Here is a 72,089-nt window from a genome sequence, read left to right as displayed (position 1 = left end):
CAACGTCTAATGAGCCTTCAGACCAGTGGTGTGCTTTGAATAATCTCCAAAAATAAGCACTAGTAGTTATAATATGTATTTGGTTGGGAAAATGTATTTTTTTCACACCAGCTTAATTTTTCCACTCATGTTGTTTGCTTTGTATGTATTTCTATAGGCAAAGGTTTGTTATCTTAGCAAAGGGTGTAAAAGGAACATACTTACATATTTCTCAGTTTAAAGCTAGTTTAAAGCTAGTATTTTCAAAATATCTGTGTGAAAACACACATAAAGGACCTTATCCAAAGGCCATTGAAGCCCCTTTGATTTTGGTCCAGGCTCTCTACCTTTCTTGTTTCACCTGATGGAATTACTTTATTCTAAAATGGCAAATGGGTTTCACATGCTGTTTATTATTTCCATAGTGTCATAAATGTACAGAGCAGGTAAGCGCAAACCGATGTGTGTAAGACATCTGCATGGTTAGGGGAGATTTATTGTTGGTTGCCACTGCTGAAATGACTTTGCTTTATTAAGAGCCTTAATCCTGCATGATTTTGCACACCAAATTGGTGCATAGAGCGTGGAGTGAATACAGAATGCAGGAGTGGGCAGCAGGAGAGCAGTGAATAAACATTTGTATCCCTGCTGAGGTGTGAGGATGGGGAGGGAAATTATATTTTTGCCTATTTCTTAAAGAGTGAAACAATTTACAGTTTTATTCTGCAGCCATGACAAACCCAAATTTTACCTCAAAAAAAGCCATTTCTGAGAAAATGGAGGAGAAATTCAGATATGATCTGATTTTATTTTTTTAACAGGGACTTTAAAAAAAATTGCTGCCTAATGGGAGAGAAACACTTTAGAAAGACTGGAAAAGATGTTTTGATGACCAGTAAACTTTTCTAAGCACTGGTCCTGAAGAGGAGAATATCTGAACAATGAATCTCACTGGTGCTACTTAACTATACCCATCCATCTGTCCCACCTACTTACTAGATCTACACACAAAGGTAGATTGTTTTCTACCTGGGAGTGGGAGGGGGAAGAGAAGGAGGTAGTTGTCACAGCTGCCTACAATAGGGGAAGGCACGCACATTGTAGCCTGTGCTTTTGGGATAGTACCATGGCCTGAACCCAGCCAGCCACCTCCCAGGGCTCATTTGAAACGAAGAAGTGCACATAAGAAGGAAAACCTCACTTTGAAAAAGTTATCCATATTTTTAAAACCTCATAGAAATCTCAGTATCACTTCAAATTTGGAAATTCATTCCCATGTCCCTCTTTGCTATATTATGCTGTGAGCCCTAGAAGAGTGAAACTCGTATCTATTATTCTACAAATACATTAGAAGCAAGAGGAAGACCAAGGACATGGTAGGCCCATTACTCAATGAGGGGGGAAGACAATAACATAAAATGTGGAAATGGCAGATGTGCTAAATGACTTTTTTGTTTCAATTTTCATCAGAAAGGTTAGTAGCGATTAGACGTCTAACATAATGAACATCAGTAAAAATGCATTAGGATCTGAGGCTAAAATAGGGGAAGAATAAGTTAAAAATTACGTAGACAAGTTAAATATCTTCAGATTGGCAGGGCCTGATGAAATGCATCCTAGAATACTCAAGCAGCTGTCTGAGGAGATATCTGAGCAATTAGTGATTATCTTTGAAAACTCATGGAAGACAGGACAGATTCCAAAGGACTGGAAGAGAGCAAATATAGTACCAATCTATCAAAAGAGGAATAAGGACAATCTGGGGAATCACAGATCAGTCATCTTAACTTCAGTACTCGGAAAGAAAATGGAGCAAATAATCAAGCAATCAGTTTGCAAATACCTAGAAGATAATAAGGTGATAAGTAGCAGTCAACATGTCAAGAATAAGTCATGTTAAACCAACCTAATAGTTTTCTTTGACAGGGTAACAAGCCTTGTGGATGGAGGAAGTGGTATATGTGGTATATTTTGACTTTAGCAAGGCTTTTGATACTGTCTTGCATGACTTTCTCGTAAACAAACTAGAGAAATATAGCCTAGATGGAGCTACTATAAGATGGTTGCATAACAGAGTAATTCTCAGTGGTTCACAGTCAAGCTGGAAGGGCATATCATATGGGGTTCTGCAGGGATCGGTCCTGGGTCAAGTTCTGTTCAAGATCTTCATAAATGATTTAGATAATGGCATAGACAGTACACTTATAAAGCTTGTAATACCAAACTGGGAGGACTTGCAAGCATCTGAACAAACTGGAGAAATGGTCTGAAGTAAATAGGATGAAATTCAATATGGACAAATGTGAAGTACTCCACTTAGGAAGGAACAATCAGTTGCACACATACAAAATGGGAAATGACTGCCTAGGAAGGAGTACTGCAGAAAGGGATCTGGGGGGGTCATAGTGGATCACAAGCTAAATATGAGTCAGTGTAATACTGTTGCAAAAAAAGCAAACATCATTCTGGGATGTATCTGCAGGACTGTTATAAGCAAGACATGAGAAATAGTTCTTCCACTTTACTCTGCTCTGATAAGGCCTCAGCTGGAGTATTGTGTCCAGTTCTGGGCACCACATTTCAGGAAGGATGTGGACAAATTGGAGAAATTCTGGAGAAGAGCAACAAACAATATTCAAGGTCTAGAAAACATGACATATGAGGAAAGATTAAACAAACCCAATTTTTTCAGATTGGAGAAGAGAAGACTGAGGGGATATAACAGTTTTCAAATAAATAAAACATTGTTACAAGGAGGAGGGTGAAAAATTGTTCTCCTTAACCTCTGAGGATAGGACAAGAAGCAATGAGCTTAAATTGCAGCAAGGGCAGTTTACGTTGGACATTAGGAAAAACTTCCTGTTAGGGTAGTTAAGCATTGGAACAAATTCCCTAGGGATGTTGTGGAATCTCTGTAATTGGAGGTTTTTAAAAACAGGTTAGAAAAAACACCTGTCAGGAATGGTTTAGTTATTATTTAGTCCTGCCTTGAGTGCAGGTGACTGGTATAGGTGACCTGTTGAAGTCCCTTCCAGTCCTACACGTCTATGACTATTGTATATTAGAGCTGAGGATGGAGGATTTTTCTTCTTTGTGATTTTTGTTTATCATACTAAGGACATTGGCTTTACATTAAAAAGGGGGCTTATTGTGGTCCGGATGTGTTTGGCCTACATGTGCACTGGATTATTTTATTTGTGTATGTGCTTTGCAAGCAAGAGTTATGGAAAGACACTTCCCATTTATTAGCCCTGTCGAGCCTTTTCTGAAGTTGCTCTGTTCATTGTGTGTGGTGCATAGTCAACCACGCTGCTCAATATTAATTTCTGCCATCAATCACATTTTCTTTTCTGCAGTTGAAGGAATATCTTGTCACCTCTTGTACAACATAATGCACCAATTATATTTGATTTATAATGTTGTGTATCACATTCAGTTAAATTTAATATACAAGATATAATTTCATTTTTCAAAAAGTCAAGAATAAAAATGGATATAACTTCATTGATAAATAGGAGGTTAAGCATAACCGTGAATCTCTACAGCAGTAGATGTATAGAAAATAAAAATAATGCTTTCTTCTCACTGTCTTAGAATAACCTAGATAAGGAGGTCAAGTATCAAGGGGTAGCCGTGTTAGTCTGAATCCCCAAAAACAACGAGGAGTCCGGTGGCACCTTAAAGACGAACAGCTTTATTTGGGCATAAGCTTTTGTGGGTAAAAAACCCACTTCTTCATATAAGGAGGCACAAGGTTGCTACTGGTAATTCTAAGAGTAATTTTAAAATACAGTTCAGATTATGCTTAACAGTCATCATGAGAGCTCTGAGGACTGTGCTGGAATAAACTGAGCAGAGTTTTATTTTAAATTAGCAAGCCCAGTTTTTTCTGCTGTATGTTCCAAGCAAACATCCAATCCTCTAAGTCTGTATCAATATGATCCCTAGGTTTTGTGATTTCCTACTAAAGGTATGTTTTGCCTTAGTTAAATATGCAACTGGACACAAACAGTAAGTTCCACTAATATTATTCTCATGTTCACTTTATTTTTGTAAAGTTTGTTAACTTCTCAGGAGGCAAGCCATTCTCCTGGATGTGATGTTGCAAAATTAAGTATGAACACAGATAAAAACTAAGAAAAATGACTCAATGCTGCAAGCTGTCATGTGACAATATAGGGGAAAGGGTTGGTAAATGTGATGAGAACAAATGGCTAAATTAAAACATTCAGAGGAAAACTGACTGGAACAAGAATTGTGGATCTGAGGTGTGACTCCTTAGTATATCTATACTTCTCTTTTGGACAGGGTAGTGCTGTCTGATGCAGCAGAAAAGGAAGAATGTCATTCATTTAAATTTTCACTGTCTAGACAGCAAACAGTTTTACTATGATATAGGGGAGGCAATTGCTAACTATGAGCTTGGCCAAGTCTGTTAGAAACATATTGTGGTAGGCCCATGTGGGAGAGTTCAAGGAGTCTTCTCTAATGCAAGGGACAGCCACAGCTGGTAGCTTTTTGTAAGCCATGCAATGGGCACCAGTTTACCTCAACGCCATGATCCACACTAACCAATGGAACTGTTCAGCCATAGAAAGGCGTGTGCGCTGAACCCTCCTAAGGGGTGAGACAAGGTGGGTGAGATATCATCTTTTACTGGGACAACTGAGACAAGCTTTTGAGCTACACATAAATCCAGTGTCTCTCTTGAGTCCATGATTTTTAATGTCTACCAAAGTTAGGAATTTAAGATTCCAGACTCATCTTTTAAAAGTGTTATGCGGCTTTCCTTTACGGACTGAGAGTCAGGTATGGAGGGATTATTTTGTAAAATAAGTGTCTTTTATCATTTTTCTGTGTGAGTTTATTGGAGAGCATAGTGATTGCCTGGTTCCACTCACCTAGTTGTTGTTGGGACATTTGATGCACTGGGTGAAGTACACCACATGTTGTGATATCCATAGGTCCTACACATACCTCTTGAAAGGTGTGTTACAGGGAGTATTGATCATCATAGTAGTGGAGATACATCTACAGATTTTGCATCCGTTATGGTAAGATCTGGTGCCAATTTGAGTTGGTGTGTCCTGGTCTGTGGGGAGCTTGCTTTGGATGATGACCTTGGCAAGGTTGGGGGGGGTTGTATGAAGGCCAGAAAAGGTGGTACAGGAAAGATTTCTTTCAGGAGGTGGTCCCATCAAGTATGGGTTGTAATTGTTTAATGACACTCCATATGGGTTCTAGTATGGGTAGGTGACAGCAGTATGCCCTTAGTGGTTTTTCCCCCCCAGTATTGAACATGGTTCTCTTGGGGTATTCGGTATTTAGGTGGATCATTCCATGATGCGATCTACTTCTCTGGTGGAGCGTCCTCATTTTATGAAGATGGTTTCGAGTGTATTAAAGGTGTGTATCCTGGACTTCCTCCTGGAGCATTATTCAGCAGTAATGCAAGGAGCATATAGGCCTGTATCATGTAAGACATTGTCTTCGGCAGTTAGCCTAAGGCTTGAGGCCTATGCACTTTAGGCCATTTATCTGTGCCAAAGGTCATCCTTAAGTTTTGGGGAACTGAGAATAGAGTGTTTAAGGGGGAAGTTTGTCCATAACGACACCAGCCAACCATAAGAACATGAATTAACACCAACTTTTTGATATTTTAGGATGGGAACATCTGCAGATACCTGACCACAAGAGTTCCATGGCAGCAAATTAACGTACATGATAATAAGTTGAGATCACTATTGTGCTAACCTATAGAAGAAATACAAATAAGGAAGAGGGGAGAAATCCCGACTGAATATGCATTAGATATAGTGGCGTTAGCGTAACATATTATAAAAGTTGTAACCCAGCCTGTGAACAGTAGGGGAGAGAGATGTAGCCCTTGGGAGGTGCCTGGATGATGGCCACTGGTGATGATGATTTAATAAATTTCCATTGGCATTCTATTGTTCAACAGTGGGATTAAAACTGCAATTAATCACAATTAATTTTTAATTGAGATTAATTTTTTTAATCACGTGAGTTAAGTGCGATTAATTGAGAGCCCTAATTATAATAGTTATAAATAAATTAATGGAGATATCCTATCTCCTAGAACTGGAAAAGACCTTGAAAGGTCATGGAGTCCAGCCCCCTGCCTTCACTAGCAGGACCAAGTACTGATTTTGCCCCAGACCCCTAAGTGGCCCTCTCAAGGATTGAACTCACAACCCTGGGTTTAGCAGGCCAATGCTCAAACCACTGAGCTATCCCTCCCCAAGTGATGTAACTGAATGAGGCTTTTTTCATTTGACTGTTTCTCTTCTGTTCCTGCCTGTACTTTATCAACTTCTATCCTCTCTTTGTTACTAAGATATAGAGTATTGCTTCAACAAATCCTCCCCTATAGTATGTGTCTATACAAACCATGTGCTCCTGCATACCTGCAGCTTTTTCCCAGCGCTTAACTGTAAAACTTGTCTACAATATAGTTAATTTTATATGCCAGCAATCTGGTTCCATTTTGGTTTAGGTGAAGCTCATCCTTCTTACAGAGACTGCTCCTTTCCCAAAAGGTATCCCTGTTTTAACTAAACCCAAATTCCTCCTCATAAAACCATTGTCTCATCCATGCATTGAAACCCTGCAGTTCTGGCTGTCTAACTGGCCCTGTATGTGGAACTGGAAGCATTTCAGAGAATGCTACCATGGAGATCCTGGACCTCAATCTCTTACCTCGCAGCATAAATTTGGCCTCCAGGACCTCTCTCCTACCTTTCCCTAGGTCACTGATATCTACATGTACCATGACCAAGAGCTCCTCCCCAGCACTGCACATAAGTCTGTCTACACGTCTCGACAGATCCGCAACTTTTGCACCCGGCAGCAATTCACCATGTGGTTCTCCCAGTAATCACAAACTCAACTATTTATATTTTAGGTATCGAATACCCCATTATAGTTACCTGTCTCTTTCTAATAACTGTTGTCCCCTCCCGCGAAGGAGTATCCTCAGTGTGAGAGGATATAATGACATCATGTGAGAGGAGGGTCATAATTATGAGACAGGTCTGACTACCAGAAGGAGGCTGCCAGACAACTCTCCAATACCAAATTCTACAGGTCACTTTCCTCAGATCCCACTGAGGAATATACTAAGAAACTGCACCATCTACTCAGAAAACTCCCTACACTAACACAGGAACAATTCAACATAGAATAACCCCGGTCGGGATTCCAAGGGTATCTACTACCCAAGATCCACAAACCTGGAAATCCTGGACGCCCCATCATCTCTGGAATTGGCACTCTCACTGAAGGACTATCCGGATATGTAGACTCTCTGCTCAGACCCTATGCCACCAGCACTCCCAGCTATCTCCGTGACACCACTGATTTCCTGAGAAAACTACAATGCATTGGTGATCTCCCAGAAAACACCATCCTAGCCAACATGGATGTGGAGGCTCTCTACACAAACATCCCACACACAGATGGAATACAAACTGTCAGGAACGGTATCCCTGATGATGACACAACACAACTGGTTGCTGAGCTCTGTGACTTTATCCTCATGCACAACTATTTCAAATTTGGTGACAATATATACCTCCAGACCAGTGGCACCGCCATGGGCACCCGCATGGCCCCACAATATGCCAACATTTTTATGGCTAACCTGGAACAACGCTTCCTCAGCTCTCGTCCACTCACACACCTCCTCTACCTGCACTACATTGACGACATCTTCATCATCTGGACCCAGGGGAAGGAGACTCGGGAAGAATTCCACCACGATTTCAACAGCTTCCACCCCACCATCAACCTCAGCCTGGACCAATCTACACGGGAGGTCCACTTCCTAGACACCACGGTACAAATAAGTGATGGCCACGTTAACACCACCCTATACCGAAAACCCACCGACCCTATGCCTACCTTCATGCCTCCAGCTTCCACCCCGGACACATCACATGATCCATCGTCTACAGCTAAGCACTGAGGTACAACCACATCTGCTCCAACCCCTCAGACAGAGACCAACACCTACAAGATCTTCACCAAGCAGTCTCAAAACTACGATGCCCGCACAAGGAAATAAGGAAACAAATCAACAGAGCCAGATGTGTACCCTGAAGCCTCCTGCTACAAGACAAGCCCAAGAAAGAAACCAACAGAACTCCACTGGCCATCACCTACAGTCCTTAGCTTAAACCTCTCCAACGCATCATCAGTGATCTACAACCCATCCTGGACAATGATCCCTCACTTTCACAGACCTTGGGAGGCAGGCCAGTCCTCGCCCACAGACAACCTGCCAACCTTAAGCATATTCTCACCAGCAACCACACACCACACCATAACAACTCTAACTCAGGAACCAATCCATTCAACAAACCTCGATGCCAACTCTGCCCACATATCTACACCAACAACACCATCACAGGACCTAACCAGATCAGCTACAACATCACCGGTTCATTCACCTGCACGTCCACCAATGTTATATATGCCATCATGTGCCAGCAATGCCCCTCTACTATGTACATTGGCCAAACTGGACAGTCACTACATAAAAGGATCAATGGACACAAGTCAGATATCAGGCATGGCAATATACTAAAACCTGTAGGAGAACACTTCAACTTCCCTGGCCAAACAATAGCAGATGTAAAGGTAGCCATCTTACAACAAAAAAACTTCAGAACCAAACTCCAAAGAGAAACTGCTGAGCTTCAGTTCATTTGCAAATTTGACACCATCAGATCAGGATTAAACAAAGACTGTGAATGGCTAGCCAACTACAGAAGCAGTTTCTCCTCCCTTGGTGTTCACACTTCAACTGCTAGCAGAGGACGTCACCCTCCCTGATTGAACTAACCTCATTATCCCCAGACTGATTCTTGCCAGCATATTTATACCTGCCTCTGGAAATTTCCATTACATGCATCCGACGAAGTGGGCATTCACCCATGAAAGCTTATGCTCCAATACATCTGTTAGTCTTAAAGGTGCCATAGGACTCTCTGTTGCTTTTTACAGATCCAGACTAACACGGCTACCCCTCTGATACTTGAATTATGAGATTGTTTCTCTCTGCTCCATGTTGATATTCTCCTTCCCCAAGACTTTCATCCTCCTCAACAGCACAGAGGCTGTCAGAATGGAGGGTGGGGTGAAACCACTCTACTGTGTCCCTGAAAGTCTCCTCTCTGTACTTCTGTCTCCCTTAGCATCTCCAGTTCAATCACTCTGGTCACAAGAGCCTGCACTTGATCTCTAAAGGCCAGGAGTTGTTTGCACCAGATGCACACATACTCCACTGCCCACAAGGCAGATGATCATACATGCTACATTCAGTGCAATAAACTGGATAGTCTCCACTCTGCTGCTGGACTTTGGCCTGCAATACCTTTACTCTTGAAGGGCTTTTTTTTTTTTTTTTTTTTTTTTTGGAGCGGGGGAATAGGTTATTTGCCTAAGTTTAGGGTACCTGTCTCTCACACTCCCTCTTTAAACTCCCTCACAAAACTCTGTTAGGTGCTCCTGTTTGCTACCAGTATTGTGGTACTCAGAGTGCCACAGTTAAATATAAGGTAGAATAGATTGTTAAGCTTAAAGGAGTTTACATATTGCAAAAGATCATTTAAGATGAAGTGGGCTATTAACTCCCCTGCAATCACAGAACAAAGGAAGGTTAGTGGGTTACAGATTGTTGTAATGAGATGATTTTTTGTGGCTAGCAAAGTTATGAATTTAAGATCTCAGGCTCATCTTTTTAAGGTGTTGTGCAGGTTTCCTTTGAGGATGAGAACTGAGTCAGCTATGGAGTGATCAGGGCTCTACTCAGCACTGAAGTCAGGTTGCAGAAAGCCAGGCTAGAACAAGGTAGGGTTGAATTGTGCCTGTTTTATGGAGCAGCCTGCTTTTTCGCTCTCTGTTTTTGGGTTCTTGTGTTAGGGTTCTGTATTCTAAGAGATAAAAGTAGAGGTGCATTGCGATCTTCCACCAAGAGTACGGGATGTTTTTATCTAACTTCTGTATGTCTGCCACATACATAACATCGTTGGATTAAAAATATTACATAAATGTAAGAATTTACTGGTTTTCTAGCAGTATAGAATGTACATGTATGATTAAGAGGGAGGCAGAGTGATGAAGCATAAAGGTGAAACCATCTGTATATTGAGAATATTAAGCCCTGAAGAACAAATCTAATAAAGGCTCATTGCATGCAAGCACACAGTTTCTGAATCAATATTTCCATAGTAGCTCACTGTAGGGAAATGTTAAGAGAATGCTACCATGACAATCAATTGGTATTTTTAAAGAATAAAGAGAGGAAACGCCTCTAAATGGCAATGTGCTGCAGTATGTTGGGCAAAAAGAGATCTGAAATGCAGTAACATCCCGAAAGCTTTGAATTAACTGAAATGAAGATAGAAAATTGAATGAATGGTTATATTGCTAGAGGGATAAAAAATGTGGTATTACTATGAGCACCTGATGATACACCTTCTCCAGGTCTGCCAACTGTCATCACTGTGCTCTGGATAAAAATGATCCTAAGGAGGGAATGTGTAAAGCAGCCAAAATGACTACTGTGGGAGATTGGAAAGAAAGGTATTAGATCCTTTTTACAATAGCAATTAGCCATATAACACCATGACCTTAATAGAAGGCTTCAAATGATGAACAGGATCGATGAGAATCAATCTAACCAAATAACCTAATGACAAGAGGTGACAAAAAATAGTAAACAAGCAGCAGAAATATTTCAAACAAAGCAATATTACAAGTAGGTTAAACAACATATGGCACGTATCAATCAGCTGTTTACTGAGGCAGGAGTATAAGGTAATCAAGCATCTAGATTTAAAGATAATTGAAAATGTGAGGGGAAAAAAACAAGCAAAAATCAGACATGAAGGATTAAGGGGCTTAAGTGTTCCTGTAAGAAACTGAGCTGGCTAAAGCACATTTCAGACCGAATTAATATTTTTGGTACATCCATTTAACAGATGGCATAGCATAAAAACAATGTAGTCCCCACACTAACACAGATCCTAGTCTGATGTATTTGACATTACATAGTTCAACATCTTAAAAAGGTAGCCTCTCAAAATAGAGATGTTGGCTTTTCAACATCACCTCATGAGCCTGAATCACCCCTGGTTGTGTTTTGGGCCTATGTAAGGCCCAAACACAGCAGAAATACCATGTTTCCATGGTCCTGGAGGAAAGAGGGACTCTCTACCTTAACTGCACATATAAAGGGAAAGCCCTGCAGTGGCTCTGTGTACTGTGACATGGAGTGAGGGGCTGTGGCATGTGAGTTAATGCACAATTTGAATCCACAATAGCAAAAACCCACTTTGGAGAGATGCTCTGAATTAGCTGATGGCTGGGTTAGATGGCACATGTTAGGACTGAAGATTCCTTCCCTCAGCTCAGATGTGCTTCAGCTCAATTTCCACATACTAAGAAACTTTGCCTATTAGCTAGCTATTCCATTGAAAGACTTCTTGCACCGTCCTCTGTAGCACCTGATATTGACCACCATCAGAAACAGAATACTGGACTTAAGGATAAAATAAAAATAGGTCTGCAACTAGGTCTGATTTCAAGAGGACAAACTTAAAAAAATTAATGGAATTAGTTGGGAAATTGGACTGGACTGAAGAACTCCAGGATTTGAATGTGGAGGAGGCTTGCAATTACTTTAAGTCAAAGATGCAGAAGCTATCAGAAGCCCACATCCCAACAAGGGGAAAAAAATTCATAAGGAACGGTGGCAGACACTGGGATGAGCAAGATTCTTAAATAGTTTATTAAGAGAAAGCAGAAAGCCTACAAGGAATTGAAGATGGGGAGGATCAGCAAGGAAAGCTCTCTCTTGGAGGTCAAAAAGTATAGGGAAAGAGTGAGAACTGCCAAAAGCCAAGCAGAGTTGGATCTTGCAAAAGAAATTAAAACCAATAGTAAAAGATTCTATAGCTATGTAAATAAAAAGAAAACAAGAAAAGAAGAAGTAGGACTGCTAAGCATTGAGGATGGGGTGGAGATTAAAGATAATTTAGCTATGGTCCAACACCTAAACCACTACTTTGTCTCAGTTTCTAATAAGGGTAATGAGGAGCGTAGGAGTAGGATGGCTAATGGAAATGAGGATATGGAAGTAGAAATTACCACATCTAAGGAGGAAGTCAAACTCAAACAGATTAATGGGACCAAATCAAGGCACTTTGATAATCTCCATCTAAGAATATTAAAGGAACTGGCACATGATATTGCAAGGCCAATAGCAAGGATTTTTAATGACTTCCTAAACTCAGGTGTGGTACCCTATGACTGGAGACTTGCTAATCAAGTACCTATTTTTAAGAAAGAGGGAAAAAAGTGATTCGGCAAACTAAAGGCCTGTTAGTTTGATCTCAAGTTGTTTCAAGACCTTGAATACAATTTTGCAAGAGAAAGTAGTTAAGGACATAGAGGTAAATGGTAATTGGGATAAAATGCAACATAGTTTTACTAAAGATAGATCACGCCAGACCAACCTGCTCTTTGAGAAGATAACTGATTTTTTAGACCAAGGAAATGCAGTAGACCTAACCTACCTAGATTTCAGTACGGTATTTGATATAATTCCACATGGGAAATTAATTAAAATGGAGAAGATGGGGATTAATATGAGAATTGAAAGGTGGATAACAAACTGCTGGTTAAAGGGAAGACAACAACAGGTCATACTGAAAGATGATGTGTCAGGCTGGAAGGAGGTTACTAGTAGAGTTCTTCAGGGATCGGTCTTCGGACCAATCTTATTTAACATCTTTATTAATGACCTTGGCACAACAAGTGGGAATGTGGATGACACAAAATTGGGAGGTATTGTCAATATGGAGGAGGACCAGAATATCTTACAAGAAGATCTGCATGACCTCAAAAATTGGAGTAGTAGAAATGGGATTAAATTTAATAATGCGAAGTATAAGGTCATGCATTTAGGGACTAACAACAAGATTTTTTGCTATAAACTGGGGACTTATCAGTTAAAAGTGACAGAGGAGGAGAAAGATCTGGGTGTATTGATTGATCACAGGATGACTATGAGCTTCCAATGTGATGTGGTCATGAAAAAGGCTAATACAATCTAAGGATGCATCAAGCGAGGTATTTCCAGTAGAGATAGGCAAGCGTTATTGCCTTTACACAAGGCACTGGTGAGATCTCATCTGGAATGCTGTGTGCAATTCTGATCTCCCATGTTTAAGAAAGATGAATTCCAGTTAGAACAGGTGCAGAGAAGGGCTAGTAGGATGCTCAGAGAAATGGAAAACTTACCTTACAAGAGGAGATTCAGAATGCTTGACTTGTTTAGCTTATCCAAATGAAGGCTGAGGGGAGATATAATTGATCTCCAATATTCAGGCTGTAACCACTACATAATTACTAGCACTTTGTGAATTATTATCTTGATATTTAGGAATGTACGTTATTCATTTTTTTGACAAACACTTCATACAAACATTTCAGCCTATGGATTTTTTGCAAGCTATTGGCTTCAGTTATGTCTTTTTATTTGCTATTTATGGTGTATGATTGTTCACAGTCATGTAGTATTGTCTCCACTTACTTGCTAACCAAAGCTTTTCAAGTTCTGGTTTGAAGAGTACAAAGATTCAGGTGAGCATTTGAAAGACTGTACTTATTTGAACATATTTAAACCTTTGGGTGCTTACCTAAGAACATTCAAACTTTGGGATGCTTTTCTCGACATATCAGAATGTCTTTTCCCTGAAAAAGGAATTGAGGAGGGGAAAAAGTGTTTGTGATATGTCTAATAATTTATAGTGCAACCAGTTTTTGGCTGCATTGAAAATTCATGTAATACATTTTATACCATTGTACTATCTGATAACAGCCTTTCTCCTACTATGTCAGTATGGTTGCTTCTAATTAGAGTTGGTCAGAAAAATGGAGAAAAAAGAAAAAGTCACAATTTCACTTTCCATCCAGATTTCCTTTTGTTAAAATTTCCAACCAGCTCTGCTTCTGGCTGAAGACATGGAGAGGCTTGTACAAGACACTTAGCACCTCAGATCAAACCAGGGAAGAAGTCTTTCTGCTCTAGCCCTGGAATAGGCTGCATGTTGGACCTGGGACCACAGTGAATAGTGCTGTGGGGATTCCACATGTCACTGCCACCCAAGGAAGCCATGGACAGGTTGGGCTACTGTCCTAAACTAGTTTGAAGCCCTAATCTCTTCCTTCCCCTTGAGTTGACAGATCTGTTAAGAGTCCTCTATAGTGAGCTGAAACTTGGAAAGCACAGGAAGGGTGGTCAACTTGAACACTTTAACGATACCATTAAGCAGACTCTCACCTCATGTGGTATAAATATTGATAACTTTGAAGACATTGCCAAGGATAAACCTAAATGGAGAGCAACTATCGATAACGATTGTCAATACTTTGAGGAAGACAGATGAGAAAAAACGATTGAAAAAAGTGCCAAGAGTCATGCCAAGTCTTCACTGCAAGCTTGCACATTCCTATGTAAGATATGTTCACCATGCTTACCACCTTGCTACTGAAGGATTGGACTATAGAGCCACAGGAGAACACACATGAAGCTGTGATGGTCACTGTTGGATATGATGCCCAGCCTATACATGGTAGTGTCTAGAACTTTAATAAGGGAATCTACTTAACATAGTAAATCCAGATGCATTGCAGGGTTTATACAAATGAACTATCAATAGACACTTGCACCTTGTTTTAATTATGAACGACATAGTTATCTATGGTGTCTGTGATTATCATTTTCTTATAAAAAGTATTAAAATGAGGTATTCCAGGCATTTTAGAGATTTAAAAGTAGCTGAGGATCTTAGGAAGCTAGCAGGCAGAATTTTTGTGGTTGTACAAAGCCTTTTTGTCCATGCATTCTGAATCCAGTTTTAACATTTGGTTGGCAAAGACAGTAGATTTCAACCGTTATGCCACTACTCTGATTGCTGGAATAAATCCCCCTTCAATTAAAAGTCTATCTTCAAGAAGGTTTTGTGAAGTAGCTTCTTTATCCAGAGAAAGGTGGTTGGTTGCTACAGATTTTGACTCAGTGGGACTGTATTTTTAATGATCTGACAAGGGCTTCTAGACTCTGGGATAGACGTTTATACATTAAAAAAGAAATAATTATTAAAGTCATTGCAAGGACGTTTTTAAAGCTCCTAATAAACGGGTCAGTTTAAAAAAGTCAATGACCATTCTGTTTATGGCGTCAACTGTCAAATTGTGGAATTAATTTAGCTCTTTTCCCAAATACCCATCAGGCAATCTAGTTCTCTAAGGGTGACATCACCCTTAAACAGAAATGCAGCAGAAGGTCAATAGAATTGAAAGTGGATTTAAGCATTGGTATGGCTTTTGCTGGTCCTCTCCATAGGGGTGCATTTCTTCCCAAATGGAGAAGTGGAGCTTGAAACTTCAATGACCGATAAACAATTTTTGGCTTTTGACAGTATTGTAAAACGTGTACTGAAAAATATAAGATGTTTGCCTGATTTTCATCTTTCAATTTGGGTATCTAAAATAATAAGAGTCTGTCATGCTCTATTAGATTGAAGATATAAAAATAAGAGAAACATGTTTTATGCCACGATCTTGCTAGATCAGCCAAGAAACTGCACTCAGAGCAACCAGATCTTGAATATTTCAGATTATTCTGGCCAGAGTGGAGAACAATGGTGGCAAAGAATTTACTGTATTTGTTTTTTAAATTTCTGTAGAGAAAGTAAACACAGCTTTTCTTTCCCTCAAGAAGTTCATTTTAGGACAAGTTGATTCCTGGATTAAATTTTACCAGTGCAGTAATTTATTCCCTTCTGACTTTTAATTATCTCCTTGATGGGGCCAGGGATTGTTGAGGGAAGAATGCTAAATGTAACTGCTATATGAGGAACAGTATGTTTGCGTGTTAAATATTAATGTCCCTGTCTCTGGAACAAAACAAAAATTCTTAAAATATTTCCCTTAGTTAAATTCTACATTGATGTTTCCAGTACAGTTTTAATTGCATTCAATATGTCAGGCTATAGATAGGATTAGAAGTAAACCTCAAATTACAAGAATGTATTGTGTCTTGGTGTTGAGTACCGGGCTGGCTTTAGCATGGGGTAGGATCATGCGCTTGCCTCATGTGGGCAGGAGTCCTTTCAGTCTAGTGTTCCCTCCAGTCCTTCTGGCCTCATAACAGGCTGTCATCATATGTTGCCTAGCTCTCCCGTTACTTATGAGTAACAGAAAAGTCCAAAATTACAGAACTCCAAGTCCAACTGTCTCATATTCTCTCTCCTAGCCTTCTTAGAGTCTTTGACCATTTTTCTTCTCCCTTCTTAGTCTGAGCAAGAAATTGGGAAACCCAGGCCCATCCACTCCACTGGTTCCCAGTTCAGGGCTCACATTCAAGAGAGGCCAAAGTTAACCCTTCTCAAGTCCCTTGCTGTTACCTGAGCTGCTTTCTATCTCTGGAGGCTTTCCAGCCGTTTGTTCCATTTCTCTCTCTGGAGTGTTGGTTTCTCTGGTGGCTTCTCACCATTTGTTGGCAGGATCTTCTCTCCAGAATCTCTCTGCCTCTCTGGCAGCCATCCTGCCCTCCAGCCCTTTTATTCTCACAGCAGCTCTGGGGCTGCCAATCAGCTCTGACTGAGCAGGCAGGCAGTTGGAACATTAACTCTTTAGTTGCCAAACCAGCAGGGGGTGTATAAACCCCATGCCATGACACATGTTCATTGTTTCAGTTGCACCCACAGAAGTCATGGAACCAAGGGGGCAAAACCAGACAAACATACAGTGGCTCAGAGGAGAGGCAGGGGAGTTGGAGAAAGACACCCTCCTGTATTCATCCTGCAGCAGCAGCTCTTGTCCTATGGGTCTGGGAGTGGGCCGGGTTCCCTGCTTCCAAGCCTTGCAGCCTGGTGCATGGTGTCACAGTGTCCCTCAGTTGCCCCTTATGGGTGCTGGGTTGTAGGGTGCTGCTGCAGGTGGTTGGTGCCCCCCTCAGTGTAGTGCACCCATTGAGTTGGGCGTCTACATCCACCCCTGGGTTATTAGGTATGATGCCTGTGAATTCTCTAAATAGGGCAGCTTAAAATATGAAGATCTGGTAATAATTCACTTCCTGTTGCCTGATAGGTTCAACTGCTTCTTGTTATGCTCAGTTATGCTATTAAACTGAGCCAGCAACATAATTCTGAACTCCCACTGAAGCAAACAGGCACTCTACATGAAATCCTGGCCCCCTTGAGACAATGGGAGTTTTGCCATTGATTTCATTGGAGCCAGGATTTTACTCTCAGGGTGCAGGCTGGGCCTGGAGTTGTGTTGACGGATCTCAATTTTGTTAAAGTCAGCAGCAGAAATGTAACTTTCATGTGTGTTTAATTATCAGCAGTGAGATTACAATGATTAATTTGTGACATTCTTTTACACATTTTGGTTAAACTGGCATTTAAGTTTGCAGCAACTATGAGACAAAAGAAAAGCGTAAGTGAAGGTACAATATGTCAGTACAGAAATCAACAGAATCAAAGGAAACCGACAAGCTTTATAACAAGATTAGTTTGTAAAGTCAGAATGTTTTCTACAAAAGTGTCTGGCTGCCCATCACAATAGACTATTGAACTAAGAAACCATGTTCTTGATGCAAAACTACTCACTATAAAAAATAGAGAATTTCATGCATAGAGCTGTTATAAGTAGGGGTGGTGGTCCCACCCATTAAAGTTGCCCAATCCCACTGTAAAATTCGGTTTCCAGTTGCTTAAAAATTAGAAGTTTGACAGGGGAGTGACCTGTGTGTCAGGGATGTACCTTTTGCTGTCCCTGTGAAAATCCACCCAAATTTGGCCAAGTTATAAGACTTTGAAAAATTGCAGTTTACACATGCTCAATAGATTTTTAGCAGGTAAATTCCCTGAAGATTGCATGTGCACTGAGCATGCTCCAGCTGGGGATGAGCAGGGCTTTCCCTGCCATTTGCAGCTCTGGGATATACTAGGCCCAGGTCGGCACACGGGCACCTGACATGAGAGCAGGAACACTGATTCTCCTGTGCACCCAATGACCTCCCTGCTGGGCCTAGGCAGCATAAAGGAGGAAACTGATTTTGAATGCAAAGAGGACAAGGTGGAAGGGGTGCAGGAGGAGTAGATTGGGACAAGGAGCTGGTACTAGAAGCCAGCAGTGTAGGAGCGAACATGGGCCTGGGCTCTCTGAGCAAGGAGATTGGGACTGAGAACTGATTGTGGAGGGAAGACAGAGCTGGGATGTGGGGGTAAAACTGGGATTCCTGAGCAAAGACACTTGGACGAGGAGCTGCGGGATGGGGAGAGATACTACGATTGGATGAGGAGACTGGAGTGGAGTATGGGACTGTGAGCCAGTGGGGATAGGGAACATGGATGGGGGGTGGAGGAGAAAATGAAATCAAATGAAGAACTGTAACTAGCTGGGAAAGGAGACTGGGACAAGTCATTGAGGTGGGAAGACTGGGAATGACTTGTCAAGGAGATTGGGCCTGCGATGTGTGTGTGTGGAGATTGGGTTAAAGAGTTCAGAGGGATGAGATAAGAACCAGCTGGGCAAAGAGATGGACTGGGATGAGAAACTTGAGAAATAAAGACTGGGACTGGCTAAGTGAGGAGAATGGGATTAAGATGAGGCACCAGGGGTGGGGAAGAATCAGGCTAGGACAGGGATGATTATTATAACTAATTAAGAGTCATCTGAGGAGGGGGAAATGGACCCTGGGTCACCTACTTCCCAGCTGGGTGACCTAACCACTGGACTACAGAGTCATTCTCTGACACGGTCTCTGACCTTATGACTATTTAAGCGTTAAAACACAGTGGAACAGCTTTCAACAGGTGAGACTGAGAGGAATCCACATCAGAATATCCCATAGCTCAGTGGTTAGCGACCTCTCCTGCGAGTTTAGGTATCTCTGGAGTTCAAACACTACAGAGTTTGGTGGCAGCTGAGCAGTAGTTTTGTGGATCACAATGGTGCCTAAAACTAGAACTTAGGTGTCTGAGTACCTTTGTGGATCTGGGCTGACTGCCTATGTAGCCTGAGACATGGTTACTTTCTTGTTAATAGGAATCTCCCTAAATTGTTCCCTAAATAAACTACCTGAAATCTATGTATTATCTTCCAACTTCCACGGGGTTGCGTTACATAATTGGATATGATACTTTTATGATCAGTGAAGGTATATTTGATAATTCTCCTTTATCTCCAAGGCTCTAAGCCAGTTTTTACCCACTGTTGCCTAAGTAAAGAGGGAGATTTTAAGCATGACACAGCCTGGATCCCTTTCACAGTGCTCATAGCATATTGAATCATTCTAGCCAAACTAATCACAAATCACTGTGAACATGAAGGACTTTTATTATGAACAACTCTATGCAATTTCTGGCCAGTCTGTTTTAAATAAAATGCAAGGGTAATGTGTGATTTTTACAGAAAAGAGAATTCAGAATTATCCAGGTGCTCTAATTCCCTGGGATCAAGAAACAGCATTTGATCCCACTAATTTTGGGTATTTTTATCTAACTGAACTTTAGTGCTTATAAATGACTGACAGCAACCGAGTGACAAATGTCTAAATGGGCAGGAATAGCTTTGCTATCATGTCATGAGTTTATAGTTTGAGAAGTTCTATGGAAGCTAATAGGGAACTCTATTTGCTGATTAAAAATCCCTATAGCATAGATACTGTTCTCTACTGGAGTCTACGGGATTTTTCCTTAGGAGAATTTTCAATATATTATAAACTATGGACTCACTTCTGCAATCCTTGCTCACACAGATAATGGGACTAGTTGCATTAATAATGACTCGGTAATTAAGGGTATGCAGATTTGAGAGCTCTATTTTTGGACGTACTATATATTGGATACTCATGCATTCTGTCATGAAGTTCAAAATATATTTAAGATTATTTGGAATCCAATAAAGGTGTTCCCAATTTTGTCTCTCATATTAAGGTCCTATTTAATAGATTCATAGATTCCAAGGCCAGAAGGGACTGCTGATCATAGAATCACAGAATATTAGGGTTGGAAAAGACCCCAGGAGGTCATCTAGTCCAACCCCCTGCTCAAAGCAGGACCAACAACAACTAAATCATCCCAGCCAGGGCTTTGTCAAGCCAGGCCTTAAAACACCTCTAAGGATGGAGATTCCACCACCTCCCTAGGTAACCCATTCCAGTGCTTCACCACACTCCTAATAGTTTTTCCTAATATCCAATCTAGACCTCCCACACTGCAACTTGAGACCATTACTTCTTGTTCTGTCATCTGTCACCACTGAGAACAGCATAACTCCATCCTCTTTGGAACCTCCCTTCAGGTATTTGAAGGCTGCTATCAAATCCTGCCTCACTCGTCTCTTCTGCAGACTAAATAAGACCAGTTCCCTCAGTCTCTCCTTGTAAGTCATGTGCCCCAGGCCCCTAATCATTTCTGTTGCCCTCCACTGGACTCTCTCCATTTTGTCCACATCCCTTCTGTAGTGAGGGGACCAAAACTGGGACACAATACTCCAGGTGTGGCCTCACCAGTGTCAAATACAGGGGAATAATCACTTCCCTCGATCTACTGGCAATGCTCCTACTAATACAGCCTAATATGGCATTGGCCTTCTTGGCAACAAGAGCACACTGCTGACTCATATCCAGCTTCTCGTCCGCTATAATCACCAGGTCCTTTTCTGCAGAACTGCTGCTTACCTAGTCGGTCCCCAGCCTATAGCGGTGCATGGGATTCTTCCTTCCTAAGTGTAGGACTCTGCACTTGTCCTTGTTAAACCTCATCAGATTTCTTTTGGCCCAATCCTCCAATTTGTCTAGGTCACTCTGGACCCTATCCCTACCCTCCAGAGTATCTACCTCTCCCCACAGCTTAGTGTCATCTGGGAACTTGCTGAGGGTGCAATTCATCCCATCATCCAGATCATTATAAAGATTTGAACAAAACTGGCCCCAGGGCCGACCCCTGGGGCACTCCGCTTGATACAGGCTGCCAACTAGAGATCGAGCCATTGATCACTACCCGTTGAACCCGACAATCTACCCAGCTTTCTATCCACTTTATAATCCATTCATTGAATCCATACTTCTTTAACTTGCTGGCAAGAATACTGTGGGAGACCCTATCAAAGCTTTGCTAAAGTCAAGATATATCACATCCACCACTTTCCCCATATCCACAGAGCCAATTATCTCATCATAGAAGGCAATCAGGTTGGTCAAACAAGATTTGCCCTTGGTGAAGTCATGTTGACTGTTCCTGATCACCTTCCTCTCCTCCAAGTGCTTCAAAATGGATTTCTGGAGGACCTGCTCCATGATTTTGCCGAGGACTGAAGTGAGGTTGACTTGTCTGTAGTTCCCCACATTCTCTTTCTTCTATTTTTTAAATATGGATACTATATTTGCCTTTTCCCAATCATCCAGGACCTTTTCCGATCGCCACAAATTTTCAAAGATAATGGCCAATGGCTCTGCAATCACATCAGCCAACTCCCTCAGCACACTTGGATACATTAGATCTAGACCCATGGACTTGTGCACGTCCAGCTTTTCTAAATAGTCCTTAACCTGTTCTTTCACCACTGAGGGTTGCTCACCTGCTCCCCATACTGTGTTGCCCAGTGCAGCAGTCTGGGAGCTGACCTTGTCTGTGAAGACCAATCTAGTCTGACCTCTACAATACAAGCCATAGACCGTCCCCAAAATAATTGTTTGAATTACAGTATATCTTTTAGTAAAAACCTCAGAGCTGGATTTAAAAATGGCCAGTGATGGAGAATCTACCACAGGAGGTCAGGCCTTGAATCTATGAAGGGCTTAGACTACTAGCTTTAGGAACCCATTTTTGAAAAATGGGCTCAGTTTCCCTGTCCCACTAATGCACTAAGAGTGACTGGATTATATCATGGTTAATAAAGGGATAAGCAATAATGAAACTGGAAAGCACTAGAGGAAATAAGTCACACAAAGATGCAAGACTTGGAATACCTGGTCTCTCTTATCAAAGCACTTTGCAATGTTAATTAGAACACTCCCTTAGCAATCCTGATGGCTTTTCACCCCCGGCGAGGAGATTCAGAGTGCATTGTAAAAAAAAGCTGCTGTCACCCCAAAGGGTTCTGCTGCAGCAGAGTCTGGTGGTACATGTATCCTTCATGTATATCTTATCCTTTGTGTTTTTATAGCATAGAGATTTCAGTATTATTCCTGGCAGTCCACAGTGATTGCAATGAAGTACTGTCAATTAAATGAAGCCTCAGTGGAAAAGATTTCATAAGGCCTTGTTGCATAAGAGCACTGGAGATATGCAGTGGTGACTCGCTCATGAAGATACCTTCTCAGACGTTTTGTTACAGTGGAAATAATGGCCAGGCATTTTCATTTGGTAATTAAAGAAGACAACACTTCATTTATTCTCCTGGTGGTATCTTTGTACTCACTAGTGTATAATTGAGTGAGAAAGTATAGCACAGTATAATTGAGTCAGTGTTCTTTTATAGATATAAACTTGCATTTTAAATTCCTTTACTGGAGAAATTCGGAACTCTTTTTCTCCACTCTATATGCACATGTAACTTCCTCTGATATAGAGAAGCAGCACTCACGCAGGAAAGGAAATGTGCAAGCATGTACAAATGGAACAAAATTCAAAATCAGGGATTCTAATATTTAAATGATGTTCATGTATCTGAATTGAATATTTTGCTATTTTCCCCTCAAATCTTTCCTAGTCCCCATTTACCCTACGAAACCCTCTTTTACTTTTGATATCTTCAGAAGGAGGGAGGGCAGTCTTGTGGCTTACAACTCCTATTCCATATTCTTTTGAATAGCAGGATGTATGTGTTCTTCTTCCATGGCACCAAAACAGGCACTGCTGGCTATCCCATTGGCAGGGTCTTCTAGGAGCTGCTGTAACTGCTGCCTGTCTGAAGCCATTAGGATCGAGTAGTGTTGGAGACACTTTCACTGCAGTAGTGAGCGATGTCAAGAGTTTGACTGGAGAGGACCACCATAATGCCACTATATAAATCCATGGTACATCCATACCTTGAATACTGCATGCAGTTCTGGTTGTCCCATCTTAAAACAGATACTAGAACTGGAGAAAGTACATAGAAGGACAACAAAAATGATTAGGGGATGGAACAGCTTCCATAGGAGGAGAGATTAAGAAGACTGGGGCTGTTCAGCCTGGAAGAGAGAGAACGAGGGGGCATATGATATAGGTCTACAAAATCATGAATGTTGTGGAGAAAGTGAATAGGGAAGGGGTATTTATTCCTTCACAGAACACAAGAACAAGGGGTAATCTAATGAAATGAATAGGCAGTAGGTTTAAAACCAACATAAGGAAGTACTTCTTCACACATATAACATCTGGAACTGGTTGCCAGGGGATGTTGTGAAGGCCAAAATGTACATGGGTTAAAAGAAATTAGATAAATTCATAGAGGATAGGTCCATCAACAGCTATTAGGAAAGACAATAGGGAATCTAACTCCATGCTCTGGGTGTTACTAAACCTCTGACGGACAGAGGCTGGGACTGGATGAATCACTCTATAAATTGCCCTTTTCTGTTTACTCCCTCTGAAGCATTTGGCACCAGCCACTGCTAGAAAACAGGAGGATACTGCGCTAGGTCGGGGGGACCCTTGGTCTGACCCAGTATGGCCATTTTTATGATGTTCTTATTTTCACCCATTAAGGACTCCTAATGCCCAAATCCTATAGGGTTTTCAGCAGAACAAGGTGTAAGGCCTGCCTCACCACAAAGTGGGGAGAAATACACCAGCTGCTGCCACTGGTACTACTAAACCAGGAGAAAATCATGCTCCAAAAATCCCTAGTGCAGTCGTTACTGTAGGGAGTAGAGAGTGTTTGCTGCAAACTCCTTACAGAATGTGCTAACAGTGGGAACAATAGCATTTACCTTCTTCACCTGCCCTATTGGGGAAGTAAGCGTATCTACCTCCCTGTTCAGGGTCAGTGCTGTAGCTCTCCAGCCAGGCACACTTTCTTGGTGCTGCTCTGTGTGTCTGCATATTGTCCCCCCTTGCCCCTGCCACCACCCTTTTAAAGTTTCTGTTTCCATCTCTTTCTGTTCTCTCCCAGACTCCAGCTAGTCTAGCAGCGGGAGAAAGAGACAGACTCTTGCCCTACAGTACTTCGCCTGGTGCCTACTGTGAGAGAAATTAGCTCAGACTTGTGTTGGTCAGTTTCACTCACAGCAGGTGCCACCAATTAAATGCTTCAGTGCAAAAGTTTGTTGATCCTTTTCTGTAGCTGATAGTCTCAGTTATTAGCAAATGACCACTGGGAAAAGAAGTGTAATAATGGGGCTGGTAATAAGGTCCAGAACCTTGTAAATCTGTTAGCAGCAGCCCAGATTGATAGTGGCCAGATGATGTTACTATCAGATAGCCCTTGTTTGAATAAACAGAGGATCCGAGTTACGCTCTTGTCAATGTGGCATCTTTTATCATCATCTCCAGATGGACATTTTGTATAGAGATGAGCTCAAAGAAAAAGCTATGAACAAATGACTCAAATGCCTGCATCTTTGCAGGATAGACCCTTAGTTTCCATTGATATCCCAGTCCCCTTTCTGTATCTCTCTCTTATGGCACAGCAATGCGCTGGCTGCAGTATTTATCACTGGTAAAATATCAACAGTTACTGTATCGTTGGTGTCAGAACACAATTCTTCCCTTTTCTAACTATAGGGAAATGCCAGGGGAAATCAGGCCCCAACCACATATTAATGAATTATTTTAGTTATGATTTTTAATGGTGACCAATGTAGACCTTTAATACCAATATGAGTGATCACTACATTCCTTTGAAAAAAAAAGTTTCCTTTAAGTATTTTTTGTGTGAAAGAACATGTGTGTGCACACATGTACATATGAAATAAATAAATATACATTTATGCCAGGTCAAATGTCTGTTTCTAGTAAAAATGTCCACATGACCCATTGAAACTATTTGCTGGTTAATCTACTGGAGGCCATCAGCAGGTCTAAAATATATGTTTTGAAATTTGTCAGGGAGAGGTTTTCCTATAACTAGTATCATTACGAAGCATATATTTTAAATCTTAATCTTGAACTGGCACAAGAATGTACATGGAGAATTTTTTTTGACAGAAGAAAGATATTGTGGATCAATGAGAAAGAAACTGGAAGTATTAATTTACCAAACTGGAGAGTCTGCAGGTAGGTAAACTTCCCCAGATGCGTCAGGGACTGATTACACTGTAAAAAATATACCATACAAATTATCAAAGAAAACAGTTGACCCTGTGAAAACTCAGTCTGACATGCAATATTTTTGGATGTTTTCATAAAATGTGTTTTTTTCCCTCTATCTAGACATTTATACCCCATTCACCACTGTAATACTGTAGCTTTTATACAGATGAGACTCCTAACATGGAAGAGAATAAGTACTTGAGGATAACAGCTGAATACTCCTACAATGCATATCTGTGAAATCCCCCAGGGTACAATCTGTGCTGTTGAACTGCTGTGTCCTTTCAACTCTCCAGCCCCGCCTGCCTTTTACACGGCTTTGTTGGTGAAAAGAAGCCTCTCCAGACTGTGCTCACACACAGCCATTAGCACAAAAATCACTCCCAGCAAAGTTACATGAATGTTTTCCCAGCCACTCATGAACTATCTACGGGATGACTCCTGGAAATTCTTAGCCCCAGCCTTACACCTAAACTTATTTCTAAATTTTACCAATCTAAATAAGATTGGAAAGCAAAAAAGGTTTCTCTCACCCCAAAACCTTCAGCAGTCCATAGTAAAGACTTCCAGCTAGGACCCCCCTACAATCCACTCCACCCCACTCCAGTTCAGTAATGCTCCTGTTGTCTTTCAAGCGATCTTGCTGCTGTGAGTAGAGATGGGGGAGGAGAGGTAGCCAGAGACCTTTCCCCCCCGTTTTTATATTCTCACCCTTTGTAATGGAAAAAGCCTGTGCTGGGTCACGGGGTCAGCAGTTCCACTGCATATGTGCTTTACCACCTGCCCTTCAGGTGAATTGTAAATGTTTTGTTTATTACTCCCCTGCTGGTGAATCTCTGATTAAACAGGTGATGGCCTTTTAGCACCTAGCTGGCGTGCCAGTGTGCTTTTGTCTCTGAAAAACTACTTAGAGACAGATTTTCTAACAAGTTACAGTAAAATCATTTCTATACAGTAGAGTCTCATAACTTTACATACAAAAGTTGCTATGTGTATTTTATCAGGATAATGTTCAGTAGGCTATGGACTTTTCAAATGATACCTTACAAGGCATACTTTGTACACAATATATCAGAATCATAAAAGTGGTGAACATGGGGGACAGCATGTCACAAGAGGCACAATGTACCAATATCTAAGAGGTATTCTGGGATTTATTACAGGACAATATGACTCTGACTTCAAACACAGGAAACAAATTAGATATGGGCACAGAATAAAGTCGTAAATTCTGGAAGGTGCTATGTCAAGTTTTGAACAGCTGAAAGCCAAATATAATCCTACCTTGAAGACTTCTATATATTTCTAAGACAGACATTTCCTTAATATACTACATGCAGCAAACAGTACCTTGTTAGTCTGTTCCTCGCTTGAGGGCACTACAGAACTGGCCTGAGGCAAAGGACCTTTTATCTAGAGTACAAATGATATTGGTTGCAGGTCATTCTTGAAAGACCATGCATCTAAAAAACCATAGGTGAAATCCTGGCTATATTGAAGTCAAGTGCAAAATGCCTATTGACTTCAATGAGGCCAGGATTTCACTTGTTGAGCAGCAGATCTTAGAAAAGTAACAGAGCAAAGCCGTGACGTTAGCCGTGATCCCAGCGCATACATCATAAATTCAAGCAGATGCAGTGTTGTAGTTTACATAGATTACATTGTACTCCTTTAACATGCTGCTAGGGATACCCATAGCTGTGAGCTATTGTGTTACCCTCCTGCCTCAGCAAGAGGTTGCTTTGAGTCAGCTCCCTGCCACCCCAGTCTGTCTTCTTCACCAGCAGATTCCTCAAGGCTCTTCCATCCCAAACCTTGCCTAGCTTTAAACTATCGGTGAACGCCACTCCCCCTTTCCCCCAGGCTCCTCGGAGATGTTTCTCTGCAATGAACAGCACTTATCACCACACGTTCACTGAGGATATTAAGCTCGCTCTCTGTTAAAGAGTCATTACATTACAGTTTATTAATGTAACTGGGGTGAATACACCCTTCCCTGCAAACAGCACTGACTTGGCTTCTGGTAAAAGTAAAACAAGTTTATTAACAAAAGAGCATGGATTAAGGTTTTACCAATTAAGTGATAGAGGTCGGTACAAGTGAAAACATGTATCTAAAAGTCTAAAACTTGACCTAGCAAGGTACAGCTTTTGTTCAGGATGGTTTCTCTCACCCACAGTCTCCTTTCTAGCTTTTTACTGGCTGGCCTGGCCAGAGCCCATCACAGATCAACTTGCCTGGTTTCTTTGTCTCCTTAAGGTGAAGGATCAATGGTAGGAGTATGTACTGTGCCTTTAAGAGCAGAACACATGCTAGTGAGAATGAGTTGGAAGCAGTCTAGTGTCAGCTTCCCCAGATGCACAGCTAGAAGCACTTGGCTTTCCTTTGTCTTATGTTTTAGTTCTAATAAAGCCTTACTTCTAAGAGTCCAAACTATGCCTCCTTCTTAGGAATCCACAAGAGAACACATGGTACCAGAGTGAGGTAGAAGTGAGGACAGAGAAAAGAGGACTTGTGAGAAGGAGTCACCAACTAAAAGCCCCCAACGAGTTGAAACTCTCAGGAAATGCAGCAGGCTTCTGGAAGAGATTCAAAACAGAGTTTTGATTATTTTATATATATATAAATAAATAGTATGCACAAGCAGCAGACTTTTGTGGTGAGAAAGAAGACGACCAGCAGAAAATAGCAATCTTCTTAAACATTGCAGGACTTGAGGCAGTGGATGTGTGTAATAGCATGCAACTAAGTCAGGCATAGAAAGGAAATTATGACACAGTTTTGCAGAAATTGGAGGGGTATTGCATACCTAAAAAAAGAGAGTGAAACATTTGAAAGGTATGTTTTCCCTTAGAAGCCAAAAGGAATGGGATCTGTAAAATGGGATCTGTAAAAAGCAACAAAGAATCCTGTGGCACCTTATAGACTAACAGAGGAAGGAATGGGAGTCCTTAGAAGAATTCCAAACAGCACAGAAGTTAATGAGCCAAACCTGCAACTATGGACAGTTAGATTCAATTGTAAAGGGATTGAATTGGAATTGGAATCAGAGAGCTAAAGCTGCAAAAAAGTTTATTAGAAGATACGTATCTCACCTGGAATAAAGCAATAAGACTGTATCAGGCAGTAGAAATCTCTCTGAACAGAATAAAAATAATGGGCGGAAAACTGAACACTGCCATTCTGGATAGAGTGACAAGAGGAAAAAAAAATGGCAAGTAGTAAGACAGGGTGGGTGAGGTCATATTTTTTATTGGACTAACTTATTTTGGTGAGAGAGACAAGCTTTTGAGCCACACAAAGCTGTAAGTCTGTACAGATTCACCAACCAACATCACACAAACCGCAGAAGTATGAAAAGAGCAAAGCTCAAGAGTTTGTAAGGGACGGCTTCAACGGTTGCACAAGATGTGGACACAAACACAGACCTCAGCAATGCCCAGCTTTTGGTAAGCACTGCAATATTTATAAGATACAATCATTTTGCCAAAGTGTGCAACCAGGATCAAAAACTGCCAACAAAAAAAGCAAGCATGAATGCTAATCTAGTAATCGAGGAAGGGAGGACAGACAACAGCATACAGGAGGAGTTCTATCTAGGAGCTGTATCTGAAGAGGAAGGAAACAGTGAATGGACAATTTCTTTAGAGACTAATGGGACTCTCGTGTAACCTTCAAATTGGACCCTGGTGCTCAGGTAAATGTTGTTTCCGATATTAGTGTTAAAAAGGTGAAGGAAAAAAACCACCAGGAAACAAGGTGAGCAAACGGGTTAAACCGAAAGCTTATAATGGGGAGCTCATTCCCACAAGAGGTAAGTGAATTAGAAGTGAAGGGAAAAGATCAAATAGAATTGATAGACTTTGTGATAGTTAGAGGGAATAAAGCACCTACAATTTGTTTAACATGCCAAGCCCTTGGGCTGATACAAAAAGTGCACAAGGGACACACTGTCCCAAGCATTTGATAAAACTGTAGTAGAAACAGAGGTGGAGTCAGACAGTGCATGTTAGCCTGACAATAAAGAACTGTTCGGTCTCAGAAAGGAAATTGAATGAATTTGCTGAGGCTTCAGCTAATGATGAGACTTTACAGAGGATAACTAAGTCTATTCCCACAGAGTGGCCAAGACATTTTATACCAAGACCATATTTCCAGTTCAAAGCAAAACTGTCACTGAAGGCATATTGTTTAGAGGAAATAGAATAGTATTGCCCCAGGTGTTACAAATTGACATGCTCATAAGAATACATGGACAGTTGGGCAGGAAGTAGGTAAATGCAGAACCAGAGAGATACTGTATTGACCACAAATGAAGATAGAGAACAGGTCAAAAATATCAACCTAAACTGAAAAAAGAGCCTATGCTAGTCAACAATGAACAGTCTAAAGTTGGTGTGGATTTGTTTACATATGAAGGTAAAGATGGTTTATTTTGGATTATTATTCTCATTATCCAGAGATTGTTTAATTAGAAACAACCACATCAATCATGTTATAATGCACATGAAATACATATTTTCTAGCCATGGAATCCCTGAAGTTATCATGTCTGACAATGATCTGCAGTTTGATGAGTCTCGGCGAGCTGGAGTACCGGCGTCGACGGCGAGCACTTCCGGGATCGATCCGGGATCGATTTATCGCGTCTTAACCAGACGCGATAAATCGATCCCAGAACATCGACTGCCTGCCGCCGGACCCTCCAGTAAGTGAAGACGTAACCTAAGTTGCTCAGCAACATTTAACTGATAAATAACTGAAAGCTAGGGAGTGCTTTCTCTTTTTTTTCTATCCTACCTTAAATTAGCAACAAGGATGATCAGCCATTTCAGGTATGGTTCTTAGAAGTCCTTTGCAATGTTTTAAACTTTGTGAATTACATTTTTGCTCATTGCTGCCCCTACAGGTAAAATGATATCCATGTCACACCCAAACTGCAATTGCTGATAGCATGGCCAGGAAGTTAAAGAGACTTAATGACAGATAGCATGGCTTTGAAGGCACCCACAAGCCTTGGCAAAAGCTTTCCTCTGCTCTTCTTCCTCATTGCTGATTCAGGCAAGTTTTCCAAATTACTGGACCCATTTTACCAGCATAAATTGGATAATGGTGTGGATTGCAATTTGTCTACATTTGTAGATATTTTATCAAGCCTCTGGAAACAGTTAATGTCAGGTTCAAAAGAATTTCAAACATATTGTAAATAGCTGGTCTAACTGGAGACTAAGGGGAAAGTTTTCATCATGGTGATGCTGGATTTAACTATCCGATAACATCAAAGCTTAATAGGAGTCCAACAACTAAATCCTTGTGAAACACTGAAAATTTACCCCTATAGTTGCAAGAGATCAGACATACAAAGAAGCACTTTGTGTACGATTAATTAGCTTAAGGCCATCACACAACTATCATAAACTGAGAAGACGCTATCTGATAGTAAAAGGGGGGTGTGATTAACAATAGGTTAATCTCATAAGGTTCAGATTTGGTTTTTATAGGGGTTCCAGAATGGGGGAGGAGGGACAGGGGGCCATGGTCCCCCCACTTTTAAAAGTGGGAGGGCTATGCCCTCCTACTTTTTACCAGCCATAAGGCGAGTGGGTCAGACCTGAGGCTGGGAGTAGCAGAGGAGTTTGTTGTCAAATTCCAGGGGTGGGTCAATACCGGTCAGGTATTGATCCAAATCAAGCTGAGGTCTAAGCCAAGAGCTCAGAGCAGAAACAGTCATGGCAGCTGATGGAGAGCCACACTGTTGCCCGCAATGCCCCTTGTGTTTATATAGGGCGAGGAGCCAATCAGGAGCCATGAAGCTGCTGCCTGCCAGACCTCTTGAGGTGGGATGTGCCATGGTCGGTGTCCACAGTGGGTCAAAGGCAGTGGAGCACAAACTAGTTCCAACTAGTGTTGGGTGGCAGCATAGCTCTGTTAGCTCTCTGGTACGTTGCTAGAGCTGGGTTCTAGACCTGCAGGGCCTCACCCTAAGCTCCTCTCTTTGAGAGGTGCATCTGGCCCAGTATTTGTTACATGGGAAACCTTGCAGTACTTGTGTTGTTTAGAATGATACGTCTGAAAGTCAGTGAAATGGTTCACAAATAGGAAAAGGCACATAGACTGAAGGACAAATACTGATATGGGGCCTGTGTGTGGGAACTGTGAAAAGCAAGAGTGATGACAGCTGGAGGAGTTGTCAGTTATGACTATGACCTGAAGGGCTCTGTGCATCAATTGCCCTTATGTGAGAACAGGAGTGATGTTGTCACTGAAAAGGAATCTTGCGGTGATCTGTTCATCTTATTTAAAATGATGGGGGGGGTGCGGGGGGGAATCTAATGACACTAAATGAAACTACCATAAATCTTTAAAATAAGGAGGAAAAAACTGTTTCCTAGCAATGAGAAGACATTTGCCAAATATGGAACAAATTACTAACAAGGCCTCCTGTAGCAAAGCACCATTCAGTTCTAAAGATTTAAATGAGGTTCTAGACAACTGTCTCTGTCCTTAGAAAAGCAATGATCATTTTTCAATTTCATTTTGTGGTCGTTGGTTAAAGGTGAAACATACCTTTCCCTCATTCTTGTCCATGATTTTAACAATTGTATTTCTTTCCAAGTGTGTGTTTGTAATTATACCTTGCTCATAACTAGGATACATAGAAATGAAGGGTGAAATAGTTCAGATAATAAGCATCAGTAGGTGCCTTTGCTGAAAACACAAACTGGAAGCAGACCAAACCCTTCTAGTACCAAATCTTTCCGTCCTTATTCAGGCAAAACTTCCCATTAAATTGATCAGTCTTTCTTCTGCTAAAGACTGGGGATCTGGCCGCTAAAGTGCAGATCGACCCTGAAAAGTGACAGAGCAAAAATGTTCTTTTCAACAGATCCTCTCCCTGTGTATATTCAGAATCAGTTCTACGTTAATGTTACAGGGTCAAACAGTGTACTCGTGAATTGATGAAATCTCAGATTAAATTAAATGGGAATTTTATTTAGTTCAGAATTTGGCCCACTTTCAAATTTTTCCAGTTTTTAACTACTAATAGCATTGCCAGTGCAGTACTGTGAGAGGAAGATGGTTTCTTTTCCTTTCCGTGCATCATCATCTTCATCATTTAACTAGGTTCCAAATGCAGGGCAAATGTCCACTCTCATTTCCACCTTTGCAACTCAACAGTTGCACTTATGCAATTCTATGAAACATAATGGGGTTGTTCAGAAGTAACTGAGTAAAAGTTGGTCTGCAGGATCTTTATTATTGATGATGTGTGTGAAGGGGAGAACCCAGCTTGACCTTTAGATTCCAGGCTGAATTTGCAGGACGGGCACTGAGGAAAACCACCTTTTTCCTTGCAAACTAAGCAAATGTTGTACAGAAATCACCGAGTCAAAATACACATTGAGCTCTGGTACATTATTATTATAGAACATTATTTTTACATAGTCTTTACAAATAGGCCTCTGTATCTTGAGATATTGTAGTTATATAGAGGAGTAGTCACTTACATGAGTAGTTCCATGGAAGTTAGTGGAAACAATATGAGCAAGATTTTCAGAGCCAGTCTATAATGTTGACATACCCTTTATGCACACAAAGAAGAGATGGATTGAACTGGTGTAGAAAGCCCTGCAGCAATTGTGGGGAAAATAAATCCACTCTAAGACTGCAGGTGTGGGGCAGCTTCACAGTTGCTATTTCAGAAACTGTGGGGCATCAGGACCCCAATCCACGCACACATCCATATATGTGTCCATTGGACATGCATGATTCCAGACTCGTGTTCAAATCCTCAACCATCTTCAAATTTAATCGATTTTAAAGCTAAAAGGGATCATTACAATCATAATGTCCTGTCTGTGGTGTTCTGTAGAGGGTGGGTATAGAACTTAACTCCTCAAGGAAAGGAACCTACTATCCAGTCGTCCATCACACATGCACTGGTACTACTATGGTTTCCACTGCATGCAGGGAACTTCCATAGTGCCTACAAAGCTGGGTGACTTTCATCCTCCCAGAAAACTGCATCCCACTGAGAAGTTGAGTAGCCATGTTGATACGCAATTAACCTAGCTTTAAAATAATTCTTCATTTATCATTTTCTATAATGAGACCGCTAATTAGGACAGAGTGCTATGTTTTTATTTTGTTTGATTAGAATTTGATTACAAGTGTGACCAATCTGCAGAGGATTAGGTATGGTCACAACTGTTGCATTCCCTAATGTGGTACTTCTGAAATGAATATGTAACTTCCCATCATTAGAAAAAACAAATAATAACTTCATTAGTGAAGCTACCACCATTTTCCTTGCTCAAAACATTTTTGGATGAAACTAATCACTTATGAAGATCTACAATAGTCGTGCACAGCCAATATATTTTGCCACAGTTGGCAATTACTGTTTTTATTGTAGTGGTGCCGAGAGGCCTTATTCAGGTTAGGGCTCTGTTTTTCTAGGCACTCCATATAAATGTAGTAAATGACACATAAGTAAAATGTATTTTAAAAAGTTTGAAGTGCAAATGGGACATGCAGAATGAAAACCATGGGGCCTTAAAGTTCCCACAGGTGGGATTTTTGTTTATTCTCCTAATGTCAAGAATCTGGCCTGCAGTCACCTCTACTGCATTTGGGAAATATTTGAAATTTCCTGTTGTTACTATGGAGGTCACAGAATGTTCATTCCTTACTGTGAAGTTATTTAACCTGTAAATGCTACAATCTTATTGAAATGTCAGCTGATCATAACAGGGTATTTTAAAGGGACTCCGTCAATCTTTTTTAACTCTTACCTCGATTTTGAATTGTATCTTACAAACATAAGAATGAAATCTACTTTTGTTACTGATTGCTGCCTTAGCACTTGATTTTTTTGAGGAGGAGCTGCCCAATGTGGTCAGAAATCCAGAAGCAGTAGTAGTGTCTTTCTGAGAGACACCATGGACTTGGGACATCTGGCAGCTGCTGTATCTTTGTAAGTGACTGCTTTTAAATGACAAATTAAAAATGGGCGAAACTAGGGATGATCGAATTCTCAGGATTCAGTTGACATGGGCTAGGTGAACCAGACTGCTAGCTCCATTAGCAGGAGTTATCTATATGAATACATAAGGACATAACATAAGAACAATGCATCTACATCTCCAAGAAAATCCTTATGCTCCCCCTCACACACACACACACTCAGCCAAACTCCATCTCTTTCAGGACCTGAACACACCCTCACCTTACCTTTTAAAGGCTTCAAGTGGAGCCCTTCCTTGCCCACACATGCATATACATGTATGCACTGGGTTATTCTCTTGGCCCTAGGTGACCCTGCCTCGAGTCTTCAGGGTACGCAAGGTATCAACTTCTCCAAGTAAGTGTTATTCCCAGGTATGTGCTGTTGAATCAAACCCCAGTCCATGGTAAGATGTGAAGGTCCCAATCAACAGACCAGCAGTAGTGCTGTAAAGTGTAGCCCTGCCCCAGAAGCACTAATTGGATGGGGATAGGCAGACAGGAGAAACTGACATCTCCACCCTCCACCTTCCCCCCAGCCCACCTCCAGCCCAAACTAGTTAGAGCATTGGCAAGAAATCTCACCCCTACTTCCAGATGCAAGGTCTCCTCTGATTGGAATAGGGGATGCAGTTGGAGAAGGCTGTGTATGGATTGCAGAAGAGAGAATGTGCTTCCACAGCAGGGCTCCAGCCAGCCCTGAAGGAGCCTGAGCTCAGTATTAGGAAAACGACCCAAAGAGTGCATGGTCCCCATGAACCTGCATCACACATAAGTATCATTCAAAGGGAAGGAGGTGCTTTAATCTGGAACTAAAGTGCTGAGGCTTTGTGTAAGTTTAGAGGAACTACTAATTTCAGGGTAAAAAGAAGTAGAACTTCAATTGTGCCTGTGTCCAAATGAAGCCAAAAAGGACACACACGTAGCCGTATTATAAGCAGGACACAATTGTATTCACAGTCATGCCCCAAACTGATGTTTCTTGCTGTTTTAGAGTCTTTGAGGGTCTTGGCCTGATGACTCTCCATTTAAGTTTCTGTGTTTCAGCTGTGACATGTTCCAGTGTTTTGAATATTGTGACTCCTGCAGTAAGCCTAGAACTCCAGCTCAAAAATGAATGCCACGAGCAACATACTGACAGCTACAGAAAAATGTATGAATCTTCTGACCCAGAGATATCCTTGTACTAAGAAGAATGGCAGCCAGCAATTCTCTGGATAAATCAGTGTCATGCCGACTCCTTTGTATTGGACTCGCTCATTTCCTCTCAAAATTGCATGCAGTGGCTGGAAAGGTGACAAGTCACTTATACTTTGAGTGATTAAGTCCTAGTCAGGGATAACAATAGTAATAACCAGCTGCCAAGATGGTCTCCCACACAAATAAGGGTAATAAAATCAACAGTACTGTCAATCATTTTGTCTAAATTTTCTACATGTATTTCTCACAGCACAAGATGAACACAAACTAAAGAGTAATTGTGTTTTACTGCCATGCTATTCATTAAATAGCTACTCTCTAATGGTATAATTGCCTGGAAGGAATTTTACACAATGGAATGGCATTTACTCATGGTATTATTCATCTGTGGAACTCACTGGTATATGGTGGTATTGAATCAAAAAAAATATAACAGGATTCAGAAAAGGACTAGACATTTATAAGGCTAATGAGAGATGCACAGTTGCATAGATAGAAGATATATATGGACTATTTGCCCTCATGTTTCAGGGCATTAAATAATGGTACAAAAAGCTTCTTATATGGGCAGGTGATTCCAAAGTTGTCTACTACCGGGTTTCTTGCATCTCCCACAACCACTACCCCAATGAATCACAACCATCAACCACTACTATTAGATGAACCATTACCCCAATCCATTGTAGCAAATTCTGTGTTCTTATCATGACTCCTGCTATACATCCAAAAATGTGATCATTATTAGTGATGAATGGCACCAATTAGGATGGGGGCAAATGCACCACCATAGGGATTTTGCACTTCTCAAAGTTCCAGAGGCCCTGGAGTTGGGGGGGACCACTTTTAAGCAGTGATCTTGTATTAAACCAGTATGGCTGCTGCCAGAGTGGTCCAGAGTGTTGATCAATCTATGTGGTCACTGTGCCACAAAAATTTGACCTACCTGCTCTTCTGTATAGACAGAGGGGCGGTCAGGCCAAATTTCAGTGAGTGGTGCTGCAACCTGGGGAATGGGGTTGCAATGCCACTCAAATTTGGCTCAGCTGCCCTTCTGTCTGGATGGAGGGGCAGATGGGCCAAATGGTGCTGTGCCCTTGCACACTGGGAGTCTGTTTCTGTATGGTGGAGCACAAGGAAGTCTGCCAAGGACTCGACTCCCAGCCTCACCTGCTCATGCATTGTGTGGGTAAGACTTCCTGGCCAAGTAAGGAATCAAGTCCCTCTGGGAAGAGGGGTGGTTGAGCATGGACCAGAACTGGGTCCCTGCTGGAGGGCATGGGGGCAGGGACTAGAATTACCCTCCCCCAAGATATACCTGAATTGGTGCCACTGCTAGTGGTGTCATTGTGCTGGATACATAATATGTCAATAGAGGAAACTGGCTATGCCAAATAAAGACACATGGAATGGACAATAACAAATGTCTGCCTTTCAGGAGAAAATAAACCTGATACACACTGAGTCTGGAGTTATTTTTTAAGAGATTACATATGCCTTTTAAAGAACAAAATTATCAGACACATAGATGGACATAATTTGTTGGAAAACAGTCAACATGGTTTTTATAAAGGGAAATCGTACCTCACCAATCTACTAGAATTCTTTGAGGAGGTCGACAAGCATATGGACAAGGGGGATCTAGTGAATATAGTGTACTTAGATTTTCAGAAAGCCTTTGACAAGGTCCCTCACCAAACGCTCTTAAGCAAAGTAAGCTGTCATGGGATAAGGGGGAAGGTACTCCCATGGATTGGTAACTGGTTAAAAGATAGGAAACAAAAGGTAGGAATAAATGGTCAGTTTTCAGAATGTAGAGAGGTAAATAGTGGTGTCCCCCAGGGGTCTGTACTGGGACCAGTCCTATTCAACATATTCATAAATGATCTGGAAAAAGGGATAAACAGTGAGGTGACAAAATTTGCAGATGATACAAAGCTACTCAAGATAATTAAGTCCCAGGCAGACTGCGAAGAGCTACAAAAGGGTCTCTCAAAACTGGGTGACTTGGCAACAAAATGGCAGATGAAATTCAACATTGATAAATGTAAAGTAATGCACATTGGAAAACATAATCCCAAATATACATATAAAATGATGGTGTCTAAATTTGCTGTTACCACTCAAGAAAGAGATCTTGGAGTCATTGTGGATAGTTTTCTGAAAACATCCACTCAATGTGCAGCAGTAGTCAAAAAAGCGAACAGAATGCTGGGAATAATTAAGAAAGGGATAATAGGACAGAAAATATCATGTTGCCTCTGTATAAATCCATGGTATGCCCACATCTTGAATACTGGGACGACCACATCTGCACCATCTCAAAAAAGATATATTGGAACTGGAAAATGTTCAGAAAAGGGCAACAAAAATGATTAGGGGTATGGAGTGGCTTCTGCATGAGGAGAAATTAATAAGATGGGGACTTTTAGGCTTGGAAAAGAGACAACTAACGGGGGATAAGATAGAAGTCTATAAAATCATGACTGGTGTGGAGAAAGTAAAATAAGGAAGTGTTATTTACTCCTCATAACACACAAATTAGGGGTCACCAAATTAAATTAATTGGCAGCAGGTTTAAAACAAACAAAAGGAAGTATTTCTTCACATAACGCATAGTCAACCCGTGGAACTCTTTGCCAGAGGATGTTGTGAAGGCCAAGACTATAACAGGGTTCAAAAAAGAACAAGATAAATTCATGGAGGATAGCTCCATCAACGGCTATTGATCAGGATGGGAAGGGATGGTGTCCCTAGCCTCTGTTTGCGAGAAGCTGGGAATGAATGACAAGGAATGGATCACTTGATGGGTACCTGTTCATTCCCTCTGGGGCACCTGACATTGGCCACTGTTGGAAGACAAGATACTGAGCTAGATGGACTTTTGGTCTGACCCAGTATGGCCGTTCTTATGTTCTTAAACCATTTTACTGGTAATAATCTAAGTGGAAAAGACTGCCACCACAACAGCAAATTATTGTATCTGAACTTGGAAATACCTGCATGAGAAACAGATTGCTATTTTTCCATAACGCAGAACAACTCACCAATTGCCATTTTCCAAATTTATGAATCACATAAAAACACTACGTAAAACAATATAAAGTAGCATGAGAATTTGCCAGGCTCATCAGGTTTATTACATTACCCTACACCCAACTTTTTTGAAGAAACACAGTACCTAGTCCCGGCAGAAACAGGCAATAATGCAGATTCTAAGCACGCTCTAAGCATCATTTTTCTCTCTGTACAGAATCTCGCCAATTTCTTCCAAGAGAAAATTGACAGAATGACATAACCTTCGCCCTCCCCTCAGCTTGCCTTTCCTTCCCCCTTCCCTACCTACAACTCTCTGTTCCTTCTCCAATCACAGATGCAGAAGTTTCTTATCTGCTTTCCTCCTCTAACTCCTCTATTTACCCAGTGACCCCACCCCATTCCATCTCCTGATCTCCCTTGTGCACACACTAATCCCTTACTTTACTCTTCTCTGTAACCTCTCACTTTCCTCTGGCTCTTTCCCCTCACAAGACAAACATTCTTTAGCCTCTTATCTTAAAGAAAGTGCTCCTAACCCCACTTGTTTCTTCCACTATCGTTCCATCTCCCTTTCACCTCTAAGCTCATTGAACATGCAGTCTGTCTGGAGTTCCTCTCCTCCAATTCCATCCTAGACCCTCTCCTATCTGGTTTCCACCCTTTGCACTCCACTGAACTGTCTCTCCCCAAAGCCTCTAATGATGGCTTCCTAGACAAACTTTAGAACCAGTACTGCATCTTCATCAGCTTTGTCCTGTCACCCACCTTTGACACAGCCAGCCATGCTCTTCCTGAAATTCTGTTCTCCTTTGGCTTCTGTGACTCTGTCCTCTCCTGGGTCTCCTCAAACCTTTCTAATTGCTTCCTCAGTGTCTTTTGGAGGATCCTCCGCATGTGCCCTCCAACTTTTTGTTGAAGTTCCACAGAGCTCTGTCCTTGGTTCCCTTCTCTTTCCCCCTCTAGCCCTTATCCCTGGATAATCTCATCTACAAACACAAATTCAACTACCCTCTCTATGCTGATAACTCACAGATTTACCTCTCTACTCCAAACCTGCCTCCTTCTGTCCCAACTAAAATCTCGACCAGTCTCTCTAACATCCTGTAGTGAGACAGAGTGGCCTCCCTCCAGACTCAAGAGCGAGGGACACTATACTGCTCTTGGCAGGTGGAGCCAAACTTTCCCCACTTGCCGGAAGTACCAGAGTGGGACAGGAAGTACAAAAGGAGAGCCCTGTGGCTCAGTTGGGGCTGGACGAGGGAAGGAGGCAGATGTCTCTTCTAGGGAGCCAAGCCTTCTTTGGGAACCCAGACCAGCCGCTGAGCAGACCAGTGCCCTACTGATGGAGGAGGCAGGCAACTCCAAGGAAATACCAGCCACTGCCTGACTGCCAAGCAGCGCAATGAAGCAACATCAGCAGAGTTGGCTAGGAAGCAGCCCAGGGGAATCAGACATTGATCCAGATTTGCTGCCAGGAAGCAAGGCAGCGTGTTTGTATTTCCCTGCTGACCCAGTGACAGGACCACCCGCCACTATTAGGGTTCCTTGTATAGTATTTCACTGCTGATCGAAGTGCAAGAAGAAATAAGAGGGACAATCAAACATCTGCACCAACTGCTGTGAACAGCATCTCTTATTGTTGGCTTAATTGGGTGGACCTGGGATTTTAGGAGGAGGTTGGGAAAGTGCTACTGAACTGTTTCCCTATCTGACACCTAAATAGTTATTAAACTTATCAGAATACAAGGAAAATCAAGTCATTAATATTTGCAGATCTGTTGTACATAGGAAATGGTTAGAAACTGTAACTGACAATAAGCAGTTTGTGGCTTGACAAGGAAACTTGTGTGCTTCTCTGAATAGCTTGAATAAATTCATAACAAATAGCATGAGGCCCTTTAGTTCTTTTCAATGACAGTCCAGAATCATGACTACAGAAATGTTATTTCTTGTACTTTAGGCTTGATATAATCTTCAAGTAAATATTTGTTTTCACTACTCAATTTTATTACAGTATATTTGTTCTCTATGATTACAGCAGCTGGTTTTTAAGTACCAGTAATTATGTCTAAGGAAAATTAAACTGATTGCTCCCTTTTATTTTCCTTTTTTGGACAATAACTGTTTAGTTTAAGTCACTTCTACTGCCTTGCACTATTTTTTATCCATTGAGGTTGTAAGACTCATCTTTTTGGGTTGTTGTGTTAGTATAGATTTTAAAAAAATTCCATGTGATACAATGAACTCCAGTTTTAAGGGATATATGCTTGACTTTCACTACCCCAGCAAACTTCTTAGCTGCTTCCCTGGGTTTCAAACTCTTCATTACCCTTAGCGCATGCTGTCTTAGGCTGAAATCCTGGCCCCATTGACATCAGTGGGAGTTTGCCATTGATGCCAATGGGGTCAGGATTTTACCCCTAGTTTTTTCTAGTTCCAATCCCAAAATAACTTCAACCCCTTTGGAATTCACATCTTGAATACATTTTTTCTGTTGTATATATATTTTAAACGGTGCCACTCTCCAATACAGTTCCAAATCCCAAATAACAGTGCTCTGTGTCTAGGCTGTGTGGCTGAATTACCTTTTTCCATTTACTATGGTGTTATATAGATTCCCACTGTACCTCAAATTTATCCTAATTTGAAGCCTAAACCATGCTGGCCTTTGTCTGCATCTAGAGATTTTGGGTGGGGTTTTCATTCGCCCTGACCGATTTCTGCTGCCAATGAAGTTAATACCAACTTTACCATCAACTCCAATAAAACCAGAGTTAGGCCAACACAACATGATTTAAAGAAAAACACTTTTTCCCCATTTCAATCAATTCTTTGCTTATGCACTCTCTCATCTCAATCCAAAATGTTAAGATAGTATTGCTATTACTATTAATTACTGAATACATTTGTTTTATTTATGGAATACTGGTATGTACATTACGATAATCCACTGCAAATTGGTAATTACCGTTGTCACAAATTATAGTTTCATATTTTCCATTCAGTAAGAAAGTGAGATAAAATCCCTAACAAACAGTAAAGCAAGTACAAAATAGGAAGAACAAAAGCACACTCAACCAAAAGTGAGTCCTAAGAGAAAGAGCTAATAAAACCGCCATCCCGCACATAACTTTTTTATGGGCATCACTGAAGAGTAGACTGTAAAACTTTGGTCTTTGTTTCAACTTGGATGCTTTTTAAAAAATTCTGAAGCCTGTTAGTCTACAGCAGTGGGATACAAAGCTCACAAAACCATATTTCATGCAGTATTGCAGATATTTCCATTTCAGGTCCCTGTTGGAAATAGCACAAGAACAACTTCTCTCGCTGTGTTTTGGAAATTTGACTTTTCTGTTCCAGCCCAAGCCAGAGCTCAGAAATGCAATGTTGAAGGTAGGGGTGTAGAATTAACTGAACATTTCAGAATCATAGAAAGGGTTCATTTCAAATTTGGTACTAATGAAAGGTGAAAGATCATGGGCAGGGGATATAATTTATTCCTTCACCCTCCAACTGGTTCATCTTTCTTTAATGGGCTCATGAAGGAGCCCAAGTTGCTCTTTCCTCAACATGTAATGTAGGTGTTAGCAGTAGAGCAATGAGCATTATCATGTGTATGTATAGAAGGATTGGACCACTAGTGCAAAAGGTATTTCTATTTAAAGACTAACAGTAATTCTAGAGTTCTGAAATTGAGAATACAGGGAAATTCAAAATAGTTTCTTTGTGATGACTAAAATAAAACTATTACTTTAAAGAAAAAGAAGTGGAGCAAATATAAATGCAGTCCAATGCTAAAGGAACATCTGTTTGTGGCTAATGCCTTGGAAAAATAGTTCAGGACTTACTCATCCCTTACAGAGAGGTTAGTTGTGAATGCCACCAATGTTGTATTTTATTTTAAAATATTTTTCTTTGTTTGTTTGTTTTGTTTTTGGGTTTATTTGTTTTTGACATGAACAACTAGACGGAATCAGCTTGAATTCACAAATATATATATATATATATATGTTCTAAAAGGTTATGAATCAGAACTAGAAATGACACACTACCATGAGGAACTTGCTCTTATGGTATTTCTTGCTGGGTCCAGAAATGGAAATGAAAGAAATCTCATGAGAAGATCTTTTATTAAAAAATTTCTATCCCAATTTTAAGAAGAACAGGAGTACTTGTGGCACCTTAGAGACTGAAACTTATCCCAATTTTGTAACTTGAAGTTCAAACATGCTTTGAAGAAGCATCCAGACTTTTCAATGCAAGCTGCACAGCTTTGCAGTTAGATAAAATACTAGAATCATAGAAATGTGCATCTTGACGGGGCGCTGAGAAGTCATCAACTCCAGTCCCCTGAGCTAAGGCAAGACCAAGTATACCTAGAACATCCCTGACAGGTGTTTGTCTAACCTGCTTTTAAAACCTCCAGTGATGGGGATATTCCACAAGCTCCCTTGGAAGCCTATTCCAAGAGCATAATTATCCTAATAGTTAGAAAGTTTTTCCTAATATCATACCTAGATCTACCTTGTTGCAGATTAAGCCCATTATTTCTTGTCCTACCTTCAATGTACATGGAAAATAATTGATCACAGTCATTTTTTGTTACAGTGAGATGCTCTGCAGGGGTATCCAGGGTTGTGAGGCATCTCACCACTACCTATCCTTAGCATGGAGGAGTCTTGTCTGCCTGCTGTGGAACAGCTCCCTGAATCCACCAGCCCTTGGCAGCACAAACATCATCTTCCAGGCCTCCACAGGCCCTCTCCGTGCAGGAAGCAACAGGCACACAAGTAGTCAGCGCACGCTTTGTAGGATCCAGCCCCTTATCCACAGGTCCATAGTGGGTTAAGATATTTGAAACAAATGGTTACATATAAAACAAAATGATAACACAATTTCTAAACACTAAATTTAACTTACAGGATAACCTCCTCTATGGGGAAGTTGATCTCACCCAAAGTCCTCTTCAGCATTTTCAGTCAAGGCTGGCTGAGAACCTATTTTCATGAATGCAAATGCACTGTCTGTTTTACTTCCTGTATGGAGGAACCAGTCTGAGGCATGTCATATTTGGGTGACTTGCTTTTTAACTCACATGCTTAAGACCACAATTTTCTCTTACAGATACATAACTCCTTACATAGTACTTGTACATACATTTCACAATGATATTGATGACCAGTGTGACGCTGGCTTTCATTTGAGACCTCATATGACATTCTTTGGTGAACAAGAATGGACATACCAGAATCTGGAGACTTCTGTAACCCCACTGCACCCCCTTGTCAGTTGGCATTAAAAGGTCCTTTGGTCACAAACAGTCCTTAACATATTTGAAGACTATCAGGTTCCTACTCAGTCTTCTTCTTTCTCAAGACTAGACATGCCCAGTTTTTTTAACCTTTTGTCATAGGTCAGGTTTTCTAAATCTTTTATCATTTTTTGTTGTTTGCAGAACTCTTCCCAATTTGTCCATATCTTCTTAAAGTATGGTGCCCAGAACTGGACCCAGTATGCCAACTGAGGCCTCACCAGTGCTGAGTAAAGCAAAGCAATTAACTCTCATATCTGACATACAACACTCCTGTTAATACACTCCAGAATGACATTACCCTTTTTTGCAACTGCATTTCATTGTTTACACCTATTCAATTTGTGGTCAACTATAACCCCCACATCCTTTTCAGCAGTATTACTGCCTAGCCTGTGAATTTCCCATTCTTTAGTTTTGCATTTGATTTTTCCTTCCTAAGTGAAGTACTTTGCACTTGTCTTTATTGAATTTCATTTGGTCTGAAATCAGCAAATTCTCCAATTTGTCAAGGACATTTTGAATTCTAATCATGTCCTCCAAAATGCTAGCAACCCTTCCGAACTTGTTGACATACTACCAATAAGTGGAGGGAAAAAACTTCAGAGATATAAAGAAAAGTTGAAAAATATACAAGTTTTATTATTTATATTGTGGTAGGGCCTACAGTGTACAGGATAGTGTCCCAAAATATAAGATGGCATGGTTACTGCCCAGAAAAATGTATGGTCTAAAAACTTTTCAAGGGAGATTTCAAGGGATCTGATCTCACTTATATCCATTATTCCTTTGAAATGACACTAGCATAAAACTAGTTTGAGGTCAGAATCAGGAAGGATATTACAAATGACAGGTGAAGCTTCTTCTCTGCAGATCATACCATCAATAGGTGAAGGAACAGAGAGGAGCCTGGTAATGGGGGAGTGGGAAGAGTGTCAAAGTTTCAGGGCAACTGCACCTGCAGTCCCCCTCTGTGGTCACTCAAGGGCACCCACTTAAAGGTTTGCAGCTCCCAGCTGTCACCTCTCCTGGGCTGAGACCTGCATCTCACTCCCTTCTTACTGGGGTTTTAAGGTTGCACAGTTCCCTGCCTTACACTGTGATATCCCCTGGAAGCCAGACTGCATAAAAGGCCAGCACCTGCACTTTGCTTTCTCTCCAAAAGCTATGATCAGTGTAATGGCCCACAGTTGCAAGTTACCACATAGCTTCTTCTAAGCAAGCATGTTTATTCTGAAAGGGACAGCATTACAGAGAAAACATTAAAACAATAAGAGAACCTATGCACATGCTACAAAGCTTACCATGATCACCCCCAACTCCATCCCAGTGCTCTGGCAGGTTTTAGTCCTTCATAACCCACAACTGATTGTTCCCTTTGGTTACAAGTTCATATCCATCTTTGATCCAGAACCAGAATCCTGACTGGGAAGACCCACCGTTTCTTTATACAGCTCAGGCCTTTGATCTTGGCCTTCTGTAATAGGTAATTAGCTGACAATCGCCTCTCCTCGGGGTGTAGCTTCACAAGGCATGCTTTTTGAATAACTGGAGTTGGGGAATTTGCATTAACCTCTCCCTAGGGCTTCCCCAGGAAAGCCACTTGACATTTATTGTCCCAGAAGTTCATACTTATCCTGACCATTTTCAGTATAGTCTTTTGAACTCCCAGGTCTCACATCTGTCACATCTCCTTCCTAAAGAGTTTATATATAATCCCAGCCCACAATAGTACATATACCTAATACAATAAGGACTTTCAAGGATATTACAGGAAATTGGCCTATTGGTTACTAAGTGTAATGACAGGATCTGGGAGGCAGGTTCAAGTAAGTCAATGGATGGCTTTTTTTTTTTTTTTTTGAGACAGAGGGCAAATTTTAAGTGCATTCTAAAATGTTTGGGAAGTTACCAGAGGCATTTGAGCATAAGATAATAATGCAGTGGATAGGAAATATCAATTCAAGTGTGTGCCCTGAGCATATTTCAATCTTTACAGTAGTATTTACAATACCTCTAATATTATAGGACTAGCTTCTGCCAGGCACCCTTGTTTGCATTTAAAAATGCCTTATTTCATGTATAGTCTCACTGAAATCAGAGTAAGGTACTACTTAGTGTGAGCAAGGTAGCAGAATCCGGATCATAATTACTAGAATTTAAAAGCTCTACAGTTTCTGTATTATCAAATTATTTTATTCCCACTATTAAACAAAATTGCACAAGAAAATAATCCTAGACTCTCTCTAGAAAAGCACTCCTGTGTTTTGTGTAGATTCTGCAAACGATGCCTGAATAATTACAACTTTTCAGTGTACCAGCTTGTGTCTGAATAATTAAAATACCACAGGAATGATGTACCATCCTTCTTTTACAAGCTTCTTTTAGATATACAAAGATGTCCTTATCTCCTTATCTGCAAATTGGAACCAAACTTGTTTCTCTGAGCGATTGGCTGAAGGAGGACCGAGTGGACTTCTAGGCCCTTATCTCCTTCCTCAAACTGCCTTGGAGGTCTAAGGCAGAGGGGGGGCAGAGTCTGGGGTGGGGGGAGAAGGAGGACATCTGACTATGTTGTCTTCAATGTTCTATAATTTAGCACAGGCATAAAATCCTACGTAGAAAACATTTAGTGTAAACAATAACTGTGATTAATAATCCAACATTTTTAGTACTGAATTTACAGTACTCGTTAAACTTCCATCTATTTAATATGAACGAGGAAAGAATGAGGTTATATACTCATAAAAGTGTGCCGATTGGTTAAATTGCTACCTTGGTAAAGAAAGAATCCAGTCTAACATTTTCATCTATAACTTTTGTAAAAAAAAAAATATTTCTTGTGGTAAAATGTGTGACCACATTTTAGAGAACTTTAGCTGTCTGGAATAAGGATTTAATTCAGATTGTTAACACAGTTATTGCATGGTATTTAAATAACAATTATTTATCAAAGTTTTTTTCAGGAGGTTTAACAAGGGTGGCATACAATAGTTATATACCTTGGACCATTAACCTAAAAAAAAAATGCACCTAATTCATTCTGTATATTCATAACTCATTTCATGTAAGTAAATGTTTGCAGGATCAATGTCATGGTACATTAATATTTATTAATAAGCATAACTGTTTTCTCACATTACATTTCAGGATGCAAGTTTACTTTAAACAGATACAATTTCGTTCTATGCTTTTAACTATCCATAATTGCTCTCCTATAACCAAGTGTATTTAAAATACTGAAAATGCTTTCATGCATTTTTTTATAAAGGAAAGAGTATAATATTTACTTCTATATCATAGCACCATCTAAAGTTAAGGTTGAATGACACTTCCCATTATAAGATACTGTTTTCAGTTGCTTATAACTTTGTCAAACTATATTATTATTATTATTATTATTATTAATTTGTTCTGGGGCAGCATCTAGGAACCCTAGGCAAGAACCAGAACCCCATTGTGCTAGGCACTGTGGAAACACAGAACTTTAACCATTAAGGTAATTAACATAAAATAGGAGTTATGAAGTACAGAGAATTGACAAGGGAAGCTAAAGGCATTAGGAAAAAATCCACAGCTGGCAGGACTAGGGACAATAAGAAGGAATTTACTAAGTATATTAGGAACAAAAGAAATCCTAGAAATGGTATAGCCTGTTACTAGATGGAAATGGTAACATTGTTAATAACAATGCAAAAAAGGCAGAAGAATTCAATGCATATTTCTGTTCTATATTTGGAAAGAAAAAGAATGATGCATTCATATCATAAAAGGATGATGAAGTACTTTTCAGTCCATTAGTAATCATGGGCGATGTCAGACAACATCTATTAGAGATAAACTTTTTTCAGTCAGGAGACCTGGATAACTTGCACTTAAGAGTCCTTAAAGAGTTGGCTGAGGACATCTCTGTCCTGATTATGTTAATTTTTAATAAGTCTTGGAATACCAGGGAAATCCCAGAAGCCTGGAAGAGTGCTAATGTTGTGCCATTATTCAAAATGGGCAAGCAGAATAGCCAAGCAGACTAGTTAGTCTGATATCAATCATGGGCAGAATAATGGAAAAACTGATATGGAATTCTGTTAATAAAGAATTAAAGGTAGGAATATAATTAATGCCAGTTTACTTGGTTTGTGGAAAATAGGTCTTGACAAACAAACCTGATTTCACTCTTTGAGATTACAAGTTTGGTTGATAAAGATAACTGCATAGATGTAACTGACTTTTGCAAGGCATTTGATTTAATATGGCAAGGCATTCTAATTTTTTTTAAAATAGCACTACACAATACCCGTGGAGCTAACTGATGGATCTCAAGAAAGTAGTTGTCAATGGGAATCATCATCAAATGAGGATGTTTCTAGTGGGATTACACAGGGATTGGTTACTAGGCCCAATTCTATTCAACATTTTCATCAGTTATCTGGAAGTAAATATAAAGATACTGCTGATAAAATTTGAGGATGGCAGGGTGATAAATAAATGATGAGGACAGGGCAATCAGAGTAATCTGGAGCACTTGGTAACTTGGGTCCATTCAGACCTCTAGGAACAATGAAAGCAGGCTATACCGGCTACGCCAGAATGAGAACTGAATCCTGGAAAGCAGTGACTCTGAAAATGATCTAGGAGTCATAGTGAACAAGCAACTGAACAGGAGCTGCCAGTGCAATGCTGCAGCAAAAAAGGCCAATGTGATCCTCAGGTCTATAAACAGGGAAGCAGAGTAGGGTAGAGAGGTGATTTTTCCTCCGTATACGGGGTTGTAGAGACCAGTAGTGGAATACTATGTACAGTTTTGGTGTCCACATTTTATAAAGGGTGATGAAAAATTAGAGAAGATGCAGAAAAGAGCCGAAAAATTATTTGAGAGCTGGAAAAAATGCCTTACAATAAGAGATTTAAAGAGCTCACTCTGTTTAGTTTATCAAAAATGGGATTGAGCGGTGATGCGATTACAGTGTATTGGTATCTTCACGGGGAGAAAATACTAGGCACTGAAAGGCTATTTAGTGACAAAGGCATAACAAGAGCCAGTGCCTCCAGCCTCACTCCTGCAACTGATCTTACTAGAAGCTATGATATTTTGAAAATATAAAGTGCTATATAATGCTAAGTATTCTGAAAAATCAAGCTCTAGGAGTCTCAAATTGGACATCCACAATTAGTGGACACTTTTGACCTTAATCCGTCTACGTTTCATTATCCCCTTTTTTAGGATAATGAAACATAGGGATTGTGAACGTAAATGAATGTTTGTATAAGGCCTACAGCCACATGTTGAACAGTGAGGAGAAGACAAAATATTGAATAGCTGCTTATTAAATGATCACTGACTGTATTGTGCACTGACTGAAGCAGCGGTCCTGTGGAAAAAAATATGTGACCATGTAATTAAAGACATAAGGCAGAGGAGAACCAACTTAAGATTGCACAGGAAATAGTTACACCTCTACCTAGATATAACGTGACCTGATATAACACGAATTTGGATATAATGCGGTAAAGCAGCGCTCCGGGGGGGCGGGGCTGCGCACTCCGGTGGATCAAAGCAAGTTCAATATAACGTGGTTTCACCTATAACACAGTAAGATTTTTTGGCTCCTGAGGACAGCATTATATTGGGGTAGAGGTGTATATAAAGTGAGAACTGTACACTTTGTATTCTGTGTTGTAATAGAAATCAATATATTTGAAAATGTAGAAAAACATCCAAAAATATTAAATAAATTTCAATTGGTATTCTATTGTTTCACGTGATTAATTTTTTAAATTGCGATTAATTTTTTTGAGTTAATTGTGTGAGTTAACTGTGATTAATCGACAGCCCTAAAAATTTTACTTTATAAGATATTCAGGGCACAGAACCTATTAATACACTTTTTGGGGAGATCTATTTTGTTAAAACCTCTGCAAATGTCCCAAACTTATTTCATTTTTGACACATTTTGTCACCTGAACTAGAATACTGGATCCACACCCCAGAAACATCTTTGACATTAATCACTGCATTTCCATAACAACATATAATTTTACTGACCTTAATGGCAGTCATTAAGAAGCTCCCTTGCAACTTTTTTAATACATTAAAATGTTCTGTTTTTTAATATGTTCACGGAAGCACTGTGCTTTCCCAAGGCTCCTAATTTTACCTTTGTTTACTATTAAAAGATGTCTATCCTTTTTTTGCACCAAGGATGATGGACTTGCTAAAAAAGTCTTCTTTATGCATGTTGGAAAACAATCTGCTTCCAATTATACCCCATTTTGCTACAGAATCCAAGTCAGGGCAAAATTTGACCCCGTATGCCCCTATTGTATTTTCAAATATATGGCACCCCTCCCATTATTTTACAGAGGAATTCAACTTGTGTATCTGAGCCTCTGAGGGCAGAGTTGCACATGAAGTCAAGTAACTCCATTTAAATTTGGCTCTGTAATCATCATAATTAGCTGAATAATCTTGATGTTAGTTAATAAGCAAGTAAGCATTTTATCCCCATTTTACAGAGGGTGAGACAGAGAGGTCAGTGTCAAAACCAGTATTAGAAGGAGCCCCGTCGGAAAAGGGGTATCTCCTCATCCCTGAATCCTAAGGACAACTTTATACATCTCAGGCATATTGTGTGCCAAAATGTTGCTAGTAGAAATTTTACATCCTGAATTTCCTTTACCAAAGTGCACTATTTTTCTGGAGTACTCTGCAGGGGGGGAAAAAGAAACCAACATTAGGGTTACCATTCGTCCGGATTTACCCGGACATGTCCTCCTTTTTGTTCTAAAAATAGCGTCCGGGGGGAATTTGTAAAGCACTCACAATGTCCGGGATTTCACCCCTCCCCCGGCAGAGCAGAGCGAGTGGCTGGGAGGGCTGCAGGAAAGTCCCGGGCTGGACTCCGGAGCAGCTTCCTCCTCCCTGCATTCTGAGCCGGCAGCAGCTCCTCCTCTTGCAGCCCGGTCCCGCAGCCCTGTGCAGGGAAAGGGACCGGGTTTTGTTGTGCTGGGGAGCTCAGCCATGTGTCCGGCTGGCACAGAGCCCAACACCCTGTTCTGAGCAGCAGGGTAAGGAGGCCAGGGGGCAGGAAGGTTCTGGAGGTGGCAGTCAAGAAACGGGGGGGGGGGGGTTTTGGGGGGAGTGGAGAAAGTTTTGGGCAGTCAGGGTACAGGTAGGGGGTAGGGTCCTGGGGGGCAGTTGGGGGGGGTCTTAGGAGGGGGCAGTTAGGGGACAAGGAGTGGGGGGGTGGGGGGCTGGGAGTTCTGGGGGGGAGCTGTCAGGGGGCAGGAGTGGGGAGAGGGATCGGAGCAGTCAGGGGACAAGGAGTGGGGGGGTAGGGGGCTGGGAGTTCTGGGGGGGAGCTGTCAGGGGGCAGGAGTGGGGAGAGGGATCGGAGCAGTCAGGGGACAGGGAGCAGAGGGGTTTAGATGGGTTGGGAGTTCTGGGGGGGGCTGTCAGGGGGTGGGAAGTGGTTGGATGGGGCGTGGGAGTCCCAGGGGTCTGTCTGGGGGTGGGGGTGTGGATAAGGGTTGGGGCAGTCAGGGGACAAGAGGCAAGGAGGCTTAGATAGGGAGTGGAGTCCTGGGGGGCAGTTAGGGGCAGGGGTCCCAGGAGGGGGCAGTCAGGGGACAAGGAATGGGGGGAGGGTTGGGGGTTCTGGGGGGGTGGGAAGTGGGAGGGGCAGGGGCGGGGCTAGGGCGGGGCTCCTCCTGTCCTCTTTTTTGCTTGTTGAAATATGGTAACCCTAACCAACATCTTATGGTATCACTGCAATCTAAGCTATGACAGTGCAGGCAGATATTTGACTGTTTCAGGCATATTGTAGCTAGAATGTGTCCTTGCAATATCACCTCCATAGGAAAAGGGATTAAATAAAGAAAGTGGAAACACAATCAGTTAAGAAGAATATAGAAGACAAAACTGAAACTTTAGGTGTCAAGGATAATGAAATACAGTGGCCCTATCTGAAAACTCAGCATTCCAGTTTGGGGGGCAATGCTGCCCCATGCTCTCCCCAATCTCCGCCCATGTTGAAAGGCAAAGCCTTACAAGAATATACAGGAACAATATTTCTACCCAGCTGTCCTCCCCAACACACCAGCGCACTAAAGTAATTACCCCAGTAAATGAGCATTTGAGTCAGCAGTGAAAGATCTGTTGCAAATAACAGTAGAGCAAATGGGAATTGGAAAATTTAAATGTTGGGCTCAGCAGACTTGATCAGTAGCATTCACTTCCTGTTCTCACTCACTTCTAGCACATCAAGGTTCCTTTTGATTTAAATTCCCCTGTCAGTGTAATTAATTTAATGTGGCAATGTGCTGGGTCACACACCTGGATTCTGTTTGCATTTTTGGAGGACTGCACACTGCCCGCCTTCCTCCTACAGTACTACCTGAAGCATACTTAACTCTACCATAGCTTAATTTTTATGTGTAAGTGCATGAAAATTGTATGTTGTTTTATTATTTAAACATGATACGCATCCCTCCTAAACAATTTTCTCAATAACTCCCAGACCTCCATCCCATGAAGGAGCCTGCAGGGAAGACCTAGAAAGGCTGAAAAACTATGCTCTGAAATGTTCACCTCATGGGGTTCTCTGCAAGTCATCTCCCAAAGGGAGATGAGTTTAGAAGGCTGCAGCATGGGAAGGAAATGAGCTCTCCAAACCTTGCGTACAAGATAGGGTACCCTCTAGATCCATGGAGGTAGCAGCTCCTGTCTCTGCTTTGGGCTGCTCCACCCACACCTGTCTGCTGCCCCAGCCAGAATGATTCCTTCAAGAGCCATAGTATTATTGGCTAGATCAACAGATGTGGTTCAGAAGCAGTTATAGTAAGGCCTCAGATTTCTGTAGGGGATGGTGCTGCAGAATCACTGCATCCAGTCTCCTGTTCCTACCACTCCCATGCAGCCCCACCCAAAACCTTCTGAAGTTCCAGAGGATTGGCAAGGCAAATATGGAAGACAGTGAGGCTGGCAGAGATAGCACATCCCACTGCTTCTTAAGGGCAAGGGGAAATCAGTTTAGAAGAGTATCAGAGGGGTGCCTGCTTCATCTTGTGCCTGCTTAGACTCTACTGTTGGTTGCCTTACACAGGCATGTGGTTTCCCTGCAAAGCACTTGGGTGCCAATAGTGCTGTTCCCCCACTCCTTGGGCCAGATTCTCTCCTGCAGTCCAGCACTGCCTGGAATATGGAGGGGGAAGGCTCATGGAGCCTGAGGGCTGGCTTGTGCTGATGTACAGTAGTTTAAGGCTTTAGCTAGAGATACCCCTAGAGTCTCATGGCCAGTGGAGGATAGGGGTAGCAGAGCTCTGATCTGCCACACCTCCTCCCCATCCCCAGTATGCTCCCTCCCTCCCCATGCTCCCATATGCCAAGGGTGGCGGCTGGGTGGCTGACTATGGAGCTGCCTTTACTAGCTTTATGCCAATGGGAGCTCCCCTATGCCAAGCAATACCCTGACAGCCACTAATGGCCAGATTCCAGGCCATTTGCATCACCTGGGCAGTGAAAAGAGACCAAATCTCAGTAGAAAATGTGGCCTTGTGTGCACCCCAGGCTCTCAGATATGTCAGACATTTGGTCATGTGCACAAGCAGATGGCAAAATTCAGAAAAATCAATGTGCTTGCATGGAAAAACAGTCAGCAAAGTGCTGCTTGAGATTCTTTTCAATTCATCTGATCCAAGAAAGAAAGATTCAGAAAGACGGTGACTGCTGAACTAACAGAGATTTTACTGACACAGGGACTAATGAGAAAGCTATTGCATACTGCATAGTCTTATTAAAGGCTCACTGGAGTCTAGCTCGGAGGAGATGTTGCCTCATGAGAGAGAAGGGTCTGAGTAGAATAGGCAGCACAGTAGGAAAGGCAGCAGCGGTTAACATTGCAAGGAAAAGAATGTTAATATCCCGGCAAAGAACAAGATGACTGAGTGTCACTGTTTATACAGCTAATTGTCTTCACAAATAAGATGCATTGTGGAAAACAGCAAAGAAACATATTTACCATAATCTAATTTCCTCTCGGTCACAATAAAATGATCAACTTGATAAAAGTAAGTGGGACATTTATCTGGTTTCCTTACAAGCGGACATGTGAACTTTCCTCTCCTGCCAATTTGTATTGATCTCATTCACTTTATGTTTCCCTCTAATAATCCTGTAATAAAATCTGACGCATAATTTGCTGAAATAATTTTTTTCATTATACTACACCTGACCTCATCCGTGCTTTAAGATGTACTGCAAACAGTAATTTACAGTGGTCCCTATTCTGCTGCTATGTGGGTGTAATGCTCTATTTAATATCCTTTTTGTTTTAAAAGCTAACCTACAAAACCCCTGTGTTTTTGAGGATTTTAGGAATGCAAACCACTAGAGAACTAATACAGCATATGGCCTGAAATGTATACTACATGACAAATTGTATTGAACTAGGGATGCATTTAGTTCATGTGTTTTTTAAAAGAAAATTTAAAATTTTTCAAAAAAAGCTGAAGCCCGTCAATACTAAAATTGATTAAAGCAGAGCAAGAAAGCTTGCACAACATACTCCTATCTAACCTGTAATTTCTCAGAACACATACGTTTTCATTTTAGCTGCCTTATACAGATTGTAATTCCATCATATTTTCTTTAAAAAATTATCTCATCAAGATTGTGGGCTTTGTTGCAGAGTAGTGGGTTCCCTCTACATTACATAATACATCATTTTCTATCTTCAGTTGTGAGAAAAGCTGGAACAACTATGGGGCCAGATCCTCCAGTCCGAGACCTGAGGTCAGGGCGCAAAGGAGGCTCTGAGCCACCTTCATGCCCCACTAATCCCGGAGGCTCCCAGAACTCTACTGAAATTAGAGCAGCCCCAGAGTTACAGTTGGGCATAGACAGATCACAGGACACTCCAGACACACTGGCTCCCTCCCTGACTACCACCACATCATGATACTTAAGACAGCTTAACACAACCCAGAGAGTCTCTTATACTAGGGGAATGTTCAGATAGATTAATGTGTCTGGGGGACACATTCATTTGTGGGAAGAGGTGCAGAGGATTCTAGCATGAATTAAATCCATTCCTAACCTCTGAGCAGAAACTGTCAATGCAGAAGCCTTCTACAGAATTTAATTTGGCTGGTGCAAACCTTGATGGGAGGTTGGGTGGTGTAGAACTGGCTCTGGTGGATTCCTCCGCTGTGTGTCTGTTCAGTCATGTCAGGGCAGCAAACCATGTATTAATGCTCGGCCAGGTTAGCTCTATGTCTGTCTGTTTCCATCATTGCTATTTATGAAGGGAACACATTCTCTAATTTTGAACCCACTTGAACAGCACAGTTCAAGTGGGTTCAAAATTAGAGAACCCACTAAGATTAGAGAACCCACAAAATTAGAGAACTCAAGTTAATCAGTTCTAGAATTACTGACTTACTTGGAAAGACTGAAAAAAATATGCAGCTCCTAGTGTGACCTAACTCAATATTGAACGAAGGGCGACTGCATTTTTGGGAGCAGGCTAAAGTTTATCTACAGAGGGCTAACTACTCACTGCAGGGGAGCGTGCAAAGGGCACAGACAAGGAGATGAAGATAAAGGATATTTTGGGGTTTGATGCAATGCCCGCTGGCATCAATGAGAATCTTTCCACTGACTTAAATAGGTGTTAGGTCAGGCCCTAATGCACCTCCCCCTCACAGTTTCGCTTTCCTCCAATTGTTCATACTCCCTATAACAACAACAAACAAAATATTTTCATGAATAAAAAACAAACAGGTAATTCAGGTAATTTATGGTATTCTAAATGTTTTCTTACACTAACTCCCTGCTTTCCTCACCAGGAATCTGCAACCTGTTTGGGAAGTTGTGCTGGAGTGGGCAAAGCAAGAGTCCCATTTCTCTGTTCATCACGGCAGGGACAGATAATGAAGAGGCTGAATGTTTTTACTGACCCACTCTGCAGCAGCGTAAGTAATCAGCATGTATCATTCTGGGTGTATCCCTGTATGTACCTGTAGCACTGAAGAGCTCCTGCCAAGATTTCCCCGAGAACTCAATGACAGAAGAATATCCTCTGTAATTACCTTGGTTAATTGCCTGTGATATATAAACTTATGTCTGAGGTTCCTAAGCTAAATGAAGAAAAGAAAAAGCAGTTGTTCCTTTCTGAATGTAACCAAAAGACAGTTACAGTCCCGAGGAAAACCTTAACAATCCTACAAAAAAGCAGAAGAAAACGTGGAAACTGAAATCTATCAATGGGGTCTCCTGTGTAGGAAAAACACCAGCTACACAGAAACCCTCCCTCTCCCCTGCCCCACATCAAAATATGGAAATGCACAGAAAATCTGGGCAGTCTGAGAGCTAGTCAGAGCTCTGGGTAGCACTGATTTATATAGAAGACCAATATTTTCCTTCTTAACCTTTATTGTCATCTTTAAAGATCTTAACATTTTCACCACCAAAGGCACACCTTGGATTTTCCTCATGGCTAATCCCGCCCCTAGTTTCTATTTGTCATTTGAAATAAAACTAATGTCTCTTAAAACTTCTTTAAGTCAGGAATAATAATATACCCCCCACATAGAATGAATCCAGATAGCAGCACAACTCAAAAACTGCCTTCTAGGTGGACTCTCTATTTCCCTCTAGTCTATTCAATTTCATTTTCACGCTTGCAGCACCACATCCTTGGCCAAAAGCCATAGAGCTTTATTATTAATTTAAAATAGATACTGCACTTTCCTTAGACTTCTAAAACAGTCTAATTGGCATGTTTGCAGCAGCAACTACACAACCCTTGAGGCTCTAAATTGAACTCTCAAGAACAGAGGAAGAAACTAGGTTCACCAGGGGATGGTGACCTAAGCCCAGAGGTAAGTGGGATATTGGGAGGAAACATAAGGAGGAGGGTACAAGATGGGAAGCCTCCTGATTCATACTGAGAAAGAAGGTTTCAGAGTAGCAGCCGTGTTAGTCTGTATCCGCAAAAAGAAGAACAGGAGTACTTGTGGCACCTTAGAGACTAACAAATTTATTACCTATATGCATCCGAAGAAGTGGGCTGTAGTCCACGAAAGCTTATGCTCTAATAAATTTGTTAGTCTCTAAGGTGCCACAAGTACTCCTGTTCTTCTTTTTGAGAAAGAAGGGCAATTGGCTAGTTATCTTAGATGCATGTATATGAACACAAGAAGTCTGGGAAACAAGCAGGAGGAATTGGAAGTTCTGGCACATTCAAGGAACTATGATGTGACTGAAATAACAGAAATTTGGTGGGGCAGTTCACATGACTGGAGCACTGTCATGGATGGGTATAAACTGTTCAGGAAGGACAGGTACAGGAGGAAAGGTGCAGGAGTTGCATGTATATAAGAGAGCGGTATGATTGCTCAGAGCTCCAGTATGAAACTGGAGAAAAGCCTGTTCAGAGTCTGTGGGTTAAATGTAGAGGTGAGAGCAACAAGGGTGATGTTGTGGTGGGCGTGTGCTATAGATCACCGGATCAGAAGGATGAGGAAGAGGAGGCTTTCTTCGGTCAACTAACTGAAGTTTCCAGATCACAGGCCCTGGTTCTAATGGGGGACTTCAATCACCCTGACATCTGCTGGAGAGCAATGCACAGGAAGTTTTTGGAGAATGTTGGGGACAACTTCCTGGTACAAGTGCTGGAGGAACCAACTAGGGGTCGTGCTTCTCTTGACCTGCTGCTTACAAACAGGGAAGAATTGGTAGGGGAAGTAGAAGTGGGTGGCAACCTAGGCAGCAGTGACCATGAGATGGTTGAGTTCAGGATCCTGACAAAAGGAAGAAAGGAGAGTAGCAAAATACGGATCCTGGAGTTCAGAAAAGAAGACTTAGACTCCCTTAGGGAACTGATGGGCATAATCCCCTGGGAGGCTAATATGAGGGGGAAAGGAGTCCAGGAGAGCTGGCTATATTTTAAAGACGCCTTATTGAGGGTGCAGGAATAAACAATCCTGATGTGCAGAAAGAATAGCAAATACGGCAGGCTACCAGCTTGGCTTAACAGTGAAATCTTCAGTGAGCTTAAACTCAAAAAGGAAGTTTACAAGAAGTGGAAATTTGGACAGATGACTAGGGAGGAGTATAAAAATATTGCTAGATCATGCAGGGGTGTAATCAGAAAGGCCAAGGCTCAAATGGAGTTGCCACTAGCAAGGGACGTGAAGGGTAATAAGAAGTGTTTCTACAGGAATGTTAGCAACAAGAAGGTGGTCAGGGAAAGTGTGGGACCCTTACTGAATGGGGGAGGCAACCTAGTGACAAATGATGTGGAAAATGCAGAAGTACTCAATGCTTTTTTTGCCTCAGTCTTCACAGACAAGGTCAGCTCCCAGACTGCTGCACTGGGCAACACAGTATGGGGAAGAGGTGAGCAACCCTCAGTGGTGAAAGAACAGGTTAAGGACTATTTAGAAAAGCTGGATGTGCACAAGTCCATGGGTATAGATCTAATGAATCCAAGGTACTGAGGGAGTTGGCTGATGTGATTGCAGAGCCATTGGCCATTATCTTTGAAAATTCGTGGCAATCGGGGAGGGGTGGGGTCCCGGACGATCGGGAAAAGGCAAATATAGTGCCCATATTTAAAAAAGGGAAAAAAGAGAACCCAGGAAACTACGGACCAGTCAACCTGACTTCAGTCCCCGACAAAATCAAGGAGCAGGTCCTCAAGAAATCCATTTTAAAGCACTTGGAGGAGAGAAGGGTGATCAGGAACAGTCAACATGGATTCACAAGGGCAAGTCATGCTTGACCAACCTGATTGCCTTCTATGATGAGATAATTGGCTTTGTAGATATGGGGAAAGTCGTGGATGTGATATATCTTGACTTTGGCAAAGCACTATGTTCTTGCCAACAAGTTAAAGAAGTATGGATTGGATGAATGGATTATAAAAGGTGGATAGAAAGCTGGGTAGATTGTCGGGCTCAACGGGTTGTGATCAATGTCTAGTTGGCAGCTTGTATCAACCGGAGTGCCCCAGAGGTCAGTCCTGGGGCCGATTTTGTTCAACATCTTTATAACAATCTGGATGATGGGATGAATTGCAGTCTCAGCAAGTTCGTAGATGAAACTAAGCTGGGGGGAGAGGTAGATACACCGGAGGGTAGGGATAGGGTCCAGAGTGACCTAGACAAATTGGAGGATTGGGCCAAAAGAAATCTGATGAGGTTCAACAAGGACAAGTGCAGAGTCCTACACTTAGGAAGGAAGAATCCCATGCACCACTACAGGCTGGGGGCCGACTGGGTAAGCAGCAGTTCTGCAGAAAAGGACCTGGTGATTACAGTGGACAAGAAGCTGGATATGAGTCAGCAGTGTGTCCTTGTTGCCAAGAAGGCCAACGGCATATTGGGCTGTATTAGTAGGAGCATTGCCAGTAGATCGAGGGAAGTGACTATTCCCCTCTATTTGACACTGGTGAAGCCACACCTGGAGTATTGTTTCCAGTTTTGGTCCCCCCACTACAGAAGGGATGTGGACAAATTGGAGAGAGTCCAGCGGAGAGCAATGACAATGATTAGGGGGCTGGGACACATGACTTACAAAGAGAGGCTGAGGGAACTGGGGTTATTTAGTCTGCAGAAGAGAAGAGTGAGGGGGGATTTGATAGCAGCCTTCAACTACCTGAAGGGAGGTTCCAAAGAGGATGGAGCTAGGCTGTTCTCAGTGGTAGCAGATGACAGAACAACAAGCAATGGTCTCAAGTTGCAGTAGGGGAGGTCTAGGTTGGATATTAGGAAACACTATTTCACTGGGAGGGTGGTGAAGCATTGGAATGGGTTACCTATGGAGGTGGTGGAATCTCCTTCCTAAGAGGTTTTTAAGGTCAGGCTTGACAAAGCCCTGGCTGGGATGATTTAATTTGAGCAGGGGATTGGACTAGATGACCTCCTGAGGTCTCTTCCAACCCTAATATTCCATGATTCTAAACGGCAAATGGACAAGAACATCTCAAATCAGTAACAGCCTAAGGAACAATGTCAATAGAACCATCCACTCTAGATATAGCGGCAGCACTGTTTGAATAACTTCTACACGGGCCACTTGGGCTTGGGTCAATATCTCCCAAAAGATTTTCCCATTATGCTCTGATGTAAACACAATCAACATGTCTAGCTATTAGCATCTTCCCTGTGATTTGTCTAACTATGAGGCATGGAGCCCTTCAGGGCTGCATCCTCTAATGGCAGCAGCACAGCAGGAGAAAGCTGTGGCCGTGATTCTGATGAAGTGGAGAGTACCGTGAGCGAATTTACAATAAGATAACTTTCCAATCAGAGCCAGCCTATCCAAAAGGCACCACTTGTACTATTGTGGTATGCTATGTACTGTCTCCTGCCCTTAGGCAATGGCGGGAGGGGAAGATAAGCACTACATTCTGTCTTTGATCCTTCCATTGCAAAACTTCTATTACATTTCCAAGGGCAGAGGACCAAGTCCTACATGTACGTAATTTGACAACAATTGTGTTGGGAATTTCTGCTCACAACCAGAAAGAGACCCATCCCAGAATAGTCCAGCGATTAGGACACTCACCTGAAATGTCACTGCTCCACAGACTTGAACCTGGATTTCCCATAACCCAAGTGAGTGCCATGTAAACAACTTTTAAAACTACAACTTTTTTCACAAAACAGGATTGTTGTTTTCTGGCCAGCCCCAATATAGCTATCACATGCAGACACACAAACTATGAAACAGAACATTTTTATATTCATTGTACCAATTGACCAAAATGAGGATTTTATGCCTAAAAGCCTATTTTGGGGTCACTTATTTTGCTCAGCACTCAGTGTCTCAGATGGGGTAGAGACACTTGGTAAATAAAATTATTTATTAAAATTAAAAATAGCAGAGCAACATTGTCTTTCCACTCTAGCTGGCAAAGAGTTTTAAGCAACTAAACCACTTGCTGGCTAGCTGGCAACTAGCTAATCATAGCGCACTCTTAACAAAGATGTTTTTTTACTCCAAAGTGTACCTCCTTCTGCTCAGCAGACCTCTTATTTGTCCTATCCTTTACTTTCCAAGTTGCCAACATAATGCACCCAGCTAGCTGCTCTCATCTGAGTTAGCCTCAGTCTTGTCATGGACAGAATATCATTGTAGGTTTACCAAGGCTCAAGGATATTTCAAGGTTATCCCAGGTCACTAACCCTCAAAGCAATGGCTGGCTTCAGAGAACTCTTCGACATGTGGCCCCACTGCCAGTACCTAACAGCAGGGGAAAGAGGGATGGGGAAAAGAAAGAAAATGGTATTTATCAAATTGAACTTTGCCCCTTTTACATCCTCCCCTCTCTTTGCATGAAGATGTTCCTAGTTGGGTCTTGATTGCTTACATTTGCAAACGAGGCTGTACCATGGCCTTCCTGGAATTGTTTTGAAGATGCTCTTGCTATTTGTTGGCTTTGTTTGGCCTGGATCTGTTTCCTTTGTTTTTAATAGGAGAAAATCCACTTGGTTTTCACTCGCTGTCTCTGCCCATTGTCACAAGATAGAACATCTTTTGGCACTGATCAACTTCCTGTGTAGGTGAAGTGTCCACTTGGCATTTGAAGCTTTTTATTTATATCTCCATGTGGAATGCCATCTCGTGGTCAAGGTAAAGTGTCACATATAAACAATACAATACATGCGTTAAGTTCCAGTAATTTATTGTATGGTGATAGCATTTCAGAGGCTTGTATTGTATATATTGGATGTATAAGCTTCTGATTTAAATAGGCATTAACAATAGCTACCCGCAACCTAAGGCCAAAACCAAGATGTGAAGAAATCCACACATGCTTCTTGCATCCGTGGAGAGTGGGAAAACTTGTAGCATTCATATATATTATTAGCCTTTCTACTTGCTAATCTGCAAAGTAGTCTTATGGACAGCAGACTAGACAATCTCCAGAGAGGAGTACTTAAGAAAATGCAGGATCTGATTCAGAACTGTTTTACTCCATCTTTGCTTGGTGAAACACTGTTGATTTCAAGGGACTTGTATAGGTATAAAACTGGAGTAACAGTGAGGAATCAGGCTCACCAAATAGATTCTATTGTTTTAAGATTAGCAACTTTTTTTGAATATTCAGGACTTGAAACATTGCCCCAAGCACAACAGTACCTGTGAAACACATTTACTATCCAAGAGGCAATTTATCTTGTCCCTCCTCCGCTAGTGGTGTCCAGGAGCTGTGCCCGGATGATGCTAACTTATAGGTGTTGAGAAGTGGATGTGGGACAACACTGGTATTCTTGCCAGGGGCCCAAGTCTCTACCCACAAGGAACAGGTTAACTCTTATTAACTTCAGAGGAAGTTACTCATTTCCTGCAGCAGGAGAATAGGTCCCCTGAGTTTTTCAGTTCTCCTCCCCTCTGCTGCTCTACACAGTTTTCCCAAGAAGCATCTAAACCTTCAGGAGTGACACTGACAACATTCTCAACAGCTTTCTCAGTCCCAGCAGTCACTAAGCCTCACTCTGTTGCTGCTTGGAGTCTTAAGAGCAACAGGGTCAGCAGTGGCAGAGAGTCAATTTCTGATTGTTCTGTTGCAGGTGTTTTGTGGCAGGGAGAGAAGAAATGCCCTTCTCTCTCCAATAACGTCTCAGCAGTCAGCTTCTAAGGAACCTTGACATTAAACTTAATAGTCCCCGAGCCCTCACACTGCTGCTCTTCAGAACTGGGCTGCTTCTCAGTTTTGCTTGGTTACTCCTACTGTTGGCTATCACTTACCGGCCAAAGAGAGTTTTATTCACCCCGGCAAGTGAATTTTTCAAGCCGTGTGTATAAATACCAAAATTTTCTTGATAAGCTTGTTGAAACAGACTTTTCAGATTGATGCCTGCTTGCGACTTGCAATAAGTGACTCACTGTGTTGATCACATTGTATTATGTTACCTGGACAGTATAATATAATCTTACTGATGTAATCATCTTTGACATGGCAGAGCAAGGAGCTGCAAATCCAGAAAATCTAAAATGATGTCATTTCCCCAAGAATGTTCAAAAAAATAAGAGTTTTTTTCCTAAACCCCCAGGCTCAAAGCAAGAAACATCTGTTTTATGAAATAAAACTCAGTACGTTTAGTCTATTTTTCATGAGATTTTACATGCATGAATTAGGGAATTAATGTAGTTTGAATTTTTATACTCTTTATATTTTTTCTGCTGACCAATCTCCATGGTCTTTATTCCCCCTCAGTTGCTTGGTAGAGGGAAAAAAAACATGTTCCTTATGCAAGAATAGGGGTCAGACCAGCCATGTGGAGGGGAAAGTAGTTTCAAGTACTGCTCCTGCCCCTCTTCTGTGATTTTACAATGATTGCCCTACTTTTCAAATGGCCACCCAATTTTGCCCAGTTCTGCTGATACAGTATTTTTCTTTGTGATCAGGTCAGTAAACAAAAGCAGAAAGACCTTTCTATGTCACCAAGACTACTAACCAATCAAAACGGAGGGTTTCATAAGGCATTTTATAGTTTCCTTTTTAAACCCAGATTCTACAAAGGATACCATGTGTCTAGCTAATGTATACATTTACCTGGAGTGCCTAAGCTCCACCTAGCTCTTGCCAAGCTGTTGAATTAATGATAGCTCTGCTGTCTCACCAATTTCCCTCCTCCTCCCAGACACAAGCAGTTCTGTTGTGTATAATTCAAAAGGAATCACTGGCAGCTAGCTTTTACTTTAAGCATATTAAGGCTAAACTGTGCCCTCCTTTTACTCAGCCCAGCTGAGAAGTGAGGCCCCGACACTACCTTCTGTTCAGCTTATCTAGATCTGGGGTCCTGGTGTGATGCTTTCCAGGTGTAATCTCTGTGCCTCATTCTGCCCCAGTGATATCAGTCGGAGCTTTACCATTGATTTCAAGCCACACCCTTTCAGGGGAAGAGCTGCAGTAATTTACTTCTCACCTGGAGCAGGAGAAGAATTGTGACTGTGAATTACAGTTTCTTCCTGAGGCAACAAAATTACACACTGAGCCTAAAGGGTCAATCTCGTCGTCAGGTTTTTAAGCACAAATATAGTCTGCACAGGAGTGAATATAAGTGCTGATTCTTACTCTGTATAAAATCTGACCTGGGCTGGGCATTCTGTTTTCTTTGTTTACTGAAGGGAAATGTCTTTGAGACTTGGGTTCTCAGATTAAGAAAGTATATTTCCCATTAAGGAGCAATACAAAGAACTATTACGTGCAAAGTCTATTCTACTGTTATTATTTTTATTGATTTTCCATCTGCCAGACCTTGGTAGAGCTGCATTTAAAAATCACTCTTTAAGGGAGGTTAAAGATAAAGCTGAGGACTGGATGAAATTGCTAAGAAAAAGGATTTCTTTCATAAAGTATCCTTGGAGTAACCCACTGAACTAAAATATGTATCCCTCTATATAACTTCCTCTATGAATAAAGAAGGCAGTGTACTACACACACCTGCCCACCTCCATTGGAGGGCTCCTGATGGAATCAATTCATTAATATATATATATATATATATATATATATATATATATATATATATAAAGTGTTCTGATACTGTGGTGATGGACAGGACAGAAAAGCCTGTAAAAAAGTAAGTAATACATTGAAAAGGGTTTGAAACTGAAAAGGGTCAAATTCAAATTCATCTCACCCTTGGCTCAATTTGGGCCTGATCGTAAGCTCCTTCTATGAGGTGCTGAGCACCCTTAACTCCCCTTGAAGTCAATTAAAGTTGAGGGTGATCATGACCTCACAGGATCAGACCCTTTGTCAGTACACCCAGGTGGAAAATCAGGTAGAAAAGTCAGTAGAAAAATCATTGTAAGATGCTATACAATTTAAGGGTGTAGAAAAAAGGTATATATTATATGAGAAACCGTACATGACCCTGTAATTAAAAGATTACATGATAACACGTAGTCTCAAAGAGGCCGAGTAAAAGTTGTGTGTGCAATCCTAATGTTGGCGCATGTGCTTAACTGTGCAGTCTTAACATTCTCTTAGTATAGTTTTTTGTATGGAATGTGGTACAATTTGCAAGCAACACTGAGATTTGATATCCTGAGATGAAACCAACCTAATATTGATGCTCTGGTTGATGCAAAACGCTGCCAGCTAAGAGGCCAAAAATGAAATGAGTGTCAAAATTAGCACTGACTTTTCGCATTACAGTTTTTAAAAAATTAATACATTGGCTTTTAATAGCATACTGTTTTACTCTTCGTTTTTTTCATTTTTGACTATACTTTTGCATCGTTATATGAAAAGGTTTCAGTGATGCGGCCCTCCGGCCAATGTAGTAGTCCTCATGTGGCCCTCATGGTGACTTGAGTTTGAGATCCCTGAGATATAGGATACATCTACACTAGCCACTGTTCATGCATCCATGAGCCGGCTTGTCTCATAATCCCCCCATTGTCCACACAATTAAACCACAGAAGCACATGTCTCAAGATGAGTAGAGGGCGAGTAAACTAGCATGCCTGAGATGCGAGGGTGATCAGTGAGCAGGGCCGGCTCCAGGCACCAGCCTGGCAAGCAGGGGCTTGGGGCGGCCGCTCTGGAGAGGGGCGGCACAGCCAGCTATTTGGCGGCAATTCAGCAGACGGTCCCTCACTCCCACTCAGAGCGAAGGACCTCCCGCCGAATTGTCGCCGCAGATCGCGATCGCGGCTTTTTTTTTTTTTTTTTTTTTGGCTGCTTGGGGTGGCCAAAACCCTGGAGCCGGCCCTGTCAGTTAGGAGGCAAAATTTGAAGACGATACAAAATTACTCAAAATAGGTAATTCCAAAGCTGACTGAAAAGAATTACAAAGGGATCTCATAAAACTGGGTGACTGGGTGACCCAATGGCAGATAAGTGCAAAGTAATGCACACTGAAAAATATAATCCCAAATAAGCATAAAAAATGGTGGAATCTAAATTAGTAGTTACCATTCAAGAAAGATCTTGAGGTCATCGTGGATAGTTCTCTGTGAAAACACCTGTTCAATGTGCAGCAGTAGTCAAAAAAGCTAACACTGAATTTTAGGAACCATTAAGACAAGAATATATCAAAATGCCACTATATGAATCCATAAAACGCCAACACCTTGAATACTGCATGAAGCTCACATCACCCTGTCTCAAATACATATTAGAACTGGAAAAGGTACACAGAAGGGCAACTAAAATGATTAGGGGTTTGGAACAGCTTCCATATGAGGAGGGATTAAAAAGACTGGAACTGTTCAGTTTAGAAAACTATAAAATCATGAATGCTGTGGAGAAAGTGAACAGGGAAGTGCTATTTACCCTTCACATAACTCAAGAACCAGGAGTCACCCAATGAAATTAATAGGCAGCAGGTTTAAAACAAAACAAAAGGAAGTACTTCGCACAACAACCATCAACCTGTGGTATTCATTTGCACGGGATGTTGTGAAGGCTAAAAGCATGACAGGGTTCAAGAGAGACTTAGATAAGTTCATGGAGGATAGGTCCATCAGTGGCTATTAGCCAAGCTGGTCAGGGATGCAACCCCATGCTCTGGATGTCCCTAAACCTCTGATTGTTAGAAGCTGGGACTGGACGAGAGGATGGATCTCTCAATAAAATTGCCCTGTATTGTCATGCCTCATCCCCTTACCAGAACCCTCTAACTTCCCCCGCCCACCAATCCATCCCCTGCTCTGACCCTGAAACAGTCCTCAAGTGAGACAGATTTAGAACTCTATGATTTTATTGATTTTTGATTAACAACAATTATGCATTTGGCTTCTAAAGCTATTTTGCAAACACTTTATAAAGGAAAAATCAGTGTGTCCCTGTATCTATATATTTCTCAGCCAGCCATCAGGCAACCATGGTCTTGGGGCCTCGTAGATGGGGTCTGGGCATTGGAAAAGTCCCAGTTGGGGAAGGGAACAGAACACAGTTGTAGGAAACTAATGGTTGTCTAAGGAAAAGTTAGTTACAACAATATTTTCTCTCTTGAAAGATTACAAAGTCTTTACAGTCTCTATCCCCGGTGTCTGCCCTCTTCCAGTACAGAGCCATACTGCACAACCTGTGGGGAGAATGGAAGAGAAGTGTCTGGTGGATGGATAAAAACATTGCAGTACCCTTTCCAGTTGTCTAAGACAACGGATTGTGTTGCTAAACTGAATCTTCAGACAACCCAATAAAGTTTGCCTGGGAATTCGCATAGGGAAGAGAGACCACAACGTTTCTGCTTTTCAGGTTTGTATGAGCAGTCAATACATCATCTGAGGAGGCTCTTGATACATTACAAGGTAGAAAATATGGATAGTGAGGGAAGTCAGGATTTGGTACTGTAGGCACAGCATGCCAAAGTATTGGAGAGTGCAGTAGAGGGGGGAAATGAAGAACAATGAAGAAAGATGGCAGCGTGTGTCCTCCAGAAGGAGGAGGAAGAGAACCAATATACCCCCAACACAACTGTTTTCAGGTTCTCTGCACAGGTACTACTGTTAAGAATGCTTAGAAAGAGTCATCTGAGGAAAGAGATCCTAAGGAGACCCCATCAACTGGAAGGCATGGGATCCGTTGTTCTAGGGATGGGGGTTCCATGACCACCACTTCCAAGAGAAGAAGGATGGAGGTGGTTGGAGACTCCCTCCTAAGGGGACAGAATCATCCATCTGTCATCTGGACCAAGAATCATGAAAAGTGTGCTGCTTGTCTGGAGCTAGAATTCAGAATGTGATGGAGAGTCTGCAGAGACTCCTCAAGCCCTCGGACTGCTACCCCTTTCTACTTATCCACGTGGACATGAACGATACTTCCAAGAATGCAGTGATCCGTTCAAGGTCAGACTATATGGCTCTAGGAAGAAGGATAATAAAACAGTTTGGAGCACAGGTGGTGTTCTTGTCCAGAATAAAGGAAGTAAATGTGTGGTTATGCAGGTGGTGTCAGCAGGAGGGCTTTGGCTTCTTAGACATGAGCTGATGTTCCCAGAAAGAGGATTACTGTGCTGGGATGGGCTCTATCAATCAAACACAGCGAAGAGCATCTTTGGACATCATTTGACTAACTTGATAAGGAGACCTTTAAACCAGGTCCTATGAGGGATGGCTGGATTTTTGTCACCAATCCACATCCAGACTCAATGACAAGGGGAAGAGGCTAAATTTCTGGAGAAGGGACTAGAAATCATAAATGCATTAGAAAGGCAACAAGAAACACAACAGGGCAGTCTGCAAAATATCTTCGATGCCTGTATACAAATGCAAGGAGTATGGGGAACAAGCAGGATGAACTGGAAGTCATGGTATATGAAGAAAATTATGACTTAATTGGCATTACAGAGAGACTTGGTGGGACAATTCCCATGACTGGATTACCAACATTGAGGGATATAGCTTGTTCTGAAAGGATAGGTATGGGGAAAAAAGGAGAAGAAGATGTTGCACTGTACAGGGCTGTCCCTGGAGGGGCGCGGGGCCCAGGACGGAAGTGAGGGATTCGTCTTTTTCAGGACAAAATGCACCGGCCAATTGCACCCGCAAGCGGGGCCCCCCAAAGCGCGGGGCCTGGAGCGGGAGGGCCCGAAGTGGAAGTGACAGATTTGTCTCTTCCTGGACCGCACTGGCGAATCACACCAGACTGCGGGGCCCCACAAAGCACAGGGCCTGGAGTGGTTTGTCTTACTCAAGGGATGGCTCCGGCGTTGTACATCAAGAATATATACACTTGCTCCAAGGTCCAAGAGGAAGTGAGTGACAGACCTACTGAGAATCTCTCGTGAAGATGAAAAAGGAAAAGAATAGTAGGGATGTCATGGTGGGGGTCTATTATAGACCAACAAATCAGGAAGAGGAAGTGGATGAATTATGATACAAGCAGGTAACAAGATTAGCTAACACACATGAGCTAGTATTAATGGGAGATTTTAACCTACCTGATATCTGTGAAGACTATTAAAGCAAAACATAATATGACCTGCAAATTCTTAGCATGTATAGGGGACAACTTTCTGATTCAGAAAGTTGACGAAACAACTAGGGGTCATCCATTTTGGATCTGTTTTTGACCAACAAGGATGAATTAGTTGCAAACATGGAGGTCGTTGGGAACTTGAGAGGAAGTGATCATGATCAGATGGAATTCAGGATCCTATGGAAAGCAGGATATGAAAAGGGCAAAACAAGAAAAATAAAACTGGACTTCAGAAAGGTGGATTTCAACTGACTCAGAGAAATAGTAGGCAAGGTCCCATGGAAAGATCAATGAGGAAGAAAAGGAGCCGAAGGGGGCTGGCAGTTCCTAAAAGATATAATACTTGAGGCTCAACATCAAGCTATTCTGACACAGAAGAAAGATAAGAAGAGCCACAGAAGGCCAAAGTGGCTACACAAGGAGCTTTTTAGTTAACTAAAAACCAAAATGGATACGTACAGGAAATGGAGTGAGGGGCATGTTACCAAGGAAGTATACATGGGAATAACATGAGCATATATAGAGAAAATCAGGAAAGCCAAGGCAAAGAATGAGTGACATCTGACAAGGAATCTTAGAGACAACAAGAAAGGTTCTTCAAATATGTCAGACAAAAAAGAAAGATCAAGGATGGTATGAGTCCACTGCTCAGTGGAGAAGGTGAGCTGGTAATGGAAGAAGATAGGAAAGCAAAGCTGCTCAATGCCTTCTTTGCTTCAGTCTTCTCACAAAAAATAACATGTGACTGGATGACTAGCAAAGTTACCACAGACAATAAAGGGGAAAGGATGCAGATAAGTAAAGAATATATCAGAGATCTTCTGACCAATTTGAATGAATTCAAATCAGCGAAGCTGGATGATATTCACCTGAGGGTACTGAAGGAATTAGCGGAAGAAATCTTGGCACCACTGGCAATAATATTTACAAACTCATGGATGACAGGAGAGGTCCTGGAAAACTGGAGAAGGGTTAATGTAGTGCCCATCTTTAAAAGGGAGGAAAAGGAGGAGCCAGGGAACTGTAGACCAGTCAGCCTGACTTTAGTAGTAGCCTGGGAAGCTACCAGAGCAATATATAAAACATTCAATTTGCAAATTTTCCATCCAGCAAGGAGGAAAGGCCATTTAGTGGAACTTAACTCCTACTGTTTGTTATAGCTCATGTAATGCAGCTTCCATTATGTGAAGCACTAATGGCGACACAATATCAACTGCTCTGTGAGGATGCTTTGCATTATGCTGTCTCGGTGGAAAATTGCTAAACAAATAATGTGAGCAGTCAAAAAGTACAATTAGCTTGAAGATCATGAATAATTCTTGTATCACTTTATAATGCGGGAGCTGCAGGTTATGTCACATTGTAGTTGGAGATGCTGTACACCTAACTCACCAAAGGAGAAAGGAAACAGGGAAGCCAAAAGAAACATTTTAAAGACATCCTCAAGATAAACATCAAGAGATGTGGTATCGACACCCACACACTGGGAGACAGCAGCCCAGGACAGAGATAACTGGTGAAAACTTGTCAGAGAGGGAACATCCACTTTTGAGGAAAATCATCTTGCCATGGTCACAGAAAAACGCCAGAAAAGAAAGGAAAGACAACTGTCACGTAGCAATCGCGGCCCAATCCTGTCTTCCAACACACTTGCAATGTCTGTCAACCAGCCTGAGACTCAAGGATTGGACTCTTCAGTCACCAAAGTACCAATGAAAAATAAACACCTGTGAAAGAGATCGTCCTTGACCCTGAGGGATCGCTGATGAATTGGAGGTGGAAATGTTTATGCTGGGCACTTGGATATTATGCTGACAGGCTTTATATGAGGACCTAACTAGATTAGAGTGACAAAATTCCCATTGATTTCAATGGGAGCTGGATCATATTACATAGTGGACATCTGGGTATATAAGCAGTTTTATAGGCATATTGCTACAGTGTTTAGTAAGTCTGCAGTGGGATATTCTTATATTCACATTCATAACAACCAGAATTTCAAGCATAACTTCATTTGCTTTCACAGTTGCTAGGATGCACAGAGGTGGAGATGGAAATTGCAGAATCATTGCTTTCATGATGGAATTTTATCTAATTCCCTCAGGGTAAAACAATTGTCACAGACATCAGCTAAATCCTCTCTCTATATATCACCCGCATCCACTGGGCTGTTCACCCTCACAAGCCCTTGTATAAGGTGCTTTGTCCTTTCCCCCTATTTTGTGTTAGCACCCCTAGTTTAAGTATTCAGTATCTTGCAGGGTTAAGGACCTTGATCAGGCTTAATAGATGATCAACTTTAAAAAGAAAATGCATCTATATTAGTAATATTGATATCTGGAAATTTTGATTGTAAGATTAGGATTAAGATTTAGAGGATGAATCCAGTTTGATTTCCATGGTGAAAGCTATATAACTGAACATTAAGTGTGATAAGAAAAAAGAACCCTCTCTTATTTTATTTTGTATGAACTTAATTATTTACTTTATGGAATTCCATATGAATCATGCGCAAAGACAACCAAATGTACTCCTTGTGGATAAGATCACTGCTTATCAACAACAGGTGCAGGACATTGCTAATTTGGGTTTGGAGATACACAGTAATCTGTATGCTCCTAGAAAAAAAATGAAAAATGAGTCCTTTAGGAATTTTAAATAGTATCACAAAATTATTTGGTACAGGAATATCAATTTGAAATAAGATAAATGTTTTAAAAAAATCAAAAAGCATATCAATTACATAATCCAAAAAAAGCTAATCAAGTAATTGTTCCAATGTTAAAAGGAATTTATGTCTTATCAACTAAAAACAATTTACAGTTTATAATATGCATAAAATCACCAGATTATTTAATAAAACTCAAAAAAAAATCCAATGAATTGGTAAACTATCATAATGATCATTATCTTGGAAAAAAAATTGTTCAGCATATAAAAAATATGTAATCAACACCATTAAAATATCTTACAGTTTTTAAAACTAAAAAAGGTACCAAAATTAATTAAAAACCAACACATTTTGAATTGATATTGCCCACAATGTGGTCAAAAGCATGGAGGAAAACAAGTTGAATGCCAAATGGAATGTAAAAAAATATAATTCGGGACAATTAGAAAGTTGGAATCTGTGACACCACATGCAAATCATAATACATGTGATTTAATGATATCTTGGGACATGTCACAATCCTTATATGTTTCGTTCACTCTATTGCTACCAGTGTTCAATCCAAATAAGAATGTGTTTGACCAATTGGCTACTGT

The sequence above is a fragment of the Chrysemys picta genome, chromosome 5, assembly GCF_011386835.1.
Source record: "Chrysemys picta bellii isolate R12L10 chromosome 5, ASM1138683v2, whole genome shotgun sequence".
Taxonomy (NCBI): domain Eukaryota; kingdom Metazoa; phylum Chordata; order Testudines; family Emydidae; genus Chrysemys; species Chrysemys picta.
This window is presented reverse-complemented; position numbering follows the sequence as displayed.